A 61,170-nucleotide genomic window follows, 5' to 3' on the forward strand; every position below is an offset into this window, starting at 1 on the left:
AAATCAACATAAAACCCACATAATGAGTATAATGAAAAAATAAAATTTTTAATACCCAAAAGGCATTAACAAGAGTATCAGCGAAAATTGATATTATACGTTAGAACAAGCTAGAAACACTATAAAAAATACGAAAAAAACAAAAATTAAGAAAAAATTATCTGCACTAGTTTGGCAATTTTATTAGACTAATCAGAAAGAAATAACATGGAAAGAATATTACCCTCTCCATAGTGAGCTGCTAAAATATGAGGAGGAATTCCTTGCATTCCATAAATCTCGATCTCTGTTGATTCTCTATCAGGTTTGGCATTGGGAACTCTGAATGAAAGTGATTGAAATTCAGAGCACAAACCAAGAACACTAGGATGAAAATTTAATCAACACAATGAAAAAGACAATAAAATGATAGAGATCCACCTGTGAGACAACCAAGTGACATGCTTATCATGATTCTTGGCATGGAACACACATTAGAGTCGAGCTAGTAACCTATACCCTAAAGGTATGATCCTCGATTATTGTTCAGGATCAATCATGTGGGCTCCAACTCAAGGTCAGCTTTGTCAAATATGACCAATACACATGCAGAATGTGTAAAAATAATCTATTTTGAATCTACCTATGCATTGACAAAAAGTCACTATGGCATAGAAAGGTTTGGTAGGCATGCATCTAACAGAACTGAGATGGTCAGTGGTTTGGATCGTTATTAGAAATGGTTAATGAAACAATTAATGAATGAGTGCTCTTTATATCATTCAATCTTTTTTTTTTTGGTTCGACGATCATGAAAAAATATTCTCAAAATAACGTGGAACCTATGTATCTGAAAAACATTACTGATTAATTAGAATTATAATTATCGATTAAGGGCACAGAGGAAAATGAAAATCGCTCATCAGGATTTAATCCCAAAAAACGAAAACAAGAACAACAACCAAAATAACATTCTTTAACATAAAAAAGAATCAGCAACCCACATATCATTCATCGGTCACAGATCAGGGGCATCAATCGAGTTCGCCATCATATGCAGAAAACAAGACTACGCAAGCATAAGGCAAATGATCTTCGTCAAGAAATGATTAAGGGTTTTTTGAAGCGATTGTGGAATCGGGAGCGAGGGTTTACTTGGTGACCGTCTCCTTGTGGACCTGGAGGACGTGGATGGCCATGCCACCGGCGGTGGAGAGCTTCTTGTGACATACATGGCACTTAAAGTGCTTGGCCTTCTGATGCTGGACAAGGATCTTCTCGTCGTCGAACACCCGATCGCAGTAGTAGCACCACACCTTCGACGGGCGCTTCTTCTTCTTCCCCATCGCTGCGACCCTTTATCGTAGGAATCAGTTTTATGGATGTCTCTTTGTTCGATCGGACGCCGGAGCGTTCGGAGATCAGGGTTTTGGAGACAGCCGATCAAAGAGGAAACCGAATGGAAGAAATTTCCCGTATCGAAAATAAACAGGGGAAGACGCAGCGAGCGGCAGACTGGTTTCCTGCGCTCCTTGCGTTGAGATTTGCGAACCTCCGAACCCGATCGATGTTAATGCGGGTTTGGTAACATAGGGTGGACCCGGTAAGGAAGCAAGTGCGGGACCCGTTTTTCGCGGAAGAAGTAATAAAGAAGCCAGAGGTCTTTGGAGCTTTCGGCTTCAGTTGAGAGGAAATTTCTGTGATATAAATCGTGGTTCCCTTGCTATATAAAATAGAAACAAAAAGAATATATAGGATTTTGAAATGCCAAATTAATTAAAAATAACTTTTTAACAGTCCTAAAATAGAAATAATTATTTTTTTTTTACGATTTCATCTGCTTTTTTCAAGGTTCCATGAAAATTTTGGTAAAAAAATTTATAATTTCAGCTTAAATTATCTAAAAGTAAAAATAAGATAATTTCAGCTTTTAAGATTCGGTTAATTAAAAAAATAAATCCTTTAATTGTCCAAAAATATAAACAATGGTCAATTAGGGCTTTTCTAGACATTTATAAGATTTCATAAAAAATTTAATTTTTTTGGAGAAAAAAATCTTAATTACATTGTTATTAAATAGGACACTAAAAATAGTATAATCTCATTCAAAAAATAATATAACTAAAATTTCAAAAAGATTCTAAAAATTTCATAAAACCAATTCTAATAATATTCAAATGATTTTTAACCTAAACTGATTCTGTATCCACATTAAATTTGCTAAAAGTTAAAAAAAATATTATAGGTTTTTAAAGTTAAATTAACATAAAATAAACATTTCGATGGTCCAAAAAGAGTAAAAATTATCATTATTTAGGGCTTTATCTAGTATTTGTTAAGGTTTCATTAAAATTTAGGTAAAAAATTATAATTACATCTTAAATTGATCAAAAATAAAAATTAAAAAATCTCATTTTTTTAGGTTAAATTAGCTGAAAATAGGTTTGTTAATAGTCCAAAAATAGAAACAATGTTCATTTAGGGCTTTTGAATAAGACTAAAAAATATTGTAACACCGATCCCACGTAAATAAAAATAGTTACTGATTCATAAGTGATGTATTGGGGACAATTTTTTTTTTTTTTTCTAGAGCCAGTATTCTTTAGATCATAAAGAATTCTAGTTTGGAAAGTAATTCTTATGAAGCAAAAAAAAAAACCTCAAAATTTAAGGTTTGATTGTTCAATATCTATTTCATGTATTTTTAGGCTATAGGTTTTGATGGGGGAGAAGATATCAGAAATTTAGAAATGATGACAAAAAAGAAAAAAAAAAATAAGTTGAGGTTAACACAAAAGTATATGAATTAATTTCAAATGATCGAATAATTAAGTTTTTCTCTAAAGTGAAGATAGGTAAGGAGTGCTAAACTATATAAATTTTATTATTTTTATTTGATTGTTAATTTTTAAGATTTCTCGTTTGGTTTGAGCTTTTTCTCCTCCCAACAAGTTGATATTAGATCATAAATGTTTTATTCGAACAAATATTCAACATGGATGATGTCAATTATTTTTATAAAGATATTTGAAGGTATATCTTTTTGTTCGATAAGACATAACAAGAAATTAAATGGTTGAGAAAGAAAAACTTCAAAAGATGAATGAGGAAGACGTTTAAAGAAAGGTATATTTTTCTGCCAGAGAAACAAAGCGTATGAAAATTCTCACCAGGTAAAAAAAAAAGATGACGTCCAATTCTATTTTATTTTATTAGATACAGTAGTATTGATATATGTACATCTGTTTGTATATTATATGAAAACCCTATATGTTTAACCGGGGACTCGGTGGCAATACATGTCAGCTCGATCGACGCTAAGGATCCGTACCCGAAAAAGAAAACGAAAAACACTTCGGGTCGGATTCGGGTCGGGCATTTTACGAGAGTTTTGGGAGTCGTTTAACGGCCCAGGCTTGGCGTCGAAGTCTGCGCCAACCGGATGTGGTACTTCAAAGTCTGTTAGTTGGATACGGGTCGGGCATTTTCGGAGAGTTTTGGGATTAGCCCATTTAACGGCCCAGGCTTGGCGTCCATATCCATTTAACTGGATATGGTTCAGAGAGTCTGAATCCACGATGGCATTGGAGGTTTGCCGTAAAGAAGGGGAGCTGCACCGCGTTCGGATCTGATTCTTTACAGACGGACCGTGGGAGAAGCCGAGAAGGGGGCGAAAAGGCGGCGGCGGCCATGGCAACTCCCGATCCCGATAAACTCATGGCCAAGGCCGACAAATTGTAAGCCCTTTTCTTCATCTACCCCATGATCACTCTCTTTTTTGTTCTTTCCTCTGTTCTCCGTCAATCTTTTTTTCGGGCTTTCCTTTTCCCGGTTCGTTTTACCTGATATTGATGTTTCTTATAATCTCGTTTAATGTTATTATTGTGATCGATTCTTTCTTTTCTGGATCCATTCATCAGATCAGAAATCATGTTGGTTTGAAATTAGGCATAAATCCTCACAAAACCCTGAAAACTCTTATCTTTTAGTTCCTTGCTTAGATTGACGTTTGAGTTTTAGAAATGTATGTGACGACGTTGATCGGATATAGGCAGTCATTGAAGTAAATGTCACACATTATATTAAAGGAGACTTTTATTGTCATTCTGTTGGCAGATTAATTTCATAATAGTGGCGTCGATACAATAGAATATGGCTTTTTGTCAATTTATATTGGTAGTGGCGTCGATTCAATGCAGATGAAATATGTATTGTGTTTTAACAAGACCAACTCTAGGATGTGGAAGTATATGATTATTTTCCTTTAGTTGTTCCTGTATCTTGCTAAGGAAATAGTTTGCACAACTTGATTCTTTTATATATTTTGTAAGATCTCTCCTATTTCAAGCGAGCTCTAATTTTTGAAGGACTGATGTCGTTGTAATTTTGATTATTTCTGTTAATTACTTTGTTATTAGATTCCTAAACCATCCCAAACTGCTGGAAGACTAACAATAAACTGCTGTTAAGAAAAGTGAATCGTATAAGATATACTATTTGCATCTATTTCCAGCCTATATGATCCTGGTCTAGGCTGGATGAGGCTCGACAGCTCTTAGCCAGCTTCACTTGGAGTTCAATCCCGTCCCAATTGAGCAGTCAGGATTTACTTCCTGCTTCTGTACTTTTTCTTACTCCTATCCCATTTAGGAGTTTCTCTTTTATTGTGAAGTCCTTCCAATTTGTTGTTGATTGCTGTCCTACTAATAATAGGAAAAAGGTTTTTCAAATCATACTTGGAGCCTCCATTGACCTTCCAATTAAAGTACCAAGCTTTTATTGTGAGTCATTGTTGTTTCTGGGTGAAAATATCTCACATAAGTTGCTACATCAGCAGCCACATGTGATAAGCCCTGCTGGAGTTGGAGCTGGTTGCCCAGGATAGCCCCCAACAGGTCTGTTCAAGTCCCTAAACTGGCTGGCCTGGCTGATATGGTCTACTCTTCAGTCGGGTTTGACATCATCTCCAATCTCCTTCATAACAACATGCTGCATTGGACCTAGAGGCTTTCCTAGGCAATAGATTTATGTAGATGGTTGGTCAGTAAACTGAGCTGTGACAATTTACGTGTATTGGAGCAATATGGTAAAAGAGTAACAGTAATGATGGAAGAGGAAAGCAGATCAAGATCTTAAAGTATATACTATTGTTAGTCGATCAATGATTGTAAAGGTGAACACTGACAGTAATGATGAACGAGTACACTAGAGCAAGGTTTTGAAGTATATGTTGTTGCTGTTTGATCAATAATTGTAAAGCCTGTTATTACGCTTATCAAAAGCATGCCAAATTTTTTGGCAGTTGGGCTCTTTTGACAGTTTGACACGAGAGTGCCTAATTTGCTACAATCTGCTCATATGGACCTTGCTGATGCTATAGTATATTTTCCAGCCCATAATGTTGCCTCATAGTTTTCAACTCAACCCACTCAAATATGACAACTCATGAGCACATTCTTTGGATAAAGTTACAGTTATTTCAATATGTTTTTCTTCATGACCAAGGAATGCATTAAAGAAGTTAGTTACTAATTGTAAAACATTTAATTTCGAAATTTCCTATGCATAAAGGGTTGCTTCATGCGGTAGTACTTATTTTGGTGTTTAGGGGTTAGAAAAGAACTTTAGAAACTGATGATATTGACAGAAGTTCTCTTGGAGTGCTTTCTTAAACTCTGTATCTCTTGGATACGTCCTTGAGTGGTGAGTCTTTTGTTTTTAGTTCTGTATTCTTGTTTATTATCCTTGGGGTGGTGATCTTTTTGTATCCCTTTATGATTTTAAACTTGGTGGTGAGCTTTCTTTTTTATTTTATTAAAGTTTTATCGTGAGTTCATTCCTTTCCTACTATCGACTTTCTTCCGAAATCCATTCAACATTACCCTCCGGTGTCAGTTTGGTATCAGAGCTAAATGTTAGAGATCATAGCAAGGCGGAATGGAAAAAATATAGTTGGTGAAGGTAGTGGCCATGAAGTTGATATTGAGTCGTTGAGGTTGTAGCTATGAAGATTGCTGCATAGTCCACAAAAAAAAAAAAAAATTGAAGAACTTCAAAGTAGAACAACCAGCATAAAATTGATGTCCAAGAGTTTACTTCTGATGATGATACACCTCATTCAAGGGAGTCGAGAAGTTTTTGGGCAAGACATGGAGTTCAAGACGAGTGGCAGAACAAATACAACCCAAGATTGAATATTCTAGAGTTTGAAGGCAAAATAAATGTTGATGACTTTATCGATTCGCTTAATACAGTAGAAAGAATTTTCGATTTTCATGAACCACTAGAACAAAAGAAGGTAAAACTTGTGGCACTCAAACTCAAACGGAATGCATCATTTTGGTGGGAAAATCTGAAGAAACAAAGAGAATGTGGGGGGAAGAATAAGATCGTGACATGGGAGAAAATGAAAAAGGAACTGAAGAGAAAATATTTACCTGACAATTATAAGCAAGAGATCTTTCTCAAAATCCATGGTGTCAAGCAAAAAGATCTTAGTGTGGAGGAGTACACAGCAGAATTCGATAATCTCATGTTAAAAGGAGAGCTTGTGGAACCAAAAGAGCAAACCATTGCAAGATACTTAGGAGGTCTAAAGTATGAGATTGCTAAAGTTGTTCAACTGCAGCCATATTGGCCTTTAAATGATGTGAACAAGTTGGCATTAAAAATTGAAAAGCAACAGAAGTTTAAAAAGAGTTCTCGGTATGGTTCAAAATAAGGCTATACAAAGGAGGAAGCTCCAAGCCTATTGTCCAAAGCAAGGTGATATCGAAGGTGTAAGACAAGGGTGAATAATCTGCTAGCAACAAAAAAACACCTAATTCTTTTGCCCCAAGTGGTCAAAAATGCTTCAAATATCATGGTTTTGGACATATTGCTTCAGATTGTCAAAATAAAAGAATTGTTACTTTGGTTGAAGATCATAGTGATAGAGGAGATGATAAAGCCGACGACGAACCAAAATACGATAATGATGAGGAAGAGGTTACTTATGCTGATCATGGTTTGTCTATTGTATTGCAATGTAGCTTACAAGTATCCTATGTGGCTGAGGATGAAAGTTGGGTGAGAAAGAACGTGTTTCACACTAAATGCACTTCTTATGGCAAGGTGTGCTTGTTGATCATCGATAGTGGCAGCTTTAAGAATATGGTATCTTTGGAGATGGTGCAGAAGCTAAAGTTGGACACAATCCCTCATCCACATCCTTACCAATTATGTTGACTGCAAAAAGGAATGACATCAAGGTAACTAAAAGATGTTTAGTTTCATTTTCTATTGGAAAATATTATAAAGATTAAGTATGGTGTGATGTTGCTCCTATGGATGCTTGTCATTTGCTGTTAGGTAGACCTTGGCATTATGATAGAAGGGTGTTGTATGATAGCTACAAATATACTTATGCTTTTAAAGTAAATGAAAAGAGGATTATTTTAACTCCATTACAACCTTCTGAAATCAGTGTACTAAAGAAGGAAGTCAGTGCTTTTATATCCTATGGTGAATTCAAAGGTGAATTAGATAGGGGTGGTCATGTTTTGACTTTAGTGGTAGTAGAGGAGAATGAACAACACAAGGAGACACCAGCAATCACAAAACTAATCCTGGAGGAGTTTCAAGATGTTGTACCGGAAGAGATTCCACATGGCCTTCCACCTTTAAGAGAAATCCAGCATCATATTGATCTTATTTCGGGAGCTATTCTATCTAACAAGACAGCCTATAGAATGAGTCCTAAGGAGCATGAAGAACTTCAAGGCAAGTGGATGAATTGGTGAAAAATGGGTTAATTCAGGAGAGCACGAGTCCTTGTACGGTTCTAGTCTTGTTGGTGCCTAAGAAGGATGATTCTTGGAGAATGTGTACGGACACCATCAACAAAATCATAGTGGATTATCGTTTTCCCATTCTAAGGTTAGATGATTTACTTGATCAATTGTGTGGTGCTTCTATTTTCTCTAAAATTGATTTGAGGAGTGGCTATCATCAAATAAGAATAAAGCTTGGAGATGAGTGTAAAACAACATTTAAAACTAGAGAAGGATTATATGAATGGTTGGTTATGCTATTTGGGCTATCTAATGCTCCTAGCACTTTTATGAGATTTATGAATTATATACTTAAACCTTGCATTAGGACTTTTATTGTGGTTTACTTTGACGATATATTGGTGTACAACAAAAGCGAAGACAAGCATATGAATTATCTTAAAGAGATTTTTTATTTTGAGACAACAAAAGCTTTATGCTAATATGAAAAAGTGCTATTTTTTTACTTATAATGTAGTGTTTTTGGGGTATGTTGTTTCGAAAAATGGAATCATGATAGATCAAAGCAAGATAGAAGCTATTCTCAATTGGCCAACACCTGCTTTATTGCATGATGTGAGGAGTTTCCATGGCTTAACTTCCTTTTACAGAAGATTCATCAAGGGTTTTAACTCTATTATCGCTCCAATCATCGAGTGTCTGAAATGTGATAAATTCAAATGGACTAGTAAGGCTAATGATGCTTTTAAACTTTTAAAAGAAAGGTGACCGAATCTCCTATCTTAGTACTACCTAATTTTGAAAAAGTGTTTGAAGTTGAATGTGATGCATCTAATGTAGAATTGAAGTTGTTCTGAGTCAAGACGAAAAGCCCATTACTTTTTTTAGCGAGAAGTTGAATGATACAAGAAGGAAATATTGTACCTATGACAAGGAGTTTTATGTCATTTATCGAGCTTTATCTCATTGGAGTCAGTATCTTCTTGCCAAGTTATTTGTCCTATATTCTGATCACGAGGCATTAAAGTTCATTAATCACCAACATAAGCTAAACAAAAGGCATGTAGCTTGGGTAGAGTTCTTGCAATCTTATAATTTTACAATCAAGCACAAATCTGGTGTTCAAAACGTAGTTGCTGATGCATTGAGCAGAAAACATTCTTTATTATTAGCAATGGAAGTTAAAGCGGTTGGATTTAAGACATTCAAAGATCTCTATGAGAATGATGTGGATTTCGGCTCAATATAGCAGAATTGCACATCAGGTTCCTTTCAACGATTTTCTATCTTTAATGGTTTTCTTTTTCGAGCTAATGCATTGTGTGTTCCATCTTGTTCTTTGAGACAAGTAATTCTAGCTGAAGCTCATGGTGGTGTTTTGAGAGGACATTTCGATAGGGACAAGACTCTAACTCTTGTTTAATCAAATTTTTATTGGCCTAAAATATTCAGAGATGTAGAGAGACATGTAAAGCAATGTTGAGTATGTCATTTGGTAAAAACAAGAAGTCAAAATTCTGGTTTATACACTCTATTACTAGTGCCAAATGCTCCATGGGAGGATTTAAGTCTTGATTTCGTTTTGGGACTGCCAAAAACTCAAAGGAACAAGGATTCTATCATGGTTGTTATTGATAGATTTTCAAAAATGTCTCACTTTATTCCCTACAATAAATCAAATGATGTATCTCATATTATTGATTTGTATTTTAAGGAAATTGTTAAATTGCATGGTATTCCAAAAACTATGGTGTCTGATCGAGACTCTAAATTTCTTGGTCATTTTTTAAGAACTCTTTGGAGGAAGCTGGATACTTTTTTGAATTTCAGCAGCTCGCATCATCCACAGACCGATGGACAAATTGAGGTAACGGACAAAAGCTTAGAAAACTTACTTAGAAGTTATGTTGGTAAGAACATTAAGCAATGAGATCTTATTCTTCCACAAATTAAGTTTGCCTACAATCGTTCTATGCATTATAGCATTGGTAAGAGTCTTTTTGAGGTTATTTATGGTGATAATCCTACTGGTCTTTTAGACTTAGTCCCTTATTCGACAACTAAGCTGCATGAGGATGTTAAAGCAACCATAGAAAAGCAAAATGAGATGTACATACAAGCTGCCAATAAATACAGAAAACATGTGGAGTTTAATACAAGTGATTTAGTTTGGATTCATCTAAGGAGGGAGAGGTTTTCACCGGGCAAATTTGAAAAATTGAAACCAAAGGTTGATGGTCCATTCAAGGTGCTTAAGAGAATTGACAAAAATTGTTTATGAGATCGAGTTATCTGAAGATTACGGAGTGTCCCCAACATTTAATGTGGCTGATTTAAGTCCTTTTCATAATCATGCTAACGAAACAAATAAGGACTTGAGGATAAGTCTTTTTCAACCAGGGGAGATTAACACGAGAGTGCCTAATTTGCTACAATCTGCTCATATGGACCTTGCTGATGCTATGGTATATTTTTCAGCCCATAATGTTGCCCCATAGTTTTCAACTCAGCCCACTCAAATATGACAGCTCATGAGCATATTTTTTGGATAAAGTTACAACTGATTCAAGGTACTTTTCTTCATGACCAAGGAATGTATTAAAGAAGTTAGTTACCAACTGTAAAACATTTAATTTCAAAATTCCCTATGCCTGAAGGGTTATTTCATGCACTAGTACTTATCTTCGTGTTTAGGGGTTAGAAAGAACTTTAGAAACTGATGATATTGGCAGAAGCTTTCTTGTAGTGCTCTCTTAAACTTTGTATCTCTTGGATGCGTCCTTGAGTGTTGAGTCTTTTTGTTTTTAGTTTTGTATTCTTGTTTATTATCCTTGGGGTGGTGATTTTTCTGTATCCCTTTGTGATTTTAAACTTGGTGGTGAGCATTCTTTTCGATCTTATTAAAATTTTATCGTGAGTTCGTTCCTTTCCTACTATTAGCTTTCTTTCGAAATTCATTTTGCATTACCCCTCGGTATCATAGTTGGTAATGCATAATGAATTGTTAAATGATACTTCTGCTTCGATTCATCTAATAAGTTATTGAATGTGTTCCTCAGATGCATACGAAAGCAACCCTCATGAAACCAAAATGTTTAGTGCCTAAAACACATGTAATCTTGTTCCGATGAGATTTAGCTCTTTAATAATGCATTTATTAGATGGTAATATTAATTAGAAATTTGAGGATGTAGAGGAATTCTTATTAGGATAATATAGTAAAGAAGGCATATTTGATCTTTAAATACATATATTTCTTTTACTGCTTTAAGCTAATGATAGTGGTATCTTTTGGCAATGGTTATTTTTTTCTGCTCCCAATTTATGTTAATGGAAACTACTAAATAATCTTTTTTTATTGAACTTATTATTTATCTAGAAGCTGAAAATGGAAACTTATGCTACAAGATGCACTTGTGCCTAGCATGAGTGAACTTTACCCTTGCGTTGCATCATTCATTTTTACCACTAGGCCCAAATAAACGTTTATAGGTAAAATTTGTTTCTATGACTTGTGGCAGCTTGGTTATGGTAGTACAGATCAAAAGATTCATGTCAATGCTTTACATAACATTTGTTCTCAAAATTGACATGGGATATCTTTTGCCATTAATAAACTCAATGTTGAGACCATATACTGCATTTTCCCTGTTAGGTACATTTAGAATTGAAAAGAAAAAAAAATATGTAAAAGAAGAGTCTCAAATTGGTTGTGGATTATTTTGAGAATTGAAGAAGTGGGAAATTTCAACTCGAAGACAGAAAAATTGTTTAAAATTGTTATAATCATTTTTTCTTGTTTACATATACTGCAGAACAAAACTCAGTTTTACAAGATGGACTGCTGATTGGAAGAACGCTACCTCATTGTATGAGCAAGCAGGTTGGTTAACATTAGTTTGGCCTTTTTTGGCGAGAATTGCTCCTTGTCTTGCTTATAAGTACAATTTTTTGAAGCTATTGGCTACAGATTCAGGAAAGATAATGAGAAAGCAAAAGAAGCTTTTGAGAAGGCTTCCAAGGGTCAAGAAATGATTTCTTCGTATCCTATTTCCTTATACATTTTCTAAAATTTCATAAGATACTTCCCATTTGTATTTGGAAACTGTAATCTTGACAAGCTTTTTAGCCCTTGGGATGCTGCAAAACATATGGAATCTGCTGCTGCTCTAGCAAAAGAGCTTGGTCACTGGAATGAAGTTTCTGACTTCTACAGAAGGGCATCTGAGTTATACAGAGAATGTGGACGATCACAGCCTGCATCAGATGCTCTAGCAAAGGGTGCTAGGTAAGTACAAATGATGTAAACTGTATTGGTCGAATAGCACATACGAAACTTATCTTGTACGGGATTGGCTTTAGTGCCTTGGAAGATGTGGTCCCTGATGAAGCTGTTCGGTTGTACATGGATGCTTGTGTTATTCTGGAGGAAGATGGAAGGGAGCAAATGGCTTTTGATTTATATCGTGCTGCCACAAGTGTTTATGTTAAACTTGAAAGGTGCAAAGGTTCACATCCAGGCATTACTTTTAGTATATGATTTTCATGAATTCAACATGTAATTTATGTATATATATACTCTTCTTAGTATTGTTAAAGTCTGCAAATTTTCATGTAATAGTCTAATAATGCATTATAAGTATATCTTGGTTAGTAGAACCTTCTGGTTTATAGTAATGCATACTTAAAACAATTTCATAAAGCTATATCATTCGACAACTGCATTGTCCTATATTATTCAAATACATTCTCATTCAAATCAGTTGTGCAGGCTAAAAGCTTAAAATGCCTTATTATATGCTGTTATAGTTTTTTCATATAAGTTCATGTTGGATCTAACAGACAAGTGGACCATCAAAAGCTATCAATTTGCATTCCATCACTAAGATATTAGAGAGCATAGCTTTGTGCAAGTTTTCTCAAAGTATGGCTAGTTTCACAACCTAGTACTTCAAGGTCAATATCTGTAAGTAGAACCCTTGTCAAGTTCACTTTTTCAAATATCAGGCCATGATGCTGGCCGCATTGTGCTCCCATGGAGGTTTTAAGTCTTGATTGTTATGCAATGTATTTGTTGATGGTATATGGCAGAATAGTGCCATAAGAAACAGCCCGAGGCATGTGTTTCAGTATCATCCATGGCTCACATAAAGATTAATCTCAGTCTCTTAGATGTAATAAGTTTATTAGTTAAGTTAATATGGACCTAATTTTTTACCCAAAGCTGATTTTTTTATGCTAGACGAACTTTACCTTTCTCATTCAGTGCCTTTTTGCCTTTTGAACTTACCAATCATTTTATTCTTGAATAAGGATCAATTAGTTTAGTTGTTCCCTCTTCTGTTCCTTGAGCATGTGGTAAGTCAGTGGCCTTATCTTTTTCTTGAGTACACACTACATGGTAACTTTTAAACAAAGGACTGTTGCTTCCCTTATTCGTTTTATTGATGAAGTGACTGTTAATATAATATTCATTATTCAATATTTTGGTATTATACATCTTTGTTCCACATGAAATTTGTGTGGAACTGAAATCCTCTAAATGAATATTTACATGTATGATGTATTATATCACTTTTATGTGCTAGTATTGTTGTAACTTAATGCTAGTGGTCTGTTCTGGGTTCATGGTGCCTGCAATCTAAATCCACCATGAATAACTGCAATGAACCATGAAGAGAAGGATATGTTTTTTTCATTATTTTCTCCTCCACCTTGAATACCCTCCAGTGAACTGCAATTTAATTGTATAGTTTTTTTTTATTATTTCAACTATAGTAAAATATTGTGCACATTCTGATATATGGAATTTTGTCAACATTTCCTTGATTCACAAGTTGCTTTTGCAGGTATGCTGATGCTGCAACATTTCTTCTAAGATGGGGCATAGCTGCTGATAAGTGTCATGCTGTCAACAGTCAGTGCAAGGTGTGGTTCATTAGTTCCCTATAATGACTCCTGGAAAATAGCCACACACACACATATATATATATATATATATATATACATATATATATATATACATATATATATATATAATTATATATATAAACACACATATACATATATTTATTATTTTTTTCTATTATTTGACTGTCAAATGACAAAAATAAAATAAAATCATGCTTGGTTCTTCTTCACTAGATGTGACTCCATTTGTTACTTTCTACTGGAAAGATCTAGCTGTCTGGACTATGAAGTGGTCTAGAGTGTCCTAGGTTTTTTTATTTAACTGTCCAGATTGTTAGTTAAGCATCTGTTGGACATGAGTATCCTTGATTTTTTGATTCAACCATCCAACTTGTTAGTTCTTTGTAATTTAGTAAAATTATGGCACTGAAGCCATATGGTCAAACATGCTGATGTGAACAACATACTGATTTTAGCTTTTTCTTTATACTAATGCTGGTATATTCTCACTGTGCTTACGTCTCAACGTTTAGCATCTGTCATGTACCTTATGTGGGCTGTAACATGTCTTTATTTTCATGTAATAGTCTCATTTCCTGATCAGGCTAAACAGAATACATGTTGCATCCAATGGCTCTGAAGTTTTCTACTGAATGAATCTTTGCACACAACACCAAGTTTTTAGAATTTTGTTCCTAAACTTGTATTAATTTTTTTATTTGTTTTTCATTTAGGGATTTTACATATGGGCTCCTCAGTTTTAGTATTTGCATTTCGAGTACCAATGTAATGCCATTTACATCCTAACAAAACTATTTTTCTTTGTTATTACACTATCGCACCTATGATAACAGAATGCCAACGGGAAGTGGATCTTCAAGGAATATGGTGTCTTTTTGAGCATTTTCTTGTGGTCCATTGTAATTTATAGATTTGTGTACCCTCTTATTTCACATCTAAAAAATCAAGAAAAATAAATCTACCATTCAGATGAAGAAAGATCAGATCTAAGAAATGACAAATTGAAGTTACTTGCATTCAGATGGATCTGCAAACATGCATTCTCCAAATCATCTATGAGCTTCCTGATGCAGTCAATTTGGTTTTATGGGGCTTTACGATGTGTGATTAGTGCTCTAGGACCAGGAAATAGGACTTTATTTGGACACCATTAATTTTTTGACACAAATGAATTGGTGGGTTAAAATGAAGAAGAAAGTGCTAGAGGGTTTGATGAAGGTATGTCCTTGGTGATCACGAGTTTCTAAACTAAGGGCTGTAGTGTTATCTGCAAGTCCAGGAAAGTTAACTAATGGTTTAAGTTAGAATCAGTTAAAATGACTAAAGGTGGTAACTGGCTGCTGTCAGTAATATTGGAAAAAATGGTTGTGTTGGGATAAGGCAGGTCTTGAACTTATATGTAAAAAGGAGGAGCTATGTGAGTAAAATCTTATTTTTTTAAAGATGAACCCATCATTTCTTTTTTTTACTTTGTTGTTGTATCACTAAATCTGGCTGCTTTTGATTCAGGCTTATCTGAGTGCAATTATCATATACCTCTATATGCATGATTTCCAGCAAGCTCAGAAGTGCTACAATGATTGTTCTCAGTGAGTTCCACATTTATGTTATATGGCCTTGAAATGGATTACCAAGTGCCAATAAGAAATCTAATTTGCTTTGTTGTGATTTGATGTTCCAACTTCCAAGTATTATGTTCTAATCTAATATCTTATTTTTAACTGCAACGAGTCTGGACTGAAGTTGATCAACTAATTCCGTTGTGACATCTCTTTTCAGAATCGGGGCATTTCTTAGTAGTGACCAGAGTCGTTGTGCAAGCAAATTGTTTTCTGCTTATGAAGAAGGTGATGTTGAAGAAATTAAACGTGTTGCTCAGTCAAGTCCCATTACACAGCTTGATCATGTGGTAAAATTTCCTGTTTACTTGACTATCTCTAGTATATTTTAACACTGACAGCTTTTGCAGATTCCCACTAGATAATATATGCATAATTTGACCTTTCGTGACTTTTGAAATTCCTTTTTAGAGTTTTATCTGCATAATTTGCATCTTGTAGATTCTTTCAAAGTTTTATCTGTTACTCAGAGAATTTTGGAGTTTGGAGACATGAAATGGTCCTGTTGTTCATCCAACTTGCTGCAACCTGTAAAATAAGATGGGCATTTTAGTTAAGCTATTGTTGGATTTGAGATCTCGGAATTCATTTTCAGATTCTATTGGCTATTGGTTTGTGTTTCATCAAAGGTTCCCGTAGGAGAAGAAAGCTTATTGTTGTCTGTATGTAGCAATATTTTGTAGGTAGTTTGACATTTCTGTGCCTTGGACTATCTTTAATATAATTAGCCAATTCTGATAAACAAAGAGTCACTCTGTCTACTTGCTCAACATTCATTTGACAAACATTGTTAAATTAGAAATTATCTTAACTTGGTATCTGTGAACAAGTGACTTTCTTAATCTATGGATCCCAGCCTCCTTTCTGGATGAGGATCTTTGTGAAGTATAGAGGTACATTGGGGTACATGTGTAACATCCCATTAGTCCCACATTGGAAGTGGGCAATGTGTATGATTGGCTTATATGAGTCTGATGAGTGTACTATGTTAACTCTCGCTTAAGCATTTTGGTCCGTGGTTGAAGGACCAAAATGGAGTTATTGGCCAGTTGGTTTATCAGACTCGGGTTGTGACATTTGGTATCAGAGCCGACCTAGCATTTGGGCAGGGTGAGAGGGCTCGAGTAGGAAAGGGCTACTCGTGGATGGAGTCGAGAACTCATCACGGCGTGAAGCCACCACTGAGTTAAACCTCACATGCACTATGCTAGGGTTCAATCTGGGTTATGTTGAGCCTTGACGAGGACGTCAAGCTAATTGAGTTGGGGATATTGTAACATCCCATTAGTCCCACATCGGAAGTGGGAATGTGTATGATTGGCTTATGAGTGAGTGTACTATGTTAACTCCCGATTAAGCATTTTGGTCCGTGATTGAAGGACCAAAATGGAGTTATTGATCAGTTGGCTCATCACTCGGGTCGTGACATTTGGTATCAGAGCCAACTTAGCATTTGGGCAGGGTGAGAGGGCTCGAGTAGGAAAGGGCTACCCGTGGATGGAGTTGAGAACTCATCACGGCGTGGAGCCACCACTGAATTAAACCTCACATGCACTATGCTAGGGTTCGATCTGGGTTATGTTGGGTCTTGACGAGGACATCAAGCTAATTGAGTTGGGGGTATTGTAACATCCCATTAGTCCCACATTGGAAGTGGGCAATGTGTATGATTGGCTTATATGAGTCTGATGAGTGTACTATGTTAACTCTCGCTTAAGCATTTTGGTCCGTGGTTGAAGGACCAAAATGGAGTTATTGGCCAGTTGGTTCATCAGACTCGGGTTGTGACATTTGGTATCAGAGCCGACCTAGCATTTGGGCAGGGTGAGAGGGCTCGAGTAGGAAAGAGCTACCCGTGGATGGAGTCGAGAACTCATCACGGCGTGAAGCCACCACTGAGTTAAACCTCACATGCACTATGCTAGGGTTCAATCTGGGTTATGTTGAGCCTTGACGAGGACGTCAAGCTAATTGAGTTGGGGATATTGTAACATCCCATTAGTCCCACATCGGAAGTGGGAATGTGTATGATTGGCTTATGAGTGAGTGTACTATGTTAACTCCCGATTAAGCATTTTGGTCCGTGATTGAAGGACCAAAATGGAGTTATTGACCAGTTGGCTCATCACTCGGGTCGTGACATTTGGTATCAGAGCCAACTTAGCATTTGGGCAGGGTGAGAGGGCTCGAGTAGGAAAGGGCTACCCGTGGATGGAGTTGAGAACTCATCACGGCGTGGAGCCACCACTGAATTAAACCTCACATGCACTATGCTAGGGTTCGATCTGGGTTATGTTGGGTCTTGACGAGGACATCAAGCTAATTGAGTTGGGGGTATTGTAACATCCCATTAGTCCCACATTGGAAGTGGGCAATGTGTATGATTGGCTTATATGAGTCTGATGAGTGTACTATGTTAACTCTCGCTTAAGCATTTTGGTCCGTGGTTGAAGGACCAAAATGGAGTTATTGGCCAGTTGGTTCATCAGACTCGGGTTGTGACATTTGGTATCAGAGCCGACCTAGCATTTGGGCAGGGTGAGAGGGCTCGAGTAGGAAAGAGCTACCCGTGGATGGAGTCGAGAACTCATCACGGCGTGAAGCCACCACTGAGTTAAACCTCACATGCACTATGCTAGGGTTCAATCTGGGTTATGTTGAGCCTTGACGAGGACGTCAAGCTAATTGAGTTGGGGATATTGTAACATCCCATTAGTCCCACATCGGAAGTGGGAATGTGTATGATTGGCTTATGAGTGAGTGTACTATGTTAACTCCCGATTAAGCATTTTGGTCCGTGATTGAAGGACCAAAATGGAGTTATTGACCAGTTGGCTCATCACTCGGGTCGTGACATTTGGTATCAGAGCCAACTTAGCATTTGGGCAGGGTGAGAGGGCTCGAGTAGGAAAGGGCTACCCGTGGATGGAGTTGAGAACTCATCACGGCGTGGAGCCACCACTGAATTAAACCTCACATGCACTATGCTAGGGTTCGATCTGGGTTATGTTGGGTCTTGACGAGGACATCAAGCTAATTGAGTTGGGGGTATTGTAACATCCCATTAGTCCCACATCGGAAGTGGGTAATGTGTATGATTGACTTATATGAGTCTGATGAGTGTACTACGTTAACTCCTGCTTAAGCATTTTGGTCCGTAGTTGAAGGACTAAAATGGAGTTATTGGCCAGTTGGCTCATCAGACTCGGGTTGTGACAACATGGGTTCTTAATAATGTATTAAGGAGCTTCGCATGTAAATGGATACTAAGTGCTCTGATTTGATACCCTTCCCAAGTTTATTCCACAATGGATAATATGTCTAATCAAATACCCTTCTGAAGCCTAGTGTGGCAATGGTTTTCTTTAATTATATCATGGAGGAGATTTTTCATTTGATGGTAATAAAGTTGGGGAAGACAAATCTTGTTCTTTTTTCACGTTTAAAGAAGCATAACTTTTTTCAGAAGTATGCTTTTCCTAAGGATCTTTTTTATTTCTTCTCATGATCCAATTATGAATATACACACATGGTTTTTCTGATGGCTATTATCTGTCGTTTAATTAATCTGGAAGCAGAGAGAAGTTACTTTGAACATAGTTTCAGAAAAATAAGTTCGTATGATATAAAACATCTACATATGGGTGCATAAATGGTGTTCTTGATGCCTATTGTTTGTGGATGAACTAAATTGTAGACAGCAAGAGAAGTACCCTAAATATGGATATTAAATCCTTAAATATGAGTACACTTTTCATAAGAACCATATTAAATCAATGGACCATCAAGGAGATTAGATGGAAGTACCTTGTCAAGTTGAATTGATGCTAAAATATGTATATCCCAAATTGAGTTCCAGATTCCTCGAGAGTTGCTCCTATGTACTATTTGATCTTTGCAACACTAGGAGCTGTTGACATTTTTTCAAGACAATTGGTATATCCATGAAATTTATGTATCCCTATTGTTTATTGATTGAGGTCATCTCTTATGATGCCCAAAAAAAGCTTCCAAACAACTTTTTAGCAGTCCATACAAGTTCCTGTTTATTTCCCCTCTTTCCAACCACTGACTTGTACCAACCCTTACAAGGGTTCATTAGTCCTGTGGCATGTGCTGCATGGTTATGACAAATAGCTCATTAGCACCTTAAAGGGTTGTGTAAGGTTAGGCCTGTACTTTCTATTACCTTGTACATGAGAATTCCATCTGCTCATGCTAATTTAGAATCTTCATATCGTCTAATAGTTGTTAAGATCAATGTGAAGGAAGCTTAGGCCAATTTGGTGTCCAGATGATCGTTAGCTACATAACTGGTAGCGCATATACAAAGAATATTATCAGAAGGGCATCACAGTGATTTAAGCTGAGGCCTATCTACAAAATGATAGCGAAGAGCAATAACTGATTAAAATGATAGCGAAGAGCAATAACTGGTAGTACATGAGAAATTCTTCTGCATGACTACATGTTCACCTATTTGCTATATATTGTAAATTCAAAATCATTGCTGCCTTCTTATAAATACGTAAGAATTAGTCATGTTATGTGTCCCAACATTTGCTTTAGGTCATCTGTGACCAAAGTGATATGTAATAGGTCACATCAAACAAACCAGGACTTATGGATCATTCCTTAGGAATAAAACTTGTGTTCACTGATTTGTGTACACATAAAATATATTCCAGTGCGCACTACTACAGTTCAAGGTTCGCAATACCGTACCGTATCGATATTTCGACCTGGGCTCGGTACTGGTACGGTATGGTGTACCGAGCGGTACCCCCCAGGACGGTATGATTCAGTACGGCAGACACTAGTACAGTTATTAATTTATTCAACATTGTTGTTGGCATGGAGGAAGTTCTTTCTTTGATTATGTCTGTTGCTTTTGCCTCAATGAGTCTCTTAATTAAGAAAAATGTTTCAACCTTCCTGCTCCTTAGACTTCTTTGTGCAAGTTCATGATGGATCCATGTTCTAAGAAACCATCACAGAAACCACTTGTTGATAGACTGCTTTATTTGGGTTCCAAGATGGAGGCTTGCACATAGAATCTTAATAGCACATGCATGTTTGACGACATTCTGGAAAGACTGAAATTTAGAGGTACCATGCATGCATCTGAAAATGTTGATGCCATTCTCCTGTGTAATTTTTTTCTTGAGCTGTTGATGGTTTCTATCATCAGCCTGATAATGGGAATTGGCTAGCTGTAGGATGATAAGGCAGATAGTGCATAATATTCCCACAAATGTGGGGCTAGGAAAGGACACCATGGGCAACCTATAACCCTTGTAAGCTAAGATTACTTTTGTGTCCCAGAATTCCGAATGTTCAGGTCAAATATGTGCAACTTTACAATTGCACACAGGCTTAAGTATACCAATAATTTGAACAGATAGTCATCCTTAATTATAATATGATAGCTCATATTTTGACCAAGGTTTTTAATTTCAAATGATACCACCCGTACCGGGTTGTACGTACCGGTCCGCCAGCAGACCAATAAGCGGACCGCCCACTACTGGGTGATACTATCGATTGAGGCTATTTCCGCCCCGTTACCACCCAAAATCGATCGGCGACGGTCGATTTCGACCAACGCCACCCGCTACCGAGCGATATTAGCCGAGGGAGAAGGAAGAAGAGGGAGAAGAAAAGGGATAACCTGGAGATCCAACATCGCTCTCCCTTGACGATCCCGATTCGACGTCGCCTTCCCTCGTCAGACGCTGTAGATGAGATGTCGCCTCCTCGTCTGAGGTGACGAGGCCTCGGCGTTGTCGGCAACTTATCCTAATCCGCGTTGTCACGAACGGTCATTGCACACTCGCAACAACTTCGTTCAACGAACCGTTCATTGCTTTTGCATGCTTGTACAGAGACATGATAGCTTGTTTTGCGTTGGTTTTGTATGTTTTTGCTTGTAAAAATGCATGTTCGAACATGTTGCAACGTTGTAGTGCGACTGTTCGTCGCGCTAGGCCGAAATGCCCAAAAATGGCTCTATTTTCGCGTGCCACGACTTGTTTTCTGTAAGTCGCAACAGCACACCAAAACGTCAGCCATCTCAACACCCTAGAACCCCCCGGGTGGCACAGGGCTGGATGGGGCTTCGGTATATTGTTGAGCATTGAAAAATCTTCACAAGTTCGCACGTTAACTTGACGGGAACTTGCCTTCGTGTCCGACACCCAATGAGCAGTTGTTTGTGGACTTGCAACTGTTCGTTCTACCTTCTAAAGTCCTTGTTTTCTCCTTCCTCTCTTTTCTCTCTTGCACTCAAGGTGCTTGCTGAATTGCTTGTAAAGTTTCTCTCTTCGCGAGACGTCGGGACTTGTCCGTCGCTCGTTTTCAATCTAATCAACTTTCTGTTTTACAAGTCCTTCGGGACCTGTACGAGGTTGCAACTAGGCTGAACCTTTGCGGACGCATATGTCGCAAGGGTGCCTCATGACTTAGGTAATCCTAGCTATATCCGAGGAGTTAGTGCAAGGGTGCTTCACGACTTAGACAACTTTAGCTAAGTTCGTGACTTTGCCGCAGGGGTGCCTTACGACTTAGGCAATTCCAGCTAAGTCCTTGACATTGTGGTATCAAAGCAAGTAAGCAATTCGAGCAAGCAGCGAAGAAACTTTGCAATATCGCCATGGCTAAGCATCGTGACGAATCGAGCAAGGCGGGGCAAGCCGGACCATTGCCCCAAGCAGCCGCAGATGGGCTGCAAGTGTAAACTCGCTCTCATGTTGGTGGAGCGAGAAGTTGGCTACTCTCCGCGAGCGGAGGAGGCGCAATCTGGAGCGCCAACCGAGAAGAAGAGCTATAAGGAGAGACTCACAGCGGTAGAAACCCGTTTGGATGTTCTTGAAGCAAGCTTGGAGGAACTCTACTAAGGCCAACGAAGGCTTCTTGGGGTAGAGGCCCTAATCGATCGACTGACGGATGATACCAAAGACTCCATGCAACATTTGCACGAAGTCGTGGCAGAACTCACTTCCAGAGTGACAGCGCTCACAAGGGCACTAAATACGGGAGGGAGCAACACCCGCGTTATGCCGCTACAAAACTTGAGGGCACTTGAGCATCATTGCTATGGAGGTGTTAGGGACGCAAAAGAGCTCGAGAATTTCTTGTTTGACATGGAACAGTACTTTCGAGCTACAAGGCCTGATTATGAAGATACCAAAGTTTCAATAGCAACCATGTATTTGAACTGGGATGCAAAACTTTGGTGGCGAACCCGTTGGGAGGAGATCCAACAAGGTCGGTGTCGAGTGGACACTTGGGAGGACTTAAAGCGGGAGTTGAGAACTCAGTTCCTACCCGAGAACATAGAGTTCGTCGCGAGGAAGTTGAGACAACTCCGCCAAAGTACTTCCATCTGAGATTACGTGAAGTAATTTTCTGCTCTAATGCTGGACATACAAGACATGTCCGAGAAGGATAAGCTGTTCAGCTTCCTCGATGGCCTAAAACCATGGGCTCAACAAGAATTATATCGAAGAAATGTCACTGATGCGATCGGAGCAATTGCGATCGCAGAAAGGCTCACTGACTTTGTTTCCTTGGAGGACTTGAGGATAAGGAAACAATCTTCAGGAAATCGCCCTCCAAAATATTCTCGAGGGAAAGAGCCCAAGGGCGAACAAAGGAAGAAGAGTTCCCACAAAAGACTAAGTTCAAAAGGCAAAGCCCCCACCCCCCAAATCAGACAAGTGCAAGGTTGTTACCCTCAGTTCAAGCAGTTCAGAATCCAGTAGAGACGATGAGGAGTCGCAAGGTCCCCGAATGGGAGCAATGTGTTTGTTGAATGCATTGCAGGGTCAAGTGGGGGAGAATATAAAGGCAAAGCCATTGAAAGCTAGGAGTAGCGAGCTGATGTACGTGGACATTAAGCTCAATAGCCAAACAACCCCTGCAATGGTGGACACGGGCGCTACCCACAACTTTATTGTCGATCAAGAAGCAAAGCGACTTAGGCTGATCTTGGAGAAGAACCCAAGTCGGATGAAGGCGGTGAACTCGGAGGCCAAGCGGATCTCCGAGCTGGCAAAAGGAGTCCCCATCAAGATTGGAACATGGAGCGGGAGCACGAACATGATGGCGATGCCATTGGACGATTTCCAAGTAATTCTTAGACTGGAGTTTATGCATGCGTTGAAGTTGGTGCCAATGTCGTCCCTAAACTCCCTATGTATGATGGGAGGTGACGACCCTTGTGTGGTTCCCGTCTTTCGAAGAGGAACGAGGGACCCCCAACAGATATCAGCATTACAACTGAAGAAAGGGGTACAAAAAGGCGAATTAACATTCGTGGCTGCTGTGAAGCTAGAGCCACTCGACGAGGAGGCCATTCATTAACCTGTTGTGGTGGCGAACGTTCTGAAGGAGTTCACAAACGTTATGCCACCCAAGTTGCCAAAGACTCTGTCGCCACGCAGAGGTGTGGATCTTCATATTGAGCTGGAGCTAGGAGTGAAGCCTCTAACGAGACCACCCTACCGCATGTCCCCTCCAGAGCTTGTAGAGCTTAGAAAGCAATTAGATGAACTACTAAGCGATGGTCTCATTTGTAGCTCCGAAGCACCATTCAGAGCTTCAGTTCTCTTCCAAAAGAAACAAGATGGGAGCCTCTGACTATGCGTCGATTATCAAGCCCTCAACAAAGTGACAGTGAAGAACAAGTATCGACGGTGAAGAACAAATATCTCATCCCACTCATCGCGGACTTATTCGACCAATTGGGCAAAGCTAAGTATTTCTTCAAACTTGACCTCCGATCAGGGTACTGGCAGGTGCGCATTACTGAAGGCGACGAAACGAAGACTACCTGCGTGATCAGGTATCGAGCATTTGAGTTCTTGGTGATGCCTTTCGGCTTAACCAACGCTCAAGCCACATTCTGCACTCTTATGAACCAACTATTCAAAGAGTATTTGGATAAGTTTGTGGTCGTCTACTTGGACGATATCGTCGTCTACAGCTAAACACTCGAGGAGCATGTTCAGCACCTTTGAACAATTTTCAAGGTTCTCAGGGAGAACACTTTGTTCGTGAAAAGGGTGAAGTGTTATTTTGCTCAAATGAAGATCTTATTCCTGGGGTATCGAATCGGTGATGGCTCCATTCGGATGGACAAATCAAAGGTGCAAACTGTTGCGGAATGACGAACTCCAAAGAAGGTGCCAGAGCTGAAATCTTTCCTTGGTTTCGTCAACTACTATTGGCACTTCATAGCGGGGTATTCGAAGTGCGTAACGCCACTAACGGAGTTGCTGAAGGAGTAGCCTTGGAGGTGGTCTGATAAATGTGAAGCTGCATTCTAAGATCTGAAGACTGTTGTGTTGGAAGAACCGGTGCTCAAATTATCGGACTATAAGGTGCCCTTCGAAGTCCATACAAATGCTTCAGACTTCGCTATTGGAGGAGTACTTATGCAGGAAGGTCACCTAGTGGCCTACGAGAGTTGCAAGCTCAACGAGACCGAGCGACGGTATCCGGTGCACGAGAAGGAGATGACAGCGGTGGTCCACTATCTATGAGTTTGGCGGCACTATCTTCTTGGATTGCAATTTGTGCTGAGGACAGACATCGCTTTGAGCTATTTCCAAACTCAAAAGAAACTCTCCCTAAAGCAAGCACGATGGCAGGACTTCCTGACTGAGTTTGATATGGCAATGGAGTACAAGCCCGGAAAGGCAAATGTCATGACCGATGCATTGAGCCGGAAAGTGGAGCGAGTGAATACCATACAGTTGGAGGGCAGAGGCCAAGCAAGTCAGTTGCACTCTAACTTCCTTTCCAGGATCGGGGATGGACTGTATAGTAATCCCCAAGCAGTAATCCTGATGCAGCTTATCAAAGAAGGCAAGACACAACCATTTTGGGTCCAGGAGGGAATTGTTTACACAAAAGGGAATAGAGTTTATGTTCCTCGGGTGGATAATTTGAGGCGTGAACTCTTAACAGAGTATCACGATTCCCTTTAGGTTGGACATCCAAGTATTCACAGAACTTTGGCTCTCGTGGAGAGGACCTTCTACTGTCCGAAGATGAGGACTGATGTGGAGGAATATGTTCGAATGTGCCTCACTTGCCAACAAGACAAGGTGGAGCAACGGAAGCCAGTGGGACTTTTTGAGCCGTTGCCTGTACCAGAAAGGCCGTGGGAGAGCATTTCCTTGGACTTCATATTAAGCTTGTCGATAGTAGGGGAACTCGGATCGATACTCGTGGTGGTCGATCGATTTTCAAAGTATGCAACTTTTATTGCTGCACCCCTACACTGTTCAGCAGAGGAGGCGGCCAAGTTGATGATGAAGAATATGGTGAAGTACTAGAGAGTCCCACACAATATCATCAGTGATCGAGACGCTTGGTTCCTGGGACGATTCTGGATCGAGCTATTCAAATTGTTGAGGTCTAAGTTATACTTCTCTACAAGCCTCCACTCCCAGATGGATGGCCAAATTGAAAGGATAAACTCGCTCCTTGAGCAATATCTTCGGCACTACGTGAGTGCCAACCAACGAGATTGGGTGAAGCTATTTGACATACCTCAATTCTCCTACAACTTGCAGCGGAGCTCTACGTCCAACAAGAGCCCCTTCGAGATCATTACAGGACAACAACCGTCAACTCCTCACACCTTAGCTATTGGATATACTGGGAGTAGTCCGTCAGCATATCACTTTGCAAAAAAATGGCATCGAAATACAGATATTGCCCGGGCTTACTTGGAGAAGGCAGCCAAAAAGATGAAGAGGTGGGCAGACTTTGGAAGTCGACCGTAGGAATTCAAAGTCGGTGATTTGGTGTTGGTAAAGCTTCAACCAGCATCACTCCAATTCTTTAGGAACAAAGTACACAAAGGATTGGTGCGCAAGTATGAAAGACCCTTCCCAATTATCAGTAGGGTGGGCAACGTTTCTTACAAGTTGTGGCTGTCAGCAAAATTCACAATGTTTTTCATGCCAGCAACTTGAAAGCCTACCATTCAGATCCACAAGATGCTTCCTGAAGTGTTCCAACTCGGTTACCCCCCACTAGAGCCTCGTACGAAAAACAAATTGAAACCATTTTAGCGGATCGCAAGATAAAGCTACCCAATGGAGCTGAGCAGACCGAGTACTTGGTGAAGTGGCGAAAGCTTCCCCGAACTGAAGCTAGTTGGGAGCTCGAAGACGCCCTACGACATGGAGAAGCAGTCATCAACAACTACCAACAAGCGTTGACGAGCGCATCGACAGTTTAAGTGGGGGAGAATGTCATAAACGGTCGTCGTGCACTCACAACAACTTCGTTCAACGAATCGTTCATCGCTTTTGCATGCTTGTACAGAGACATGGCAGCCTGTTTTGCCTTGGTTTTGTGTGTTTTTGCTTATAAAAATGTATGTTCGAACAAGTTGCAACACTGTAGTGCGACCGCTCGTCGTGCCGGGCCGAAATGCCATAAAATGGCTCTGTTTTCGCGTGCCATGGCTTGTTTTCTGCAAGCCGCAACAACACACCAAAACGTCGGCCATCTCAGCATCCTGGAACTCCCCGGGTGGCACAGGGCTAGATGGGGCTTCGGTACATTGTCGGGCGTTAAAAAATCTTCACAAGTTCACACGTTAACTTGACAGGAACTTGCCTTCGCGCCCGGCACCCGATGAGCAGTTGTTTGTGGACTTATAACTGTTCGTTCTACCTTCTAAAGTCCTTGTTTTTTCATTCGTCTCTTTTCTCTCTTGCACTCAAAGTGCTTGCTGAATTATTTGTAAAGCTTCCCTCTTCACGAGACGTCGAGACTTGTCCGTCGCTCATTTTCAATCTTATCAACTTTCTGTTTTACAAGTCCTTTAGGACCTGTACGAGGTTGTAACTAAGCTGAACATTTGCGGATGCATATGTCGTAAGGGCGCCTCATGACTTAGGCAATCCCAACTAAGTCCGAGGAGTTGGTGCAAGGGCACTTCACGACTTAAGCAACTTCAGCTAAGTTCGTGACTTTGCCATAAGGGTGCCTTACGACTTAGGCAATTCCAGCTAATTCCGTGACAGCACGGGGAGAAGAAACCTCGGTGACGTTGTCGAGGCTTCGCAGGGAGACCTCGGCATCATCGGCGACTTTTCCTAATCCGCACGGAGAGAAGAAGCCTCGGCGTGGGGAGAAGAAACCTTGGCAACGTTGCCGAGGCTTCGCGGGGAGAAAAAACTTCCCGCGAAGAAACCTTTGTGACGTCACGAAGGCTTCGAGGTTTTCTTCTCCCCACGTGGGGAGAAGAAACGACGCGACGTCATTGCCCCTTTTTTTATTTTTAAACTTTTAATAATAATAATAATAATAATATTATTATTATTATTATTATTATTATTATATATATATATATATACTCGTACCGTACCGAGTTGAACTCGAAACTCTGGTACGGTACGAAATTACAAACCTTGGTTTTGGCCACCTTGCTTCTTGGCTACATGAAATCAGGACAATCAGAACATACTTTCGATGTTTATCCGGCTAACTGCTTAGACTTCAAATGATATCTTTTATCTTCTTCCTGATTCAGTTGAACTCCACACTACCAACTTTCCTACGCTTATATCCCTTTCATTGATTAGTTTTGTTAGTGGAAATTCAAGTTCTTCTCCACTTCACTCGTGTATGATCATATTGCATTCTACTGTTTGGTCAATATTATGTTCTTCATAATAGATATCATTGCAATGTCTGCAGTATATGTGAAGATAGTTTTTGTTTTGAAGCTTGTAATCAGCATGACTAGATTTTACTGAAATGATTATGCAGATAATCAGGCTTGCAAGGAAATTGCCTACTGGGGATCTGAAAGAGCTTAATAAAGAAGAGGCCGAGGAAGAAGTTTTAGATGAAAATGATCTCACATGAAGTATGGGGTGTCTTATAGGTGCAAATGATGATCAAAACTGGAGTGCATGAATGTTTTAAGAATTTGATGGTTCAGGCATGTCATGATCCTGCTACTTAAAAATTTGCTGGTAATTTTGGGTGTGTAAACTTTCACATGCCAACATTTCATTGTGCTGCTTGTATATTTTGAGTAAGTGCATGTTATATACACTCCCTTTCAGATGACCACATCTGTAGATTACCTTTTGGTTGCGTTCCTTCAATTTTTGCTCACCAGTTTCATTCTATTGGTAAAAAGTGAAGCTCCTGGTACCAGAAGCCACAGGGAAATCAGGTATTATGGGAGAAAACTTACCAGCATTATTTCCCATAAATTAGGTATTAATTATTTCTGTGCATTCTCGTTTTAGGACTGAAAACATCCTACATGTAATGTAGGCTTCTCCTTGTTTCGCTTAATAGAGAGTTTCTTCAATTGAATTGTAAGCACCAATTGACAGAGAGAGGAGTCCAGGATGAATGAATTCTAGCAGACATGAAACGTAAATGCGGTTGATGTTCGGATAAGGAGCTCATGACATTTAATCAAACAGCTGCAATCACTTTCACTTCAGAGCTTGGTGGTCACTTGAATTAGCCCCTTTGTTTGAGAGAGTTCATACCACTAGATTGAGGCCTCCTATGATGGTTGATCTAAATGCACGATTAGCTGAAGGTACTTTTCTGCTATTGTGTTTTTAGAGATAGCAGCTCTGATAGGGAGATAAATCGTCAAGAAATAGTGGGCTGACACAACTATCTTAGCAAAAAGAGACATATGTGCACATAGAAATCTTATTAATAACCAGAAAAGATCCATATAATCTCTAATTTCTTTTTCCAAAATTGTGATCACGGTAGATAACAGCAGTGGTATTATTTGGACTGATGTGGTCTACTAAATATCCTTTTAGGGTTTAGCTGTGAGGGGATATGGATCCGACCCGCATGAGCTCCGGATCCGGTAGTATCTGAAACGTGACCAAACTATGGGCAACACAGGATGCTCGGTGGGCCCGGCAAGTCGAGGGAGGGAGCGATGGGATCTCACGACCTGGTCGTGAGGCGGTGGCCGGCGATTGGGGTGTTGGTCTTGACGTTGTCCTGGTGTTCGATCCCGACGGCGCGCGGGGAAGCGGCGGATGGAGAAGGTGGGGATGGTAGCGCCGCCGAAGGAGGAGTGAGGGGATGCCGACTTCTGCTAAGCGTCCAAGAAGCCAAGGGGAACGCCTCCTTCCGTTGCTCTCCCTCTGGCCTCTGCCTCCCCTGCCAGTACTCCGAGAAGGTGCCTCTTCGTTTCCTTCCCCGAACTACAACTTATACTCCCTATTTAATTGGTCGCTTCTTAACATGTCAAGCCGATTATTAGTTGAAACAGAAGAAAGAGGACACAATTCTTGTTTGTGTCCCGGCGGAATGCTGTCAAGGATATTCCGTCCTTCAGCGAGTTACCTTGTCGTGCTGCCTCCTTGGTTAATTAATTCATAACATGAAACAAATTCAATTAACACACTCAAAGAAGATATGCAATGGTTTGTCCAGCGTATTTACTCTTCAAAGGAGAACAGAACTAATGTTCTGGTAGCAATTTGGTGCCTTTTGGTGAATATGAAGTAAAGGGTACTAAAAACTACTACAAAGTTGTGATTCTTTTCCTGCACAGTATGGAATTATGGCCTCCCAGAGGGATGGGTAAACGTCAGATCTCATTGCATATTCCTCTTTCTTTGTGTCACATTTTTCACCTGGCACCTGCTAAATTAGCTTGTGTGCACCAGTTCATACAAATCATACGCATAGTTTCTTGTTCTCACCATGGTTCATGCTACCCATTTGCAAAATCTATTTTTTTTCTAAGAAAAAACATTCCTTTTGTTTTCTTATGCTTACATTGACTCTAAATTTGTTGAATGTAGAATGATGACAAATATCGCTGCAGTGAAACTGGCTATCGGGTGCCTTTGAAATGTGTACAAATAAAAGATGGAACAGAGGAGGCAAGTAGGCTCAGAACCCGAAGAAGCCTCTTATACCTTCAAGAACATGCATCAGGAGTGCAAAAAAGACTGCTTATTACGATAAGTAACTACAAATGGAGAAAACTGTTGGCCGAATCATCAAAATTGGAGAACGAGGAAGAAAACTATATTACTTATAGGAGCTGTGTGCCAGTTGATAGCAATGAGAAGTTGTCTGTCCTTGGTTTTGAGGTATGGAAGTTACAGTGGTACCACAATATTTTATTTAGAAAAATTCTTTTATGGCTTTCACTGGTCCTTTTGTGCTTTTGTTGTTTAGAACCAGTTTTGTACTTATAATGCAGGTGGGTCCTTTTATATATGTAAGAGTGTCGTGAACATTGAACATCCAAAGCCTCAGATCGCTAGCCTGAAGAGAGTAAATAAAAGTTATCCTGATTAGTAAATAAATAATTTATGGTGAAAAATAGAACGACAATTTAATAACATGGTGAAGCCAGTTAAGTGTTTAACATTTAAAGTATCAGAAGACAGTCTTGGAGAGAATAGTATCCCCTAATTAAATGAAAAGGATTGTATCTACCCTAAAGTAAATGGGTGTTGAACTTGTGTGACTATCAATCCTGAGGCCTTTCTACAGTTTTGTGGTCAAGAAGTTGTATTGGCATTAGAACTTCTTAAAAACTCAGCCCTTTCTATTTTATAGGAATTTTCTTTAGGAGACATAGATGGTCTGTTCCACTGGAATTACACTTTATCCTCTTTGATATTGTGCCTTCTTAGATAACATGGCTCTAAAGATCGGGTGGGAGAACTCATCTGTCATGTTCTCCTGCATATTAAAACAAATGAATGATGTTAATTGGCAGTTGATCACATCAAAGAGCACTTTTCTGCTTAGGTTCTAGCAGCTCCCTTGGCCCTCAGTGCACTTTAAGAATTTTGATTTGCTTTGGTCTAAAGTGATCATTTACCAGTTTTTTTTAAATCATATTGTTGTTTGAGAAGTGTAATTATTGTGGAGTTCCCTGTCACAAAATATGTAAAGATTATAAATGATAACTAGGCCAAAGTATGTAAAGATTATAAATGAAAGTAAACTAGTGGAACCTTGCTGTAGTAGGATACTTTGCTATCGGGGTTTCTTTCGGAATTCTGTCTCTTGTAGATCAATTTTAGATGATCTCCGGCCATCCTAGGAAGAGAAAATTTATGATTATAGAGCTTATGATTATTGATATGGAAGCAAATTCCCTGTCTATTGTTAAAGATAATAATTATTCTCCAGTTTCTTCTGATTATAAAACAAATTTGTTCAATGCCCTTGCATAATATTAAGTATTAACCATCATGTATCCATAACATAACTAGTTTATATTTGATTAACTTTAAGAGATTTGGAGCTTCTTTTAAATTTTTATGACTGGGTAAAGAGACTTGGTTGTCCTACCTCAAGTGTCTTGTCAAAGTATGCCTCCAAAGATCAAGTAATAGAAAGGTGTCTAAGAAACCCTTGGGACATTAGAAAGGTGAGTAAGAAACCCTCTGGGACATGGAAAGCTGCTTGAACATCATTTGCATGAGGAAGAGCCCTACTGCCAGCTTGGCTTGCTGGTGCTGATTTAATTTCTCAGTGTAGATTTTGATGAAAAATGGAACATCAAGCTTGAATAGATGAAGCACAGAAGGTCATTGGTGGTATTTATATGCCTCGTACGCTTTACATGCTTGTACTTAAACATTATTTGGGAAAGTAATGACTATGGCCAAGGATTAGTTGTAGCAAAATTTAGCAACCATAAGCAAGTTTCTCTGACCCCACAATACCATTTTTTTGAATTTACCTGAACACTTTTTTTTTCATCATCGAACAATGTTATTTGAGCTCAGTGGAACTCGGTCCCAATATCGATAGCATAATGTCTACTACACATGATACAAGCTGCTTTGGAGATCAATACATTGAATATCTCTGTCAAATATTGATGAAATTTGATCCATACTGCCAAAGTGCTATTTCTTCTACACAATCTTCAAGATAACTGTTATATAATGGTAGCTTCTGCTTTGCATCATCCTGACATATTTGAGAACAATTCTACAATTGAATGTTGGTTTTTCACATGTAGAACCATCTAATATCCTCTTTCCTGTGCTGACAGGTGATCATGTTGGTGTTGTTGCTTATAAGTGGGTCAGTTGTGTACTTGCGGCAAAAGCGTACTGCATTCATGTCAGGAGTTGCGCGGATGAGGGTATCCACAAGCTCCCCTAGGTTCTGATACACCGACTAGAACAAGGAATGAACAACAGTATATTCGTCCGAACAAGAGTATGTTGTGACTTGATTGGACCCTTTTGACATTCCTTTTTGCACCCTTTTGATTCATCGGCGCTCAGGCCACTGTATTTATATATTAAGTTCACTAGCAAGCAAAGAGGCTTTCTTCGATGCTTGCTGGTCACATACAATTTTCAGTTTGTATTTCTCAAGAAACCTTTTTCGGTTGAGTTGTAGTTTTCTTTTTTAAATGTCCATATAATCATTATATTTTTGTTATTTTCCATAATTCTTTAATGGTTTTGCTCTTTGGATCCATGTTATATAGCCCTTTTAGACCAAATCAGTTTGTGAATGATGCTTCATTTATAGATCCTCTTACACTTACCATCTCAGTATCTGTGCTGTCGTTTTTAGATTTAAGCTGAGAAGTAAGAGTGGACTGTGTTCATCTTCTTCCTCTCAATCTGTAACTCCGACTGTGTGTGCTATTATTTACCACGAGAAGGATTTTGCCATCACTATTTCTTGATCCCCAGGTTAGAAATTAAACCCATAATTGTCTCGTCGAGTGGTTCATCATTTTGGATCTATCTTCATGACTTCAGCTTTGAGCTGCATGGATTATGGCAGGAATCGGACTACTGAGTATAAGATGTCAAGATGAACGAACTACAGCTCCTCAGAGTTTGAAGTTGCTAAGCAATTCAAACCCTGCAACAGAAAGCCGTGTACTCCATATCTGCTGACTCTTGCTCCCTTGATTAGCTGAACTAACTGGAAGCAGCATTCCAACTTCAAGATGGAAACAGAAGGCATACGTAAGCACTACAAAAATAACCAACGGATGTGGAGGAAGGAATGGTACATTGTTAGCTGCTTGCATCTGATGGTAACATGGCGTATGACAAATCAAACCAGTTTGCAAGGGCCTGTTCCTTGGAGTCCACCTCAACAAGGCATCATGGGAACCCTGCTGCATGTCCTCCTCGATGAGCTGCGCGGCCATTGTGAGGTCACAGGTACTCTCGCCATGAAGCCTTCATATATTGTAAGAAATTAAACGTCGTTCGGTGGTGACGAACGACATTTTTGGTGGTGGATGATAATATCGTTAGGAGTCGTGGGTAGTTATTGTGGATAAAAATAATGGTGACGAGAGGTGAAAACCGTTCAGCATCTGCGTCAGTATCGACTAAGTTGTCAAGCGACGTAAGGACTGTCGACATAATTTTCGAGCAACACTACTCAACATTAGCATTGATGACCCTTTCGTTGCTCAGCAATTATATTGACGCCGACGCAAACGTAAAGCGATGAAAGGGTCGCTTAGTAACTGTGTCGATGTCACTGTCAACACAATTGTCGAGCAACCCTCACCTCTTATCACCACTCTCTTCATTCATAATAATCACCTATGGCCCTCAACGACACTGCCATACACCACCACCGATGCTATCAATCACTACTAACTGAAAATATTAAAATTATCTTTTTACTTTTTATTTTCGTATTTACGTTAATAAAACTAATGTCATTAAGATAAATAAACTTAGATATTTTACTTTTGTACCTATAAGGATGACAATATAATTTTTTAAAATATAAAGATCGAAATACTAAAAATAACTAACTACAAGGATAATTAACAATTATAAAATGAGGTTTAATTGGGCTGCTCCTCCGACAAAGGTCATTTGGTTATATGGATAAAGTCAATCAAAAGATAAAAGGAATAAAACTTGAATCTTGTCGAGATCTTTCATTCTTGGACCAATTAGGAAAGCTGGATAAGAAGTTCAACCAAGTAGCAGAATGAGCACATCTTTCCATGTACACTTCATCGAACCCACCTTTTTATTGGCAAGATCTGTAACAAGGCATCATAGCTGAAGTCAGTTCTCATACACGCAAAATTACGATAACCAACTGTCCGTAGGCTAATGCACAATCTTAGGTCGGAATCTAACTATTGTCAAATCTCATATCACCCGTTGAATTTACCAATAAAAAACCTTGATGTAAAACAACCAAGAATATATTGTTGCCAGCTTGTCATTATTCAGACTTCCACGTGAAATTTAAGCTGGCAATAACAGTTTTACGACTGAAGAACTGATCATAATGTTCGCAGTCCAAGTCTCCGCTTCAAAGACAATCTTAATGCAGAAAACTGGAAATAAAAAAAACATAAAAATTCTGTCAATTGAGTATCACTATGGACCCAATTTATTCTCTATATTAGGCAAAGATGAAACTCTGCAAATTGATTCTGGGAAGATGCATCAGTTAGAAGATCCAATCATTTTGACACCTTGCTGCAAACCCTTCAAGCCATGTCTGATGGACATGCAACAAGCTGAAAGCACCTGGATTCCCCGGCTGATAAATGACAAGAGTCAAAGGTGCAGATGAATTTAAAAATACATTGAAGTAAGAATGCAACGTTGCTATCTATTTACCTCAGAGTTCAGTAGAATTGTAGTTAGAGAACAATGTCGCCCATCATCTACAGAAAGATGCCCATGTAAGGACAAGAAACAATGAAGCATTTCTAGTAAAAGGAAAAAAAAAAAAAACCAAATACTTGATGGTTCCAAATTCATGGAAAATTGCAGTGTCAGCTGAATCCAAAAAAAGAGCCCACCTCATTATATCTTAAATTTTAAAAAATCATCGGCAACAGTGTGTTTTAACAAGGTCTGAACAATTGTGAGATGAGCACATGATGGCAGCAGGTCGGCATAATAACAAACCTCTTTTAGTAGAGAACTATTTTGTTTCATAGCCTCACACTTACTTTATATGCTCCAATATCTTCTTTCTATGACCTATCAGCCACCATTTCAATCTTACCCAATCAAACAGAGGTTTAACTTTTTCCATCAAGATCTTGTACATTGAGCCAAGTTTCAACATGGACAGCAAAGGTACAGTCATTGATGCCAAAATCAAATCACAATATTGACAACAAAGGTATACTCCTACTGTGAAAAACATAATTCAGGATTCTCCACCATATGTATTCCTCTGTAGCGTAATTAAACAAAGAGTAAATCCACCTAACTTACAGTTTTTCATAACAAGGCAAACGGACCATTTTGGAGTTGACATTCATCCAAATTACAATATGACCAAAAGCTAACAAACAAATTAATTCCAGTAGTCTTTGTGTTAATTTTGTAGTCCTAGTTTCATGTTTATGCCATTGATAACAGGAAATGATTTTCATAGTCTTTAGTTCTTTAAGGAGCCTTCACAATAAATGTTAACCTTATCTTTAAAGTCAAACTCACTTTTTTATGATATCATCAAGTATTATCCACATGTGATATGGCTCAAGAAGGCATGATCCTTTCACATCATCAAGTATTAACGTCTCAAGGTCATCATATTTACACTAATAACTAGAAAGTGAGATCCTTATAACAAGAGACATGTTTTCTTAAAGAAGCATCTAGTTCTGTGAAGAGGTTATCGGAATTAGAGCTAATCAAACATCATCTCATAAGCTTATTCAAAAAATAGCTCCTGATAGGGTGTGAAACCATTGACCACAAAGTTAGGGGACGCAAGTGAACTTAGAAAAAGGCAGGAAAAGGGAACAAAAGAACTTTCTAGTTCAAACAAAAAATATTGAGAATAGAGGAAAAAAGTAAATAGTTATGCATAATAACAAAGTTGGAGAAGGTAGAAAAGGCAAGTACTAGAAAGAATAAAAATTAGAACTGGTTATCACTAGTTAATCGTCTAAAGACTCACCAGTCAGTTCCCACTTATCAAACTTCACCAGCCATGAAGTTGAACCAATCTGTGAGGTGAAAACTCTGTCCAACCACACTCGGAATTGTTTACCTTGCTTATCACCATAATGTGGCCCAAAAGTATCTATGCATTCATGAAGAGAATGTTCAACTCCAGAAGGATGAACAGCAATCCCGGTCGGGTGCTATCACATCAAAATTAAGTGATTAGTTAATGAGAGACCAACATATGTCCAGATATATATCAGAGAAGCTCATATCTTTAGTTCCTGGATAAAAATTAGTATTACATTCCATATTTGAATCCTTGAAATATATAAATTTAGTATTCATTTGCAGAGTTAAAGCCAATACACTTGTGATATTTGAGATTTGTGTAAGTCCACAATAAAGATAAGTTATTATAAAAAAAAATCTTAATCAGGATAAAGACTACTCAAAAGCACACAAAACAAAAGACTTGACAAGAATTAAAGTGCAGGTAAAATGAAAATATTTGAAAAATCTTGATAAATATGGAAGTCTCACGCTTACACATATGTGTTTCAAACTTTGGATAAGCAAGTCTGATTTTTCAGCTTCGGCCCGGCGCCACCTTTCATATGTAATGTAAAATTTAACTACTTCATGTGATGGGTTACTGTTGTCTAGTTTGGAAACCAATATGTCTGAACTATCTCTCGGAGAGGTATTAGGACCGAGCCCAAAATGGCCAATAGCTTCAATAATACCTGCAGCACACCTGTTGCTTGCATGAATTATCTTAGTGTTTTCTTTTGCATGTTCAGCATGCCATTGCAGTAGTTCCTCCTGGGCATTGCTGACCTGAAATTTAAGGGGCATATATCAAGTCGTTTGAAGAAATCAACTGCTGCAATCAATACAGTACACTTATTAAAGGCTTACCATGACACCGTAAACATCTGGAATGCTAAACAGTTCGGCATCATTTCCAGAGTCACCACAAACAAGAGTATTAATTGGTGGTTTGCCACCTTCTTTGAACTTTTTGAGCAAATAAGCAAGAGCTTGACCTTTGCCAGCACCTTGTGGCAATATATCAAGATCAATACCACCACTGTAGATTATTTTTACATGGAGCTGAATGGAAACGTAGAATAGGAAGAGAAAGAGGATGAGATAGATATATAAACACAGTATTTAAAACAAAATCACTTCAAATATCAGAATTGGTTTCCCCAACAGTGCTTAATCTTACCCCACGTTTCTCAAAACGATCTGAAAGAGAACTTATCACGTCTTGAGCATGCCCCTTCTCTACATAAAAGCTAACCTTGTGTGGTCGCTGCTCAGTCTCGGACTGCATTTTACATAAATGTCAAATGATCCTTCCAGATTGCATCATCATCCCTGGCGGTGCAGATAAGAACATCACAACCGAGAGCTGCAAACATTACCTGGAACTTTAACTGGGGAAGTTTGGCTGTTTCCTCAAGAACAACGTTTCTATCCCATTTTTGATTTAGAACATTCACCCAACCCTGGTCAGGCACCATCGAATCGCCATATGTGATCTCTGTACCCACTGATGTGATTGTTATATCAGGGGTCAGCATGGGTTTTTCATTCCTCAGCTGCTTGTAAAGCGTAGGTGATCTCCCGGTTGAGAAGACCAGAAGCGAATCGTGGCGGTAAAGGGATTCCCACAAGGCGTTGAACCTAAGCAACGATGTGTTCTCCGGGTCATGATGATCAACCTGCAAACAGAAACTTATTCAACTTCAACAGCAGTAGCATGTCCATGATCTCTTTGCTTTTGTTCTCAAGAGAATACGAGTATAGACCAAACCATGGTATGATCAAGATCCGAAACAATCATGAGACGTGCAGGGCCATCGAGCCTATCCATTTTCCTGTGAGAAACAGTAATCAAGTTGTTGTTTATCATCAAAGAGATTCTTAGCAAGTTTCATTGCAAAAAAGATGTATAAACTTGTTGATTCTGTTTCCGACGATACCACACTGATCGATGAGGAAGTGCCCAAAAAGATGAATTTTATTCGAAAAGGAATGGGGGAGCACGCAATTCATGAAGGATAAAACTTAATGAAACAAAACATAGAGCGTGTAATCGAAGACTGCAAATCTGCAGAATGAATGATCGAAACAAATCACGAGCATAAAGAAGAGGGCATGTAATTGGTCGAGAGATGGTTAAAAAGGAGAGTAATTAAGACGAGACGGAATGCCGAAAAGCAGCAGCGGAACGGACCGGTCACGAACGAGGAGGAGGACGAGGAGGAGATTACCAAGAGAGAGGGCCTGAGATCAAATTAGCAATCCTTGGGCGCCGAGATAGGGTTAGGGATGTCGTCCTTGGCTGAAAGATTGGGTTTCCAGTGTAAGGATTGGTGAGTGAAAAAGGCGAAAAGCTGAGATTTTTGGTTTGGTTTGGTTTCCGCCGCCCGATGGGGATAAATAGAGAAGAAATATCGTGTCGAGGCAAGCAAAGGAAGGGACGGAAGGAATATAAGCAGGCAGGCATTAGATCCGAATTCTTTGGTTCCCATTGTCACACTATTGTGATGTGATGCTAACCAATATATAATAATTATTATAATTATAATTATCCTCCAATGATCAATTTTGAATATTTATTGTACAGTAAAATTTATGGCTAACGAGGTGTTTAATAATTCTAAGCAAGTTAGAGGCTTATAAAGCCAAGCTATCGATAACATGCAAATCATGCATTGGATTGGGTCTCCAATAAACCATATGGTTCCAATTTGATTTGAGTCCTGATCGTATCGCATCGCATCGCGAATGAATTAAATTTTATATCATTTTTCTTTTTAATTTATATTATTTTTATATCATTTTGTATCGTATCGCGAACGAATGAATTAAATTTTATATCATTTTTAATGATGACAAACGAAAATGTTCCTAAGTGAGTGATAACGGTGAATGAACCGATCAAATACGTAATGTAAGCCAAGCTCATATGTTTGGTTGGTTTCGGATTACTATATTTTTCTTTTAAGTATTATTATTATTATTATTATTATCATTATATATTATTACAATTTCACTCATTTGAGTTTGGATACTGTTTGTTGGCCACAGCATAAAGTACACGACACTAAGTGAAATGAAAGGAACTCTTTCTCATCCCACGAATCAACCCAATGCCACAAATCATTTCTTCAAATCGATGCAACTATTTCCGATTCAACCTCAATCCAGTAACAAGATTAGTTCTACCTTACACAAATATTGAGATGACATGAGATATATGGTTCAACACGGGAAAGAGCCCGATCGACTAAAATTAGTCTCTTTCACTCCACGTATTAAAATGAATCTATCTTTTTTCAATTTATCTATCTAATATAAAATTAAACTTGTAGCGTATATGTTATCACATTTAAGACATAAATCAATCTTATATTCTATCTTTAAGGCCCTCATATATTGAATTTTTTTTATTCCTTTATAAGAAATCGATTGGACATGATACTCTCGTCTTCTTTCCGTCTTGATCATATCCTTTAGATAGAAATTTTATGTTGTTAACGATCGACTTTTTTAACTGTACAATAAGATTATATCATGAGATTCAATAGCGAGTTAGATGGGTGAACTATAGCCCTTCGTGTTAATCCATATCTTTATTAATGGTTTTTGTTAGGTCTAGCCGTGGGCTTAGACAATTTGGGTCTTATCCAAATCATTAATAAAAAAAATAAAAGGTAAAATAGGATAGCAAACGAAAGAGTGCAGGGAGAACGTAGCGTGCAGCGAGCGACGACGCAAAGAAAAGACGAGAGAGAGAAAGTAAGATTTTTGAGTTTTTTTGCTTTACGATCGGTGGTTAAATATTATGAGATTTTTGACCTAAATTTTATGTGAAGAATTCTTATAGCAAACTTTATAATCTTAACGGTATTAATCTATAATTTACCCTCTTTGAGGTATTTTCTTGCTATACCCATTTTGTGAGATCTAGAATTCTCTTTTGAGGAGATCCATCCTTTGTGACGATGATATACTATTCTTGAGCCAAGATATATGTTCTTGATATTATTATGATCCTCTAGTTATTCTAGAGAAGATTTACTGTAAACATGTTATCATTACTATTGATAGTAGAAGTTTGAAGTGGATTACGGTCCCGTGATTTTCCCATATTGAGTTTTTCACGTTAAAAGATTTGGTCTCACTGTGTGATTGATTTATTGCTCTATTGTTTATGCTGTGCTGGTTGATATTAGCATTTTGAAATCAAGTTGGTATTTTGATGAGGAATCAATTTTGATACACAAAGAGGGAAAAGAATTATTCCGCTTTAATAGGTTTTTCCCAACAAGTGGTATCAGAGCAATAGGTTGTTTGGTGCTAGTTTTTCTTGTGTGATTGAAATGGAGCAGTTAGATGGTATGATTAAATTGAATTCATCAAATTATTCTACTTGGAGGCGTATGATGGAAGATTTGCTTTATTGCAAAGATTTGTATAAGTCCATCAAAGTTAAAGATAACATTCTACTATGGACGATGAAGAATGTGAAGTTCAACATAGAAAAGCTATTGCCTATATTAGAAGATTGATAGATATAAATTTGCATGAGCATATTTTTGATGAAACCAGAGCTGATGTCGTTTGACAAAGGTTAGAAAATCTCTTTGCGAAAAAGATAGTGAGAAATATAATTTCTCTCCTTAGAAGGTTTGTAAATTTGAAGTATAAAGATTGAGATAATATTGTTGTGCACATAAGCCTATTTCAGAGTCTTGCAAACAAGTTAGTTACTATGAAAATGAATATAGATGATGAGATGCAAGGATTATTACTTCTCTACTCTTTATCAGAAAGTTGAGAAACGTATGTGGTGACAATTTATAACTCCACACCAGAAGGAACTCTAACTATAGATATGGTTAAAGACAGTTTGCTAAATGAAGATACTAGAACGAAAGAATAGGGTGAATCTTCTTCTGGGGCATTTGTTACTAAAAAATAAGAAAGACATGGAAGAAGTCATAGTAGAAATCCACATGGTTATAGAGGAAGATCCAAGTCTAGAAGAGATATCAAATGTTTCTACTGTAACATACCAAGTCATATGAAGAAAGAGTGTAGGTTTTGACAGCGAGAACAGAATGAAATGAAGAAAAATGAGAAAGAGACTAATACAATTGCTGCTGAAGGCAATATTACTATTGTTTGTGATGACGGTTGCTAGTCATAGGTGCTCAGCAAGCCAATCACGTGAGTGATGGCACGTGTGACTTGATATAGAATCTTTTTGCTTATTATATTTTAGCATATATCACTTTATAACTATTGCATAAATGTATATATATATATTGTGATGTCCTTGGATTTGTGCAGTAGGAATCGGATCGTGATGAGATCGCGATAATGAGATCGATTCACCTTTAAACACATATCCTAAATAATCCCGGTCATAGGTTACTCGAGAGGGACATCGTGATAACCGGATAGACTGGTGTGCTGTATACCCATCCATATGATGGATATAGCTGGTCTCATAGCTGCTCGTGTAGGGACACTAGGGATACTATACAGGTGCTCATTAGAGAATGAGTTCACTGATTGATCCGCTTACGAAATGCTGGATGATTGATGATGCCTTATTGTCAGACAGCGATTCCGTAGTCCTAGTGGTGTATCTGGTCCTTAGACTTCAGACACCAAGGATGTCCTGTATGAGTGCTCCACTCTTTAATACCAGACTTATAGGTTTGGTTGTCCCAGATCTAATACAGCTGGTCATTGGGAGTGGTAGTCGACCTTACGAGGGCTATTGAGTGTCGATAGAGGATCATCCACTCTCGGCGTCATGAGAGGAATATCCCATGTGTTCTTGCTCAGACAAATCCCTAGCCAGGGTCATTCGGGTTGAGAGAGAAAGAGTTCTCCGGGAGAATCCGATTAGAGCGAGACTCGAGTAGAAATCGTATGGGTCTAACAACACCATGCTCGATATACGGTCTCTGGGATATTAAATGGATGAGGGATTATAGGTACACGGTAACTGAGGACAGACAGGTCCAATGGATTGGATTCCCCTGTATCGTCTGGGGACTACGGCATAGTGGCCTAGTACTTCCGTAGTCGATGAGTCAAGTGAATTATTACAGAGATAATAATTCACTGAGTTAGAAGGAGTTCTGACAGGTATGACTCACGGCCAACTCGATATTGGGCCTAGAGGGTCACACACATATGGTAGGCATTGCGATGAGTAGAGGTTCAGATATGAGATATTCGACGGAGCCCTTGTCTTATTGGATGCAGATCCAATACCCACTAAAGGAGGACCCATTAGGGTTTGACAGGGGATCTCTATAAATAGGAGGGATTCAGTGCCTCATAGGCTAGAGCCTTTGCTTGCCTTTCCTATTCTCCTCTTCCTCTCCACCTCAGAGCAGGCATGGAGTTTTGAGGAGCGTCGTCGCAACCCTACTGTGTAGATCACCGCTAGAGAGGAGGACGCTTGACCTTCACCCTCTCCTAAGGATTTGTAAGGAAACAGAGATATACGATCTCCCTAGGTAACACAACCTACTCTATACGCAGTTTTCAGTTTGACAAATTTTGCGCACCAATCTTCGCAGGATGACGAACATCTCTTTGGGAATCGGGGATTTTGTTTTCTTGTTCTTCCGCTGCGCATGTGATGTCGCCCCCAAGATTTCCCAATAGTGGTATCGGAGCCAGGTTGTTCGTGCGAATGATTGGTTTTGAACTACGTGTGTTTTGTTTAGGAAAAACTTTTGATGTTAAAATCGTTGACGCAATAGCGAGAAAGGACAGCAACAGTTGCTGCCCTCGATCTGCGTGCGTGCAGCGCAGCCGAAGGCAGACAGCACAGGGGCTGCGTCTGCAGCAGCCGGCCGGTAGCCTGCTTGCAGCAGGCTTGCGTCCGGCGAGGCTAGCAACCCGCGGGCAGAGGCGCCTGCGGCCGCTTCTCCCGCAGGGTGAGGCGCCGCAGGGCAGCGGCGCCTGCCGCCGCTGCTCCCACGGGTGAAACCCCCCCACAGGGGCGGGCGCCCGGTTGGACAACATCGCCTGCGGGCGTTGCCCCACGGGCAGAACCGCCCGCGGAGGCGGCGGCGCCTGTAGGGGCACGAACCTGCAGGGGTAGCATCGCCTGCGGGCGTTGCCCCACCGACAGAACTGCCCGCGGGGGCGCCCACCCGCAACGGCAGCACCGCCAGCGGGCGTGCCGCCCGCAGGCGAGGGCAGCGCCCCGCCCCTCGCCGCACAAGCCGCCGCCAGTAGGGTGGCGGCGGCGGCAACAACAGCAAAGGGTAGTAGGGCATTAGGGTTTTCTAGGCAAAAGATAGTTTTGCCCCTCGGAATTTGAGAAATTCCAGTTTCTATCTTTTGTCTAAATTACGAAAATACCCCTATAAATTCAGAAATTCCCTACATGTCCCTGATTTCAGAAAATATTAATTAATTAAAAGGTTTAGTTGATTATTATCTTTTATTATTATCTAGTAGTCCTACATGATGATGATTATTTATACATGTGATGTATGATGTGTGGACGGATGATAATGGACCGTGTGATGTGTGTACTTGTGATTATTATTATTAAGGTCTGCGAGCCTCCATTATATTTCTCATTTATTGTCGGACCTGCGTGCCTATGATTAAGTTGTAATCACATGAGGAGGCGCAGCGGGAGCGAGAATGCGATAGCGGGACCCATGAGACGGACGATCGTGATGCATGAAGATGCATCAAGATGTCGACGGAACCGACGAGGACGAGATGGACGATCATAGGGCATGGAGATGCACCGTTGCACACATAGATCTTGATGTGAGTGATTAGGCCTACTGGCTCGGGCCTAATCATATTAGGTTGTGGTCCATGATCATCTGGTGTGATTGCTTATACACATACTAAATATATATATATATATATTTGCATGCGATGTAGATATATATTAAATATGTATATGTGTGACATGTCATATTAGGAGACCAAATCATAGAAACATCTCTCGATAATATTAAGTTGATAAACGTGAGGCAATTAGATTGACCCACGTGGCCTTCCATCGTTATAAGTAGGAACCGATTCCCGGTATAGGTTGAGTTGGTCGAGTCCCTCGAGACTCACCTATATCGCGATTCGCTATCTTGCTTACGATATAGAGATGTCACCGGTGACCTGAGGGCATGGTATACTTGGTCGAGTCCCTCGAGGGTATATCATCAAATCAGACTCATCTTGTAACGAAGGTGTTGACTTAACCGAGCATCATGGTTGATCGAGTCCCTCGAGGCCATGGTGATTCGGGGGCCGAATAGGACGGGAATCACAAGGAGTTGTGATCGGCAAGAGTTGCCTATCTTTTAGGCTTAGTATGATTGGTCGAGTCCCTCGAGGTTACACTAAGACGCTGATTGGATCCTGATCCCCACTAGAAGTCTGCCGGAGACTTCCGTTTCACGTGCTAAGGGTATCGCGTGACTCGTTAGTAAAATAGTGGGAGCATATTAAGATAGAAGTCCATATTTTGATAGTTTATTTCTTACAAAATCTGCATGTTATTCATTTCTGCTGCATCTTTATTTTCAGAAAATGTCGCTTTTAAATCCCTTACGTGGCATACTTGATGTCAACCGCCTCACTGGTCCAAATTATACGGATTGGCTCCGTAACTTGAGAATTGTTCTCACAGCGGAGAAAATTGTGTACGTCCTTGATACAGTGATGCCTGCACCCAAAGAAGGGGCAAACGAGGATGAGATTGCTCGCTACGTTAAGTACATTGATGACTCCACTCTTGCTCAGTGCTATATGTTGGGCTCTATGACTCTTGAGTTACAGAGACAACATGAAAATATGGATGCCAGATCCATTCTCCTACATGTCCGTAAATTGTTTGAGGAATAGGGAAGGACTTAGCGATATGAGATATCTAAGAGCCTCTTCCGCGCTAGGATGACTGAGGGGACACCGGTTCAGAACCATGTCCTAAAGATGATTGAGTGGATAGAGAAACTCATAGGTCTAGGAATGGTCCTAGAGGATAACTTGTGTATGGACATTGTGCTTCAGTCCCTACCAGATTCCTTTTCACAGTTCATAATGAATTTTAATATGAACAAGTTTGAGGTGACTCTCCTAGAGCTCCTCAATATGTTGAGGGAGGCAGAGAGTACTATTAAGAAAGAGAAGTCAGTTCTCTACACTGGTGAGACCAGAAAGAAAAGGAAAGCAGAAAGGTCCCTTAAGAATGGTAAGGGCAAGGACAAACCAGGTAAAGCAAAGGTTGCTAAGAAAGACCCAGCAAAGGACAAAGGTCAGTGCTTCCACTGTGGTAAAGATGGGCACTGGAAGAGGAACTACAAAGAGTACCTTGCAGAAAGGGCGAAATAGAAGCTTAGAGAAGCTTCAGGTACATTCATGATCAATCTCCAATTGTCAGATTTTTGTGATAGTGCATTGGTATTGGATACCAGTATTGCTTATCACATCTACAATTTATTGTAAATTCTAGCAATGCCAAGGGGAGATTGACGAGAGGAATATTGCATAAAAGTTTGTTTATGCAAGACACTACTCCATATATCATGAATGTAAGTGTCTAAGAGGAAACGAGATGAGGTGAACAGTGCATACCTATGGCATTGTAGCCTAGGTCACATCCATGAAAGAAGGATTCAAAAGTTACTAAATGATGGATATCTAGATCCATTCGACTATGTGTCATATGCAACTTGTGAGCCTTGCATTCGTGGAAAACTGACCAACTCTCCATTTAGTGGAACTGGAGAGAGAGCCACTGAGTTATTGGAACTCATACATAGTGATGTATGTGGACCCATGTCAACTCATGCCATTGGAGGTTACTCCTACTTCATTACATTTACTGATGATTTCTCAAGGTATGGATATGTGTACTTAATGAAGTACAAGTTCGAGGCCTTTGAGAAATTCAGAGAGTATAAGAATGAGGTGGAGAACCAGACTAGAAAGAGTATCAAAACTCTTCGATCAGATCGAGGAGGTGAGTACTTAAGTACAGAGTTTACTCAGTTCCTCAAGGACCATGGGATATTATCCCAATGGACACCTCCTTATACACCTCAACTCAATGGTGTCTCTGAAAGGAGAAATCGTACATTATTAGATATGGTACAATCCATGATGAGTTTCGCTGACCTACCCATCTCATTCTGGGGATATGTCCTAGAAACCGCAACTTACCTTCTGAACAGAGTTCCAACTAAGTCGGTAGTGTCTACACCATATGAGATATGGAAAGGGAAGAAGCCTGATTTTAAGGTTGTTAAGATTTGGGCTGCCCTGCCCATGTTAAAAGACACAACCCCGATAAGTTAGAATCAAGGACAAAGCGATGCAAATTTGTGGGATACCCCAAGGAAACTTGTGGGTATTATTTCTATCATCTCGAGGACCAAAAGGTCTTTGTAGCTAAGAGAGCAGTGTTCCTTGAGAAGGAACACATTCTTGGCGGAGATAGTAGGAGAATGATAGAGTTGAGCGAGGTTGGAGAACCAAGCTCAAGCACCACTCTACAGCCCGAGTCTGTTCAGGTACCTAATACACAAGTTTCAACTTTACGCAGGTCTGATAGAGTATCCCATCCTCCTAAGAGATATGTGGGACATATTAGAGGAGAGGATGTTGAGGATATTGATCCTCAGAACTACGAGGAGGCTATTATAAGTATAGACTCCGGGAAGTGGCAAGAAGCCATGAATTCTGAGATGGATTCTATGTACTCTAATAAGGTTTGGAACCTAGTTGATGCGCTCGAAAGTATTATACCCATCGGTTGCAAGTGGATCTTTAAGAAAAAAGATCGGAGTAGATGGAAAGGTAGAGACCTATAAAGCAAGGCTAGTGGCTAAGGGGTATCGTCAAAGGCAAGGTGTTGACTACGACGAAACCTTCTCACCCGTAGCAATGCTAAAATCCATCAGAATTCTATTGGCTATTGCAGCACACTATGATTATGAGATCTGGCAGATGGATGTGAAAACTACATTCCTCAATGGGAACCTCAAGGAGGAGGTGTATATGATGCAACCTGAGTGATTCGTGTCCAAGAACTGCCCAGATAAGGTGTGTAGGTTGCTTAGATCCATTTATGGACTAAAGCAAGCTTCCCGAAGTTGGAATATAAGATTTGATGAGGCAATCAGATCTTATGACTTCGTTAAGAACGAAGATGAGCCTTGTGTGTACAGGAAGGTAAGTGGGAGCGCTATCACCTTTTTTTGGTGTTATATGTGGATGACATCCTGATCATTGGGAATGACGTAGGAATGTTATCCACAGTAAAGGCTTAGTTATCTAGATACTTCCCCATGATCATTGGGAATGACACTTCTCCTAATCAATGACAAAGCCATTGTCTCATTTTGTCTTTGAGCGTCACAGGGGTCTGATGGGGATCAGACACATAGGTGATTGGCTTTAGGTCAAGTGGGAGATTGCTAGTCATAGGTGCCCAACAAGCCAATCACGTGAGTGATGGCACGTGTGACTTGATACAGAATCTTTTTGCTTATTATATTTTGGCGTATATCACTTTATAACTATTGCATAAATGCATATATATTGTGATGTCCTTAGATTTGTGCAATGGGAATCGGATCGTGATGAGATCACGATAATGAGATCGATTCACCTTTAAACACATATCTTAAATAATCCCGGTCATAGGTTACTCGAGAGGGACATCGTGATAACCGGATAAACTGGTGTGCTGTATACCCGTCCATATGATGGATGTAGCTGGTCTCATAGCTGCTCGTGTAGGGACACTAGGGATACAGTACAGGTGCTCATTGGAGAATGAGTTCACTGATTGATCCGCTTACGGAATGCTGGATGGTTGATGATGCCTTATTGTTAGACAACGATTCCGTAGTCCTAGTGGTGTATCTGGTCCTTAGACTTCAGACACCAAGGATGTCCTGTATAAGTGCTCCACTCTTTGATACCAGACTTATAGGTTTGGCTGTCTCAGATCTAGTACAGCTGGTCATTGGGAGTGGTAGTCGACCCTACGAGGGCTATTGAGTGTCGATAGAGGATAATCCACTCTCGGCGTCATGAGAGGAATATCTCATATGTTCTTGCTCAGACAAATCCCTGGCCAAGGTCATTCGGGTTGAGAGAGAAATAGTTCTCCGGGAGAATCCGATTAGAGCAAGACTCGAGTAGAAATCGTATGGGTCTGACAACACCATGCTCGATATACGATCTTTGGGATATTAGATTGATGAGGGATTATAGGTACACGGTAACTGAGGACAGACAGGTCCAATAGATTGGATTCCCCTGTATCGTCTGGGGACTACGGCGTAGTGGCCTAGTAATTCCGTAGTCGATGAGTCAAGTGAATTATTACAGAGATAATAATTCACTGAGTTAGAAGGAGTTCTGATAGGTATGACTCACGGCCAGCTCGATATTGGGCCTAGAGGGTCACACACATATGGTAGGCATTGCGATGAGTAGAGGTTCAGATATGAGATATCCGACGGAGCCCTTGTCTTATTGGATGCAGATCCAATACCCACTAGAGATATGAGGACCCATTAGGGTTTGATAGGGGATCTCTATAAATAAGAGGGATTCAGAGCCTCATAGGCTAGAGCCTTTGCTTGCCTTTCCTATTCTCCTCTTCCTCTCCACCTCAGAGTAGGCCTGGAGTTTTGAGGAGCGTCGTCGCAACCTTGCTATGTGGATCACCGCTAGAGAGGAGGACGCTTGACCTCCTTCACCCTCTCCTAAGGATCTGCAAGGAAACAGGGATATACGATCTCCCTAGGTAACACAACCTACTCTATACGCAATTTTAAGTTTTGCGGATTTTACGCACCAATCTTCGCACGACGACGAACATCTCTTTGGGAATCGGGGATTTTGTTTTCTTGTTCTTCCGCTGCGCATGTGATGTCGCCCCCAAGATTTTCCAATAGACGGTTGTGTCAGTCTTGTAGCTCAGGACAGTAACTGGGTAATTGAATCTGGTGCTTCATTTCATGTTACTTCTCATAGTGATTTCTTCAGGTCTTACACTGTTGGTGATTTTGGTAATATCATAATAGGAAACAGTGGTACATCTAAGATTGTGGGCATTAGAGATATTTGCTTGGAGACTAGTATTGGGAGCAAATTGACACTCAAAGATGTAACGCATGTTCCAAATATTCGTCTTAACTTGATATCTACAAGCAGACTTGATGATGAGGGCTTTGCATGTTATTTTGGTGAAAGCAAATAAAAACTCACTAAAGGTTCTCTGATTGTGGCAAGAGGAAAGAAGCTTAACTCTTTTTATGTCATGGAAGCTAAGCTACACAAAGGAGAGATTAATACAATTAAAAAAGGTGAAAGTATAGATCTTTGGCACAAGAGGCTTGGTCATATTAATGAGAAGAGACTTCAAACTCTTGCTAGAAAGTAGTTCTTACCAAAGTTACAAGGTACATCTCTTAAATCTTCTGATCATTGCTTAGCTAGAAAAACACATAGAGTTGCATTTCATACATATCCATCATCTGTAAGATAAGATGTTATTGATTTAGTTCATACTGATGTCTATACTATGCAAACTAGAACTCTTGGAGGTGCTCTTTATTTTGTTATTTTTATTGATGACTATTCTAGAAAAGTGTGGGCTTTTATTTTGAAATCTAAATACCAGGTACTCGATGTTTTCAAGGAGTTTCATGTCAGTGTTGTAAGAGAAACTAACAGAAAACTTAAATGTGTTCGATCAGATAATGGTGGCGAGTACAGGAGTCCTTTTAAGAATTATTGTGGGTTCCATAGTATTAGGTTTGAGAAAACAATTCCAAAAATCCTCAGCAGAACGGTGTGATAGAAAGGATAAATAGAACCATTGAAGAAAGGATTAGGTGTATGCTTTCTCATGCCAAGTTGCCGAAGTCATTTTAGGGGGAGGCTATGAGAACAACAATTGACCTGATAAATCTTTCTCCATCAGTTCCTCTGAAAGGTGATGTTCCAGAGAGAGTATGGAGAGGAAAAGATATATCTTATAATCACTTGAGAGTCTTTGGGTGTAACACATTTGTTCATATTCCCAAATATGAGAGATTCAAGCTTGATAATAAGGCAAAAACATGTATCTTCTTGGGATATGGTCATGAAGAGTTTGGGTACAGATTATGGGATCCAGTGAACAAGAAGATTATTAGAAGCAGAGATGTTGTGTTTCTTGAAGACAAATTGTTTGATGATGGTGATAACGTTGAGAAGCCAGAAACCTCTATTTATATTCCTTCATTTATAGTTCATGATGATTATGGGGGAGATGAATAAGAAGATTGTGGTGAGAATGTAACTGATGATACTCCTACAGTTGATGATGCTGAACCAACTGAACAAGCACCTCCACCACCAGTTGAGATTCCATTAAGAAGATCCATTAGAGAGCGACAACCATCTACCAGATATCCTCCACATGAGTATGTAATGCTTACTGATGGGGGAGAGCCAGAAACTTACTAAGAAGCTATTTTACATGAGCATAAGAATGAGTGGGTTAAAGCCATGCAAGAAAAGATGAGATCCTTGCTTAAGAACCACACCTATGACTTAGTAAAGTTATCTAAAGAGAAGAAAGCTCTCAAGAATAAGTGGGTTTATAAGTTAAAGTCTGAAAATAATAGCTCACAACAAAGATGCAAGGCACGACTAGTTGTGAAAGAATTCATTCAGAAGAAAGGTATTGACTTTGAAGAAATATTTTCTTAAGTTGTGAAAATATCCTCTATCCGAATTGTTCTTGGTTTAGCTGCCCACTTGAATTTAGAAGTTGAGCAACTTAATGTGAAAACAACATTTCTTCATAGTGACTTAGAGGAAGAAATTTATATTGAGCAACCAGAAGGTTTCAAAGTCAAGGGAAAAGAAAATCTAGTATATAAGCTTAGGAAAAGCTTATATGGACTCAAACAGGCACCTAGACAGTGGTATAAGAAGTTTGATTCCTTCATGATGAGGCAAGGGTATGAAAGAACCATATATGATCATTGTGTGTTTACAAAGAAATTTACGAAGAGATAGCTTTGAATTTGAACCATATTAGTCAAATTGGCATGATCTTAATTTGTTGACTAAAATATTTAATGCATGTAAACCATTCAATTTATATCAATAAATAACTTTACTGAACCAATATTATGTTTAAACCAATATAATATTACAATAAAAGTATTATTAATTAAATTTACATATTACAATAATATAATTAAACCAACATAATATTACAATAATATCTAATTAATTAAATTCATATAAATTTAATTAATTATATAAATTTCAGAGGAAATTTGAGAAGTTTGTGCGTAAAAAATGAATTTGCATAGGAAAAGACACCAAGAGGAAAAGAACATCTCAAAATTAAAGTGATATAATATCAAAAAAGGTACTAAACTAAATGTGAAGCATGATATAGCATGATTATATAAAATCATCATCTTTCCGAATGATGATAGAACCAAATCACTTCAAAATAACATGATTACATAAAGTTATCATCTTTCCCAACGATGATAGAACCAAATCAATTCAATATAGCATGATTACATAAAATTATCATCTTTCCCAATGATGATAGAACCAAATCAGTCCAAAATACTGATGAAAACATCATAAAAATAAGCTTAGATTTTCAGCAATCATTGTAGGAAAGCTCTGATATCAATTGTTGGTTCTTTTAATATATCAAATATGAATAAAATAATTATTTTATAGAATCAAAACTAAATTTTGGTTCAAAAACATGCTTTATAAATCCAAAATAAGATTTTAAAATATTTCATAAAACTTATTAAATCCACTATACTATGCATTAAATCCTACAACAATTAATAAACATATTAACATGGAAGCGTACCTGATGAATCCAATAGAATATTTTCTGAATTAATCGATGATTTGGACTTCCAATTGCAGAGTATTCTTAAGAACTTTATATTTCTCCTTCAGGGTGAAGAGAAACTTTTTTCGATACTGCAACCGGGGACTATAACCTTATTTATAATCATAATTGATGAATCTATAATTATGCCTCAAGAGTTTTATATTCCTAACTTATCTCATCATTAAGTTAGAAATATGACTGATGGTATCCACACAATTAATTTTTATAATAATAATTATATCCCTTAGCCAAATAACTTTACTTTAATTAGATCAGTTTAATTTTGGCTAATCAAAATAATGGCTTAACACATTTACATGTGTGACCCTTAAAATTCTAATAATCTCCTAGTGAGTCACATATGTATCCTTATAAATATGCTATCCTTTATGAGCTCAAACTGTTGCCATTATTTAATAGGACATACAAAACAATCTCATCCATTGGCCATATTAATATATGACCAAAGCGGTCTTCGCTATATCAATCATAGTTAAACCCATCAATGATCACTAATATTAACATAACCAAATCACATAAATCAATTATAAAATGTGTAGCATGAAAATTATATGAATGTGATTTGTACATGTCAATTTTCAACTGGTCCAACTTTATTTTTATGAAATCATTAAAAACTTTAATAGTCATAATGTACAAAGTATAATAAACTGAAGCTTTATTTCTGATTAGAAAATGTCTATACAAATACAGGATCTAGCATAGAATATACAACAAACATATGACAGACTTCCACTAAATTGAAGTTTCCTTAAATTCTGATATACTCATATGAGCAGTATGCTCATGAAAGACCTTGGGTGGTACACCTTTTGTGAGAGGATCTGTCAACATAAAAGTTTGTTCCTAAGTGTTCTATTGAAATTTGTTTATTTTGTACCCTTTCTTTCACAACTAGGAACTTGATGTTAATGTGCTTTGACTTAGTCGAGCTCCTATTGTTATTAGAGTATAAAACAACTAATTTATTATTACAGTATATCTTTAGTGGTATTTCAATCTCTTGTAGTATTTGCAACCCTATGACAAAATTCCTTAGCTAAATTCCATGATTGGATGCCTCAAAACATGCTACAAATTTCGCAGTCATGGTGGAAGAAGTAATAAGAGATTGCTTGGCACTATGCCAAGAAATTGCCCCACCAGCCAACATATAAATGTAGCCCGAAATGGATTTCCTACTATCTTGGCATCCAGCAAAATCAGAGAGAATACCCAATGATCTCTAAATTGTCTGATCTCCTATATGTGAGCATATAATCTTTTGTCCTCTTTAAATATCTCATGACTCTTTTAGATGTCTTCCAATAATCCATTCCAGGATTGCATAAGTATTTGCCTAACACTCCAACAATGTATGCTATATCCGGACGCGTACAAATATGTGCATACATTAGACTCCCTACAGTTGATGCATAGGGAATCTTCAACATTTCTTGAGTTTTCATATTTTCTTTAGGGCACTGATTGAGATTGAACTTGTCTCCCTTTGCGACTGAGGTGTCTCCTGATTTGCAATCATGAATGCTAAACCTTTTGAGTACTTTATCGATATAGCTCCTTTGTGATAATCCTATAATACCCCGAGATCTATCTCGGTGTATCTGGATTCCTAATACAAAAAAGGCATCATCAAGATCTTTTATTTCAAAATTTCTAGATAGAAATCTTTTGGTTTCGTACAATATGCATATATCATTTGTGGCAAGTAGAATATCATCCACATATAATATCAAAAAAATGAATTTGCTCTCACTGAATTTGTGATACACGCAATCATCAACGACGTTTACCTCAAAACCAAATGAGATAATTATTGATGAATTTTGTAATACCATTGACGGATGCCTGTTTTAGCCCATAGATGGATTTTATCAATTTATAAACTATTTTCTTTGGGTCTCTTGACACAAATTATTCTAGTTGTACCATATAAATTATTTCATCAATGTTTCCTTTGAAAAATGTTGTTTTAACATCCATATGATGAAGCTCCAAGTCAAAATGTGTGGCTAAAGCCATAATTATCCTAAATGAGCCCTTTGTTGAAACCGGAGAGAATGTCTCTTTAAAATCAATCCCTTCCTTTTGAGTATAGCACTTTACCACAAGACGTGTCTTATACCTCTCCACATTACCTTTCGAATCCCTTTTGGTTTTAAAAATCCATTTACAACCAATGGGTTTCACACATTCTGGTAATGAGATAAATTCTCAAACTTTATTGTCTTGCATGGACTTATACTCTTGATTCATTGCTTTAATCTACTTATCCGAATTGGAATCCTCCATGGCTTGACGGAAGTTGATTGGATCATCTTCCATTATACCACTAATTTCTTCATGTTCATAGAGAAATATCATGTAATCATCCGAAATTGCACTCCTCCTTTCCCTAGTGGATCGTCGCAAAGGTGTAGGCTCTTGTGGCACAGATTCTTGAGGATGTTGAGTTTGTTCTTCATAAATAATTTTCCCATACTGTATGGGAGTTGAAATGACTATATCCTTTTGTACCGTACAGATTTTGCCACATTAGTGGCAATTATATGAATCAGATTAGATTAAACCAATTCTTCCTCAAAGATAAAGTCTTTAATCTTATTTCTCTCCCTAAACTCAATATCCTCAAAGAATGTAATAATACCCGTCTCAAAAATATTTCTTGATTTGGGATCATAAAATTTATACCCCTTAGATCGCTTAGAATAACTAATAAAGCAACTACTCACTGTTCGGGGTTCCAATTTCTTTTCATTTGGCCTGTATGGCCTTACCTCAGCTGGACAACCTCATACACGAATGTGTCTTAGACTAGGCTTTCTCCTAGTCTAAAGTTCATAAGGTATTTTTATAGTTGTTTTAGTTGGTAATCTATTAAGAATGTAAGCTGTAGTTTTTATTACTTCTCCCCAAAGCGACTCTGGCAAAGTAGATTGAGAAATTATACTTCTTACCATATCCTTAAGTGTGCGGTTTCGTCTTTCAGCTATACCATTCATGCTAGGTGACCCTGACATTGTATACTAAGGGATAATTCCATACTCCTCTAGGTATAAAGCAAATGGTCCTAGACGTTGTACACCTGAGCTGTCATTTCTACCGTAATATTCCCCTCCACGGTCAGATCTAATGCTTTTTATCCTTTTGCCGAGTTGATTTTCAACTTCAGTTTTAAATGCTTTGAACACATCCAAAGACTGAGATTTTTTATGTATTAGATATAGGTATCCATATCTAGAGTAATCGTCTATAAATGATATGAAGTATTGTTGACCATTCCATTAAGGTGTAGGAAATGACCCATAAATATCTGTATGTATCAATTCTAAGACGTTCGTAGTTCTATATGCACCTGATCTCTTAGGTTTGATTTGTTTTCTTTTAATGCATTCAACACAAACATCTAAACTTGATAAATCAATGGGATCAAGAATCCCTTCTAACATAAGTCTTTCAACTCTATTTCTATAGTGTCAAGCAAATATAAATTGTCATAAGCTATAAGTGAACTAGTTCTAATCACATTTGAATTTAAAGACAAAGCAAATTGACTATTTCCAAATGAACAAGAATAACCAGATTTGTCCAAATAAGAAACAAAAATTAAGTTCCGTCTAAATGACGGTATAACAAAAGTATTTTTCAAATCCAAATAATATCCAGTATATAATAACAATCTAAATATGCCTATATCTTCCACATCTACCAATTTTTCGTCCCCCATATAAATGTATCTCTTAGCATTATTAGGCCTTCGGTAGCTCAGGCAACCTTGCTTTGAAACACTGATATTAGTAGTTGCATCGGAGTCTAACCACTAAGTGTTTCTAGGTACTTAAGCTAAATTGACTTCAGAACAAACCAAAGTAAGGAACGTACCTTTTTTAGCACGCAAAGCATGATATTTGGCATAGTCCTTCTTCAAATGCCTAGATGTTTTACAGAAAAAACATGTATCATTCTTATTTTGTTTCTTCTACATTGGACCATTGTCAGCCTCATTCTTTCCATATTTATATTTTCTTTTCTTGCCCTTGTCCTTAGAAGTGTTGGCCAAGTTGGCACTTTCAGTCTTTTCTTGCTTTAGCATTTCTTCCTCTTGTACACAATATGAAATGAGCTCATTAAAAGACTATTTGTTCTTTTGATAGTTATAACTGCCCTTAAACTGATTGAATTGTGTAGGGAGAGATATCAAAACCAAATAGACAAGTAAGTCCTCTGATAGGCTAAGTTTTAATGCTTTAAGTTTTAAGATTAGACATTTCCATGATGTATTCCCTTATATTTCCTTTGCCGTTATATCTCATGGTAAACAAGCTTTAAAGTAGAGTGCTTGTTTCTGCCTTATCATTTTTAAGAAAATGCTTTTCTGGTAAGAAAATCTTTGGCCTTAGTAATCTCTTCGGACACCGCACCCCTAAAGGCTTCTGGAATGCCGTGCTTAATGATCATGAGACTCATGCGATTAGACCTGTCCCACTTCTCATATAGTCTCCTATTATCATGAGTACTATTTTTTGTAAGAGAAGTGGGTTAGTCTTCTCTTAGTGCAAGGTCCAGATCCATGCCGCCCAAAACGATCAGAATGTTTTCTTTCTAATCCTTAAAGTTGGTTCCGTTTAGAACCGGTACAGAGGTTAGTAGATATTGTTACAAGAGAACCTAAACAAGAGAACAATAGATAACCAAAAATTATGCTCATATCTATTACCATAAACTTAAGTAAATTCAAATAATGATATAACACATCTCAATATAGCAAGTGCAACATTAATATCTTGTCTTTGGACTTCAATATTAATTGTTACTGTAGTCTTGTTATAATAATCAAACCCCGATAATAAGACATGTCAAATGATAAACCCTTCTTTGGATTGATTTATCATTTACATGTATAATTTTATAATTATCATGTGTTTATCATTACAGGTATGTATAAAATTCTGTTAGTCATTAACCTTCCTTTGGGTCAGGTAATTTGGATGTAAATACATAATACATTTAATATTTTCTTTAAAAATGTTATATATGAGATGTCACTTTGACGACTTCATACATTAAATTACTCAATCTAATATTAAACTATCACTAATTGAATTTAAACCATATTAGTCAAATTGATTTGATCTTAATTTATTGACTAAAATATTTAGTGCATGTAAACCATTCAATTTATGTCAACAAATAACTTTACAAAACCAATATTATGTTTAAACCAATATAATATTATAATAATATTATTATTAATTAAATTTACATATTACAACAATATAATTAAACCAACATAATATTACAATAATATCTAATTAATTAAATTCATATAAATTTAATTAATTATATAAATTCCAGAGGAAATTTGAGAAGTTTATGTCTTATAGTGCAAAAAATGAATTTGCATAGGAAAACACACGAAGAGGAAAAGAACATCTAAAAATTAAAGTGATATAATATCAAAAAATGTATTAAACTAAATGTGAAGCATGCTATAGCATGATTATATAAAATCATCATCTTTCCCAATGATGATAGAACCAAATCAATTCAAAATAATATGATTACATAAATGTGAAGCATGCTATAGCATGATTATATAAAATCATCATCTTTCCCCATGATGATAGAACCAAATCAATTCAAAATAATATGATTACATAAAGCTATCATCTTTCCCAACGATGATAGAACCAAATCAATTCAATATAGCATGATTACATAAAACTATCATCTTTCTCAACGATGATAGAACCAAATCACTCCAAAATACCGATGAAAACATCATAAAAATAAGCTTGATATCAATTGTTGGTTCTTTTAATATATCAAATACGGATAAAATAATTATTTTATAGAATCAAAATTAAATTTTGGTTCAAAAACATAATTTATAGATCCAAAATAAGATTTCAAAATGTTTCCATAAAACTTATGAAATCCTCAACAATTAATAAACATATTAACACAAAAGCGTACTTGATGAATCAATTAGAATATTTTCTAAATTAATCGGTGATTTGATCTTCCAATTGCAGAGTATCCTTAAGAATTTATATTTCTCCTTGACGGGTGAAGAGAAACTTTTTTGGATACTGCAACCGGCGACCATAACCTTATTTATAATCATAATCGATGAATATACAATTATGATTATATTCATAATTGATGAATCTATAATTACGTCTCAAGAGTTTCATATTCCTAACTTATCTTGTCATTAAGTTAGAAATATAATTGATGGTATCCACACAATTAATTTTCATAATAATAATTATGTCCCTTAGTCAAATAATTTTACTTTAATTAGATCATTTTAATTTTGATCAATCAAAATAATGACTTAATATATTTAATTATACATGTGTGACTCTTAAAATTCTAACAAGTCAGTTATTTAAGATGATCATTTTCTCAAGTTGATTATATCATAAGATGATTGATCATAAAATTCTATCACATCCTGCAAAATAATTATTTCATTCAAGCCAACAACACTCTCAAGACAAATCACGCCCAATCGACAATCATGTTATCTAGTTGCATATAACTTCACATTAGACATGTCATACTTTCAAAATGGTCAAAGTCAAATTTGGTTAAATGGGTTGTCAATCAAATTTGTTGTAAGGAATAGGAGAGGTTCAGAGCATATAAGGTGAATACCGCATACCATAACTCGTTATTGAGAAAAATAATAATAATAATAAACCAACCTATTTTTGAGGCTTGGGCTACTCTTATAACACCACTCAGCCACCAACGTAACCTATTTATTGCTACTCAAGTTGATAATATAAATATTATAAGAGAGCTCTAATCAAGTACCATGTTCGACACCCCCTTAAAGGCTCTACCAAACTAGGGTAGGTCAGGCAAGATATGCATCCAAGTACATGTTAGGAGCTAGAAAAACTTAATACTTGAGGCTTCAACCCTCTCTCTCGCTCTCTTCTCTCTCTCTCTCTCTCTATCTCTCTCTTGATAAATGTGACATTATAAGATATCTTCGGTTGGTGATAGAGTGGAATCTCTTTTGAACTTATCTCCTCTTATCCTTCTCGTCCTGCAAAAAACATTGGACTCATCGACGAGCGCTCTTTCACATCATCCATGATGATAGGATACTAGATAAGGTGTTTCTTAAGCCCAAATCATTGTAGGCAATAACGTTACATCTTTACTATATAACTTTCTATCGTTTAGTATGTTTGATCTAATTCAAAATTGTTAGTTTGGCAAGTCCCATAGTCCCACATCGGGAAAATCAGACTTATTGTCTCGTCTTGGAACTATAAATAAGGGCCTGGGCTTTGAAGTCAGATGTACCACAGACACCACAAGAAGTACAGCAGGCATCACAAGAAAACCTGCTTATGGTTTGAAGTCTTCTTGTTTAGGAAGCTGAAGGTGTTTTATGGCCTAGGAACATTTCCTAAGGCATTTGTAAGTGTCCCTCTTTTATAATAGTAATTTGCTCCTCTTTCTTCCGTGGATGTAGGTCAAAGTCATTTGACCGAACCACGTATATCTGGTGTTCTGGTGTTTTGTTTGTTCTTGTCGCTTTTATTATTTCCGCTTTATTGTATTTGTTGTGTTGTCAAAATTACCCTTTGGTAAATATCCTGCGGCTAGCTCTAACAAAAATTCATTTATTTTATGATTTTTAAAGAGAGAGTTTTTACAATGAAGAAAATATCGAGAGTTCTCTCTTGTCAATCGATTATTATATAGAACCCTCTCTTTTGGATGCTCTTAATTATGTGATTAATCAAATTTGAAATCTTTTTTTCCTCCCATAGTACTTAATATGATAATGAGTTTTTTTTTCTTTCATATATCTCATCATAGGCGGAAGCCTTAAATATTCTTACCGAGGGCTAAAGTTAATCCATGGAAAACTCTTCACTTAATCTCATGACATCTTAACTTTTTAATTTTATTTAAATAATTTACTTTTCATTCGATTTAGATTCATCTTTCCATACTATAATATGAATATCAAATCTTAAAATTATTTTTTTATATTACTTACTTTAATGTTACAAAACTCGATGAACATGTCTCAATGACTTTTGAGAGAGGAAATTTTATGTGAATTTATCTAAAAATTGATTTATCCATGCCCTTAAAAAAGGACATTTGGATTGAAAAATCTTATACAGAGATATTTCAAGTTATATGTTGTGAAATTTTTATTAATCTATTTTATACGTGGTTATATTGGACACGAGAATTTTGATTGCCCTCAAAAGAGTCCAATAATAATATCCTCGAAAGATGATACGAGGACATCCTTGTCTTATTCCTCTTTGTAGCCTCCGGAGCAATCACTCTTTGGAATAGGATGAGCTTGGGAAAGGCTTTTAAGGTTGATAATAAAAAACTAGACTCGATTAATATATGGTTTATAGATTTATGTGAAGCATAGACATGCGCCTAGGAAAAAAAAAAAAAACAGCGTGTTTTGAAAACGTAGAACAAAATGATATAACTCTTTATCAAGAAAGAACTAAAATGTATTCAAACTCATAAAATTAAATCAATTTAAGAAAAATAAGATTTAAATATTTATTTTTAGACCTAGTATCATCTTATAATTGATACAAAATGAACGAATAAATAAGATGAATAAGATATCATGATTTAAAATAAAACTAAATTAGTGATCATAAATTAGTAAAAGTATAGATTATAAAATGACATTCACTCGGCTAAACTTAAAGTCATAAGAATATTGTTTGTCTATGCTTATCTTTATAATTTTAATTTCTTTTAAATAGATATTAAATGTATTTTTTTAATAAATTTGTTTAAAAAATTAAATCAAATAACCATCCTGATTTAAGAATAATATGTATTTAAATCATATTTTATAAATATTCTAAGACTCTACTAGTTAAAACAAACCCAAATAATAGACTTAGTTTTTTTAAAGCCAAAATAATCTTTTAAAATAG

General features: G+C 37.9%; 4 protein-coding genes across 15 annotated transcripts in view; 2 read left to right on the top strand and 2 right to left on the bottom strand.

Annotated features, from left to right (window-relative positions):
- LOC135626312 (protein SUPPRESSOR OF FRI 4-like) overlaps positions 1 to 1,526 on the bottom strand; it is a 24,120-nt gene extending 22,594 nt beyond the window's left edge. For all 12 annotated transcript variants that reach the window (XR_010492308.1, XR_010492307.1, XR_010492304.1 and 9 more), the window contains exons 1-2: positions 1,135 to 1,526; positions 224 to 321 (exon numbers count right to left, since the gene is read on the bottom strand). Coding sequence is in view for 5 of the 12 variants with exons in the window: in XM_065131532.1 (XP_064987604.1) it covers positions 224 to 321; positions 1,135 to 1,325 (289 nt within the window). In the remaining 7 variants the exon portion in view is untranslated. The remainder of the gene's footprint in view (positions 1 to 223; positions 322 to 1,134) is intronic.
- A 2,025-nt stretch (positions 1,527 to 3,551) lies between these two features.
- Positions 3,552 to 28,408, top strand: LOC103971457 (gamma-soluble NSF attachment protein). The gene is made up of 9 exons (XM_009385482.3): positions 3,552 to 3,716; positions 11,567 to 11,634; positions 11,709 to 11,793; positions 11,881 to 12,039; positions 12,114 to 12,251; positions 13,601 to 13,679; positions 15,192 to 15,271; positions 15,462 to 15,591; positions 28,100 to 28,408. The coding sequence occupies exons 1-9, from the start codon at positions 3,670 to 3,672 to the stop codon at positions 28,196 to 28,198; spliced, it is 885 nt and encodes a 294-aa protein (XP_009383757.2). The 5' UTR covers positions 3,552 to 3,669; the 3' UTR covers positions 28,199 to 28,408.
- A 145-nt stretch (positions 28,409 to 28,553) lies between these two features.
- Positions 28,554 to 32,758, top strand: LOC135626314 (uncharacterized). Its single transcript, XM_065131538.1, has 4 exons — positions 28,554 to 28,895; positions 29,134 to 29,504; positions 30,136 to 30,429; positions 32,361 to 32,758. The coding sequence occupies exons 2-4, from the start codon at positions 29,223 to 29,225 to the stop codon at positions 32,478 to 32,480; spliced, it is 696 nt and encodes a 231-aa protein (XP_064987610.1). The 5' UTR covers positions 28,554 to 28,895; positions 29,134 to 29,222; the 3' UTR covers positions 32,481 to 32,758.
- Positions 32,759 to 34,501: 1,743 nt separating this feature from the next.
- On the bottom strand, positions 34,502 to 38,760 carry LOC135626315 (sucrose-phosphatase 2-like). The gene is made up of 9 exons (XM_065131539.1): positions 38,514 to 38,760; positions 38,054 to 38,117; positions 37,662 to 37,961; positions 37,463 to 37,564; positions 37,150 to 37,344; positions 36,778 to 37,068; positions 36,242 to 36,428; positions 34,942 to 34,988; positions 34,502 to 34,861 (listed from the first exon to the last, which is right to left on the bottom strand). Exons 1-9 carry the CDS (start codon positions 38,747 to 38,749, stop codon positions 34,769 to 34,771), a joined length of 1,515 nt encoding a protein of 504 aa, XP_064987611.1. The 5' UTR covers positions 38,750 to 38,760; the 3' UTR covers positions 34,502 to 34,768.
- Positions 38,761 to 61,170: the final 22,410 nt, after the last annotated feature.

Source organism: Musa acuminata, chromosome BXJ2-11, assembly GCF_036884655.1.
Source record: "Musa acuminata AAA Group cultivar baxijiao chromosome BXJ2-11, Cavendish_Baxijiao_AAA, whole genome shotgun sequence".
NCBI lineage: Eukaryota > Viridiplantae > Streptophyta > Magnoliopsida > Zingiberales > Musaceae > Musa > Musa acuminata.

Excerpts from the sequence above, each read along its gene's own strand:
- LOC103971457 (XM_009385482.3), top strand. The coding sequence starts at position 3,670 with ATGGCAACTCCCGATCCCGATAAACTCATGGCCAAGGCCGACAAATT. Across the intron at positions 3,717-11,566 it reads ATGGCCAAGGCCGACAAATT|AACAAAACTCAGTTTTACAA; the intron begins GTAAGCCCTTTT and ends CATATACTGCAG. Across the intron at positions 12,040-12,113 it reads GCTCTAGCAAAGGGTGCTAG|TGCCTTGGAAGATGTGGTCC; the intron begins GTAAGTACAAAT and ends GATTGGCTTTAG.
- LOC135626314 (XM_065131538.1), top strand. The coding sequence starts at position 29,223 with ATGCTCGGTGGGCCCGGCAAGTCGAGGGAGGGAGCGATGGGATCTCAC. Across the intron at positions 29,505-30,135 it reads CCTGCCAGTACTCCGAGAAG|AATGATGACAAATATCGCTG; the intron begins GTGCCTCTTCGT and ends TGTTGAATGTAG. Across the intron at positions 30,430-32,360 it reads TGTCTGTCCTTGGTTTTGAG|GTGATCATGTTGGTGTTGTT; the intron begins GTATGGAAGTTA and ends CTGTGCTGACAG.
- LOC135626315 (XM_065131539.1), bottom strand. The coding sequence starts at position 38,749 with ATGCCTGCCTGCTTATATTCCTTCCGTCCCTTCCTTTGCTTGCCTCGA. Across the intron at positions 37,962-38,053 it reads CGGATCTTGATCATACCATG|GTTGATCATCATGACCCGGA; the intron begins GTTTGGTCTATA and ends TTCTGTTTGCAG. Across the intron at positions 37,069-37,149 it reads CAGATGTTTACGGTGTCATG|GTCAGCAATGCCCAGGAGGA; the intron begins GTAAGCCTTTAA and ends CTTAAATTTCAG.